Source organism: Nicotiana tabacum, chromosome 17 (assembly GCF_000715075.1).
Source record: "Nicotiana tabacum cultivar K326 chromosome 17, ASM71507v2, whole genome shotgun sequence".
NCBI lineage: Eukaryota > Viridiplantae > Streptophyta > Magnoliopsida > Solanales > Solanaceae > Nicotiana > Nicotiana tabacum.
The window spans coordinates 151,235,852-151,307,940 of NC_134096.1; the positions used below are offsets into that span (position 1 = coordinate 151,235,852).

At 39.3% G+C, this 72,089-nt stretch overlaps 4 protein-coding genes across 4 annotated transcripts in view; all 4 read left to right on the top strand.

The window, feature by feature from the left end:
- Positions 1-5,762: 5,762 nt before the first annotated feature.
- Positions 5,763-6,131, top strand: LOC142172174 (uncharacterized). Its single transcript, XM_075235958.1, has one exon. The coding sequence runs from the start codon at positions 5,763-5,765 to the stop codon at positions 6,129-6,131; it is 369 nt and encodes a 122-aa protein (XP_075092059.1).
- A 14,067-nt stretch (positions 6,132-20,198) lies between these two features.
- Positions 20,199-25,393, top strand: LOC107810262 (serine/threonine-protein kinase 12-like). Its single transcript, XM_016635016.2, has 11 exons — positions 20,199-20,988; positions 21,363-21,455; positions 22,291-22,374; positions 22,576-22,643; positions 22,737-22,857; positions 23,190-23,263; positions 23,353-23,415; positions 23,840-23,931; positions 24,027-24,115; positions 24,330-24,415; positions 25,115-25,393. Exons 1-11 carry the CDS (start codon positions 20,665-20,667, stop codon positions 25,251-25,253), a joined length of 1,233 nt encoding a protein of 410 aa, XP_016490502.1. The 5' UTR covers positions 20,199-20,664; the 3' UTR covers positions 25,254-25,393.
- A 5,930-nt stretch (positions 25,394-31,323) lies between these two features.
- LOC107810261 (uncharacterized) lies at positions 31,324-32,180 on the top strand. The gene has a single exon (XM_075235329.1). The coding sequence runs from the start codon at positions 31,422-31,424 to the stop codon at positions 31,968-31,970; it is 549 nt and encodes a 182-aa protein (XP_075091430.1). The 5' UTR covers positions 31,324-31,421; the 3' UTR covers positions 31,971-32,180.
- A 35,124-nt stretch (positions 32,181-67,304) lies between these two features.
- The window catches only part of LOC107810267 (uncharacterized), a 5,536-nt gene continuing 751 nt past the window's right edge, over positions 67,305-72,089 (top strand). The window contains exons 1-6 of the mRNA XM_016635021.2: positions 67,305-67,643; positions 68,123-68,248; positions 68,977-69,177; positions 69,923-70,019; positions 71,536-71,639; position 72,089. The exon at position 72,089 is cut by the window's right edge and continues 51 nt beyond it. Of these exons, the coding sequence (XP_016490507.1) occupies positions 67,444-67,643; positions 68,123-68,248; positions 68,977-69,177; positions 69,923-70,019; positions 71,536-71,639; position 72,089 (729 nt within the window). The 5' untranslated portion in view covers positions 67,305-67,443. The remainder of the gene's footprint in view (positions 67,644-68,122; positions 68,249-68,976; positions 69,178-69,922; positions 70,020-71,535; positions 71,640-72,088) is intronic.

A 72,089-nucleotide genomic window follows, 5' to 3' on the forward strand; every position in this document is an offset into this window, starting at 1 on the left:
TTTGACTAACGAGCCTAAGTTTTATACACCGGTTTTGCGCTCCTCAAATGTTTGCGCCGTTGCCGGGGATTGGCGATTAATAGTGTTTAAATTAATTTTCAGTGCTAATTCACGAACAACTTTATTTTATTTTCCTTTTTTACGCTCTTCTCATCTGTGTGCAGACAATAAGTTAAGTTCAACGTTCTATGATTCGATCCTCCTCAAAGGACTTGGTGCCATACGACCCATAGTTAGACAAGCACCTGAGGCAGTTGAGAAGAGAGAAAGGATCGAGTGGATTGTTGTTGAGTCGGCCTTCAACTCAAAATATAATGGTAAACAATGAAGAGGTAGTGAACCTAACTGCGAGAGAGCTCGGCAACGAGAATCACGGTTAGCAGCTGAAGCAGCCAGAATTGCAGATGAAACGGTCGACGAGGAGCGAAGGTTCAATCCAAATCGAAACTGATAGAAGATGAATTTGAAAATTCAGCTCCTAGACATGGGAGGTCGTTAGGAGACTATGCCAGACCAGTGTACAACCAACAACAGTCTAGTGTGAGACCCCCACCCATTGATGCAAATAACTTTGAACTCAAACAGGGAGTCATCCAGACCATTCAGAATAATTGCATATTCGGAGGGAAACCCAATGAAGATCCCAACAACCATCTGATGGACTTCGATGAAATTATGAACGCATTCCGTTACAATGGAGCATCTCATGATGCCATCTACCTCAGAGCATTCCCGTACTCTCTTAAGGATAGTGCAACGAAGTGGTTGATAAGTCTGCCCACAGGGTCAATCCGTGCGTGGGAGGAGATGACGACCAAGTTCTTACAAAAATATTTCTCTGCAGCTAAGACTGGACGAATGAGGAAAGAGATTCACAATTTCAGCCAAGGTGATGGGGAGACAATGTTTGAGGCATGGGAAAGATTCAAGGAGCTATTGCAGAGGTGACCTCATAACAGAACAGAGCAATAAATACAACTCCAAGACTTTTGGGACGGTTTAAACCCGTCATCAAGGAGATTGCTGAATAGTGCGGTTGCATGCTCTCTGATGAAGAAGTCTCCTGAAGAGATTGTCACCCTTCTGAATGAATTATCTAAAGACGCAGAAAAAATGGTCCACTGATAAAGGGGACGAAAAAAGATCAGCAAGGGTGCACTAAGTAGAATCCTCGGTAGCAATGCAGGACCAAATTGCAGCTATGGCTAAAGACATCAAGCAACTGACGCTAGCTCAGGTGAAAAATCAACCACATGTGGGATGTAATATTTGTGGATTGGGACACCCGACACACGAGTGACAAGCTACAGCTGAGGAAGTCAACGTTGTGGGGAACTTTAACAGAGGCAACTACCAAGGAGGTGGTAATTTCAATTCTATGGGACAGAGACATCCAAGCTTCTCATGGAGTTCTTCAACTGGTAGTTTGAACTCATGGCAGCAGCAAAATCCCAGAGCACCGGTGCAAAGACCTCCTGGTTTCCAAACTAAATAGAGTTACCAACCTCCATAACCCAACAACTCAGGTTTAGAAAATCTAATGAAGGCATTTAGAAATAAATCCGATGAGAAACTTGAGACTCAAGTGACCGCTATCAGGGAGCAAGGCACAGCCAACCGGAATCTGGAAAGACAAATGGGGCAGCTTACAACATTATTGTGAGAAAGGGCACCAGGGACTTTGCCGGTAGACACTGAAAAGAATCCAAAAGAGATAATCAAAGTTGTATCTCTCAAGAGTGGGAAAACATTAGAAGAGCCAAAGGTAAAACCAAGGGATGAGAAGGAGATAAACTCAACCAAGATAGCTGAAGAGCAGAAAATCGGTGAATCTTTGACCAAGGAGAATGTTAGCATCAAGGATGTTGATAAGCAGAAGGTGAACAACGTAGTTGAGGAAAGCAAACACATGCCATTGTTACCTTTTCCTCAAAAGATGAAGCAGGAGTAATTAGACAAATGATTTGGGAAATTCTTGGAGATGCTGAAACAGTCGTATGTGAATATCCCGTTCACTGAGGTGCTCACACAGATGCCGGCCTATGCAAAATTCCTGAAGGAAATTCTCTCAAGCAAAAGAAAGCTCGAGGAAACGAAAGTGGTCAAACTCAATGCCCACTGTAGTGCCATTCTATATAACAAAATTCCCAAGAAGTGTGGTGATCCTGACAGTTTCACTATACCTTGCTCGTTGGGTAGCAAAAAGTTTGACAAAGCCTTGTTCGATTCAGGTGCATCCATTAACTTGACCATTATCGGTGTTCAAGAAATTGGAAGAAGAGCTAGAAGTGATCAAATCTGTGCCAGTATCCTTACAACTAGCTTATCAAACTATGATCATACCAGAGGGCATAATCAAGGACATTCTGGTAAGGGTAGACAAATTTGTTTTCCCAATAGACTTCATCGTAGTAGTATGGAAGAGAATAAGGAGGTACCTCTAATCCTGGGGAGATCATTCCTTTGCACTGGCTAGGCTATTCTTGATACATATGAGGGGCAACTCATGTTACGAGTGGGAAACGAAAAAGTGGTGTTTCAAATGAAGAGAATGATAAAGTCATAATTGAAGGTATTGAAATTGACAAAGCTAAAGTAGACATGATAGCCAAGCTCCCGCCACTGACCTCGGTGAAGAGCATCGGAAGTGTTTTGGGGCATGCCAGTTTCTATAAGAATTTTTCAAGCATTATTTGCTAAGGATGTAAAATTTATATTTGATGTGGAGTGTCTAAGAGCATTCGAACTGATTAAGGAGAAGCTAGAGAGTTCTCCCATTAACTGGGCTCCCATTGACTGGATCAGCCCTGTACCGAAAAATTTTCCAAGCTTAATTTTGGAGGCGACTCCTCTTGACCTATATGAATCCCAGCTTGTCTAAAAAGAGGGTATCTTGGATTTTTAGAGCAACTTTTGGGGAGAGAAGAAGGAAGAAAACAACGAAAATGCAAAAGACTTGATCCAATTCATTCAATACGGAAGTTTGTTTGAATTTGGGAATTGTAATGTCTTCGTGTTCTTCTAATACTCTTGCGATGAATATTTTCTCTATTATGGAGTAATCTTGCTTAGGGTTATTGACGGATGTTGTGAGTTGACTATTTTTTGGGTTTTACTCTCTCTTAATTGCCCGAATTCCTTGAATGAGTTATTAATTGAATTACAAGGCTTATTGTGGTTTTACTTTAATTGAAAGAGAAGTGTTGCTACAATTTGCATTGTGCCATATTGTTTAGGTTGATTTTACGCCTTTTCTAGGTAATAAAAAGAGCTTAGAGAGTTATCAATTAACCAAGTTCAGAAGAATAATCGATTTCTTCGAAGGATCATTCATTCACTGTGTTTGGGCATATGTTCATAGGACCTGCTATTAGGTGGATTAAGGGAACTCTCATTCATTCGCAAGAAGAGTTTGAATCCCTAAGGTAGCCTAATCATCTATTGAAATAGAAAGAGTCAATAGAATTTAAGAATGAATTTAACCAAGAGTTACCCAGAACAATAGTTGATCACATATCTTGTCACAACCCTTACCTCTCACCATGATATTAAATAATTGCTCCTTAATCATTAAAGTGCCATTAGTTTCTTACAATAGATAATCTTAGTTTTATTTGTAGTCGATAATAACATCAATCAAAGGTTTATTATCCTGGATAGTGTTGAGCTGAAGATTTATTAAAACATTATTTAAACCAACCCCTGTGGAGACGATTTAATACTATACTATCTTTGACTAGCGAGCCTAAGTTTTATACATCGATTTTGCGCTCGCAAATGTTTGCGCTGTTGACGGGGATTGGCGACTAATAGTGTTTAAATTAATTTTCAATGCTAATTCAGGAATAACTTTATTTTATTTTCCTTTTTTACGCCTTCTCATCTGTGTGCAGGCAACAAGTTAAGTTCGGTGGTGTATGGCTCGATTCTCCTCAAAGGACTTGGTGCCATACGACCCATAGTTAGACAAGCACCTGAGGCAGTTGATAAGAGAGAAAGGATCGAGCGGATTGTTGTTGAGTCGGCCTTCAACTCAAAATACAATGGTAAACAACAAAGAGCCTAGATGCGATAGAGGTGGCTCAGCAACGAGAAGCACGATTAGCAGTTAAAGCAGCCAGAATTTCGGATAAAACGGTCGACGAGGAGCGAAGGTTCAATCCAGATCAAAACGTGATAGAAGATGAATTTGAAAATGCAGCTCCTAGATATGGGAGGTCGTTAGGAGAATATGTCAGACCGGTGTACAACCAACAACAGTCTAGTGTGAGACCCCCCACCCATTGATGCAAATAACTTTGAACTCAAACAGGGAGTCATCCAGATAATTCAAAACAATTGCATATTCGGAGGGAAGGCCAATGAAGATCCCAACAACCATCTGATGGACTTCAATGAAATTATGAACGCATTCTATTACAATGGAGCATCACATGATACCATCTACCTCTGAGCATTCCCGTTCTCTCTTAAGGATGGAGCAAAGAAGTGGTTGAGAAGTCTGCCCATAGGGTCAATCCGTACGAGGGAGGAGATGGCGACCAAGTTCTTACAAAAATATTTCTCTGCAGCTAAGAATGGACGAATGAGGAAAGAGATTCACAATTTCAGCCAAGGTGATGAGGAGATAGTGTTCGAGGCATGGAAAAGATTCAAGAAGATATTGCAGAGGTGCCTTTATAACAGAATGGAGCAATGGATGCAACTCCAGGACTTATGGGATGGTTTAAACCCGTCATCAAGGATATTTCTGAATAGTGCGGTTGCAGGACCTCTGATGAAGAAGACTTCTGAAGATATTGTCACTCTTATGATTGAACTATCTGAAGATGTAGAACAATGGTCCACTGATCAAGGGGACCAAAAACGATCAGTAGGGGTGCACCAAGTAGAATCCTCAGTAGCAATGCAGGATTAAATTGCAGGTATGGCTAAGGACATCAAGCAACTGACACTAGCTCGGGTGTAAAATCAACCACGGGTAGGATGTGACGTCTGTGGATTGGGACACCCGACACATGAGTGTCAAGCTATAATTGAGGAAGAAAACGCTGTGGGAAAATTCAATAGAGGCAACTACCAAGGAGGTGGTAATTTCAATTCTATAAGATAGAGACATCCAGGGTTCTCATGGAGTTCTTCAACTGGTAGTTTGAACTCATGGCAGCAGCAAAATCCCAGAGCACCAGTGCAAGGACCTCCTGGTTTCTAAACTCAGCAGAGGCAACCATACCAACCTCCACAACCTAACAACTCAGGTTTAGAAGATCTAATGAAGGCATTTATAAATAAATCCAATGAGAAACTTGAGACTCAAGGGACCGCTATCAAGGAGCAAGGCACATCCATCCAGAATCTAGAAAGACAAATGGGGTAGCTTTCAACATTGTTGTCAGAAAGGGCGTCGTGGACTTTGCCGGCAAACCTGAAAAGAATCCAAAAGAGACAATCAAAGTTGTATCTCTCAGGAGTGGGAAAACATTAGCAGAGCCAAAGGTAAAACCAAGGGATAAGAAGGAGATGAACTCAACCAAGATAGCCGAAGAGCAGAAAATCAGTGAATCTTTGCCCAAGGAGAATGTTAGTATCAACGATGTTGATAAGCAGAAGGTGAACAACGTAGTTGAGGAAAGCAAACACATGCCATTGTTACCTTTTCCTCAAAAGATGAAGCGGGAGAATTAGACAAATGCTTTGGGAAATTCTTGGAGATGTTGAAACAGTTGTGTGTGAACATCCCGTTCACGGAGGTGCTCACACAGATGCCGGCCTATGCAAAATTCCTGAAGAAAATCCTCTCAAGCAAAAGTAAGCTCGAGGAAATGAAAGTGTTCAAACTCAATGCCCACTGTAGTGCCATTCTATATAACAAAATTCCCAAGAAGTGTGGTGATCCTGGCAGTTTCACTATACCTTTCTCGTTAGGTAGAGAAAGGTTTGACAAAGCCTTGTGCGATTTAGGCGCATCCATTAACTTGATGCCATTATCAGTGTTCAAGAAATTGGAAGAAGAGCTAGGAGTGATCAAATCTGTGCCAGCATCCTTGCAACTGGCTGATCAAACCACGATCATACCGGAGGGCATAATCGAGGAAATTCCGGTAAGGGTAGACAAATTTGTTTTCCAGTAGACTTCATCATAGTAGTATGGAAAAGAATAAGGAGGTACCTCTAATCCTAGGGAGACCATTCCTTTGCACTGGCCGGGATATTCTTGATATATATGAGGGGCAACTCATGCTATGAGTGGGAAACGAAAAAGTGGTGTTTCAAATGAAGAGAATGATAAAGTCACAGCTGAAGGTATTGAAGTTGACAGAGCTAAAGTAGACGTGATAGAAAATCTCCCGCCACCGACCGTAGTGAAGAGCATTAGAAGTCTTTTGGGGCATGCCGATTTCTATAAGAAGTTTTCCAGCATTACATTGACTGCATTACTTGCCAAGGATGTAAATTTTGTATTTGATGTGAAGTGTCTCAGAGCATTCGAACTGATTAATGAGAAGCTAGTGAGTGCTCCCACAATGGTGACTCCTAACTGGAGTGAGACTTTTGAGATAATGTGTGACGCTAGTGATATGGCAGTAGGAGCAGTGTTGGGGTAGAGGAGAGATAAACTATTTCAACCCATTTACTATGCAAGTCGGACCTTGAATGATGCTCAAATGAACTATGCTTCCACGAAGAAGGAGTTCTTTATAGTAGTCTTTGCTTTCGACAAGTTTAGATCCTATTTGGTGGAAAGCAAGGTAATAGTGCATACTGATCACTCAGCACTGAAATATTTGCTGAGTAAGAGAGAGTCCAAACCATGTCTGATGTGATGGGTATTTTTGCTGCAAGAATTTGATCTAGAAATCAAGGACATGAAGAGCACAGAAAATCAAGTGGCTGACCACCTGTCGCGATTGTAGAAACCACATGTTGAAGTGGTGGACATTCAAGAAGAGTTCCCAGATGAGCAGATTTCTTCTATTGCCGCAGTCTCTGATAGACCACCATGGTTTGTCGACATAGCTAACTTCTTCACTAGTGGGTGTCCACCACATGACTTAACCTCTTATCAGAAAAAGAAGCTACAAGGTGAGGTAAGATATTATTTTTAGAATGACCCTTTCTTGTTTAAACTGTGTGCAGATGGTGTGATTTGAAGATGTGTGCCTGAAGGCGAAATGGCAAGCATTCTGTCTCATTGCCACGATGGAGCAGCTGGAGGACATTATGGTGGGAATCGCACTGCAACAAAGTTCATGGAAGTCGGTTTCTTTTGGCACACCTTGTACAAAAGACGCAAGAGTGTATATAGCTGCATGTGACAAATGTCAAAGGGCAGGTAATCTTAGCAAGGAAATACCTCTCAACTCCATTCTGGTATGTAAATGTTTTGATGTTTGAGGCATTGACTTCATGGGTCCGTTCCATCGTCACACTCTTCTGAGTATATCCTGGTAGATGTTGACTATGTCTCTAAGTGGGTCAAAGCAATCCCTACTAGGACCAATTATGCTCGGGTGGTGTGTGAATTCTTAAGGAAAAATATCTTTACTCGCTTTGGGACACGTAAAGTGATTTTCAGTGACAATGGGTCACACTTTGTGAACAAACAGTCTGATGCACTATTGTCTAAGTATGGGGTCAGACTAGTGGGCAAATCGAAGTGGCTAACCGTGAACTTAAACGAATTCTTGAAAAGACGGTTAGTGCTTCTCGTAAGGATTGGTCGGTAAAATTGGAAGAAGCTCTATGGGCGTATAGAACTGCGTTCAAAACAACCATAGGGACTTGACCATTCAAATTAGTATATGGAAAATCATGTCACCTACCTGTTGAGATAGAACATAAAGCTTATTGGGCAATTAAGATGCTTAATCTTGATCTTAGTCTTGCAGGTGAACACAGGTTGGCGCAGATGAATGCGTTAGAGGAATTTAGATTAGATGCGTATGAAAATGCGCGGATTTTCAAGGAAAAGACTAAAATGTGGCATGATCGTCTCATTAAGCCAAAGGAGTTTCATGAAGGGGAAAAAGTCATACTGTACAATAGTATACTCAGATTGTTCCCCAGAAAATTTAAGTCTAGATGAACGGGACCGTATGTGGTGAAACATGTATCACCATATGGGGTAATTGAGATCCAGAACCAGGACGGAACGGAAACTTTCAAAGTGAATGAGCACAGACTAAAACCATATCTTGCTGGAGGGTTTGCTCAACAATCCTCGAGGATCAAAATCAGTTGAGGATGCCCGATTGAGTCAAGTTGACGACTATAATTCAGAACTACTTCTAACTCTTCGATTAGTTAGATTTTTCACTTTTATTTATAGTGTAAAATAGATAGAAATTAGTGTATAGCATGATGTGGTAGGTGCAGGAAGATACATGTCACAAAAAGTAGGAATTAAGGTGTCTAAAAGACCTCCTTTTGAGTGTATCCGTGCGCGACCGCGCACCTAGGGGCACCTCGCGTATTTGGTCACGCAACATGCAATGTTATACAAAGCGGGACGTGCGCGACTGTGCATCTGATAGGGTGAATGCACACCTGGTCGCGCATTTTCATCAGTGTACTGCCTCAAGTGCGTGACTACGTGCACGACCGTGCACCGACCATGCATCAGGTAAGTTTTTTTCCCTTTTCAGTTTAATTTCGGACTTTCTACTCTCAAAACCCTCAATTCTAAAATTCCCTCTTTCTTTCCCCTACACTAAACAACCCTAATTCGACCTCGTTCTTTCATCCCCTCTCTGTAAGAAAAACAACACTACACCACCCCCAACCTCTTCTCCCTTCACCCAACCTCACGAGTCTTCTCTCCCGAGTCTCCTCAGGTAAGTGAGATGCTTTCTCTCTCTCTATTTTCTTAGTTTATTGTATTTATTTTGCTTGAGTTGTAGCAGATTTTTGTTTTTGTTTTCTTTCTTTTTATGCTCTTTTTCTTGTGGGGTGGAAGATGGATTTCACCATGGAGACTGGCTATATAGTGGCTGGGTGTGATATTGGTGTATCCTTAGTCTAATTAGGACCGAAATTGAGTTGTGGGGGTTAGGAAGAAATGTGCTTGTTATGTGTTTGTGAAATTGCCTAAATGAGATTGTGTGTAATGTTGTGACCAAGTGTAAGGGTGAAGTCTGAGTAGCCTCTCTTGGTTTGCCATGTGATTCATTAGCTAATAGTTGGTGGTTTGTTGCAGGTACTATGGCGCCATCCAAGAAACGAAAAACCACAGGTGCCTCCACAAGTGGTCAAGCGGGCACCTCCTAGTCATGAGCTTCGGAATCGGCTCTCCCGTATGATCAGAACAAGTTCATCTCCTGGGAAGCCCAGGAATGATTCCAACAGAAGGCAAGCAAGAAGCCCATACCAGAGAGAGGAATTGATATTAGGTCCCTCCAAAATGACTGTCCCCGTGTATATCATGAATTGGTCAGGCGCGACTTGGGGATATTCTTTGAAGAACCTGACTAGGCGAACTTAATGGTTGTTTGAGAGTTTTATGTAAACTGCCTGGAATATGACGCCCATGTCTGCACAGTCAGGAAGAAGAGAGTAGACTTCTCCAAAAAGGCCATCTGAAGGGCCTATCATATTGCCGGAATTCATGGAAGATCCGGATACATGTGACTACTATGCCATTCACAACAGAGAACCATACCTGTGACGCCTGTTCTTCGCAACCATTTGTGTACCTGGCAAGGAGGTAGTGTGGATAAAGGAGGGGCAAAAATTTCACTCGGATTCGATGACCTTTTAAGTGAAGTATTGGCTCTACATTATCAATAATCGTTTGCTGCCTTCAGGAAACACCACTGAGGTGGATGGTCCTCGGGCGGCTCTGATTTGGTGCTTTGTCAATGGCCACGATTTTGATGTGGCCCAGATCCTTCAGCCCGAGATGTTGATTCATTGTCATGTGCATAGGTATGGGTTCTTTTTCTCATCATTAGTCACTCGGTTATGCCGTTGGGCAAGAGTACCAGAAAATAGGGACTTGGATGGAAAAGTAAAGCACGAACGTAAATTTTGGGCTGATAAAGTTGTAATCGGGAAGGACCCTGTTGAGCCCGCTGAAGCGGATAGCGAGGAATCTGATGCGCCTGAAGAGGGAAATGACGATATCGTTGCTTCTCCACCACATGTACCGGGTGTTGGGGTAACTTTAGGTAGCGGTTAGGACATGAGAATGAGTGCTTTAGAGCAGGAGATGACGGGAATGCGTACTTCTGTCACTGATTTGGGTACTCGAGTAGACGCCCTTGCTACACAGAAGGCCAAATCCGAGAAGAAGATCATGGCATGGCTGCGTGCACTTGGCCGGGCTTGTCATCTGGATCCCGGAACAGTCTCCGACACGGACTGACTTGATCAGGGGAATTTTCTTCACCTTTACATTTTTCTTTATGTGTCATGGGGGCATGCCATCATTTAAAGTGTGGGGTGTGGAATATTTATATGTTGTATATATATGAGTTTTTTTTTGGTAGTTGTAGTTTGCTGTTGTTAATTGCAGTAGTCAGAGATAGATGAAAGAACAAAATTACAAAAAATAAAAAAATTTAAAATTTTCGATATTTCCCAACTATGGATATTATTCAACGGGTTTCTTGAGGGATTAAAGTCGAAAGAAAAAGACAAAGATTTTTTCTTGTTAGGTAGTGTATTAATTCCCCCCTTAGTTTTTCTTTGTGCAGCGATTCTTTTTCAAGGGTTTTGATTGAACCGGGTATAGTTAGTTTTATTTTTTCTTCGGTGAGGAGTAGGTACCCTTAGCTCTGATTTGAATGGAAAGCAACATCTCTGGACTCTGTTATGCCTTGAGAATAGTGAGTGCTCTAGCTGTGACGCTTAGGCTTAGTTTTTGACTCTCGTATAAGTACCTTAAATTATATGTTCTTGACTTTTCATAACTGCTTTGATTAGAGTGTCTTGATCAGTCCGATCCTGAGTGAGCATGTGCCATGTGTGGGCGAGATTTTGTGTTATTCTGTGCATTGCATTTGATGTCTAGAACTTTCCATGTGTGTTTGCAAAGCGAAATAGTAGTTATTCAGTCTTAGAAGTGATATAGGTATTTCTTTGTTGAACAAGTTATATGCCTTATCCACCTAATTGTTACGTATCTTATTTAACCCCTTTGAGCCTGTAATCTTGTTTTTTTGGCAACCACATTACAAGCCTTACCCATTTATTTGAATTGACCATTTATTTAAACCTTTACCTCACATGAGCACTTGAAATTATTGTGAACTTTGTAAAGTTGAAGGGTGGGGTGGTTGGTTTGGCTTTTGAGTGGAACTAATGAAATACGGAGACAGGTGCACTAGTTTAAAAAAGTAAGAGCCACTTGAATTGAGAAAAAAAGAAAGAAAAAAAGTGAATTGTTATGCAAAATATTATTTGATAGTGGTGACTCTTAGTGTAATTGTGCTTAAAGAAATAGGGGGTTAATATAATTTGATGTGTAGGTGGAGTATGGTTTGACATAAGTGTGGGGTTGAATGGTTAAGTATATGTATTGAAAATGCTTAGGGAAATGTAGTCACTCTTATATCCACATGTATCCTACCCGTCCCGTAGCCTACATTACAACCACGAAAGTCCTACTTGATCCTTAACTGAATGAGCTTAATTAGTAGAGTAGTACACTACGGGAAAGCCTATGGTTCATCTTTTGTAGCATATGAATTTTGTTTCTCAGAGTAAGTGAATTCTTTCTATCTTGAGTTCCTAATTGTTCTTAATGTCTTGTATGTGTGGAATTGCTCTCCATGTTTATGTGAGGGCACTAGATTCACAAAGAAAAGGTAATACTTGACCTCTATGTTAGAGTAAGTGAGCGGGTTATAGATAATGCATGGTTCTTTTGAGTCAAATCTTGAGGTTAAGATGTTCAATATTGTACTTAATCTGTTTTAAAGAGTCTTGGTGTGACGAGTCTTGAGTGTTATTGAAAAATGGCGTATTCTAGGTGAAGTGTAGTTTGATTGCTCGAGGACGAGTAATGGTTTAATTGTGGGATGTTGATGGTAGGCTATAATTCCGTATTTTGGCCATTAATTGCACTCTAATTTGCTGCACTTTACTATCATTTGAGCTTAAAATGATATTATTTCGCACTGAGTGTGTGTTTTATGCTTTGTAGGAGCGATTCCTAGTTACAATGAGGTTTTGGAGTTAATTCGAGCTATTCTGGAGCTTTGAAGTCTGAGCAAAAGCCGACGGATTAAGTAGGGATCGTAATCGAGGATCAACGGACAATAATGCACTTAACGAAGAGAAACGAAGAATGGAGCAGGAAGCCACCCAGGTGCGCGACCGCGCACTGGGCGCGCAAGTGGAGCAGGACACTGTCCAAAGTGCGGCCATGTACGCGATCACCTGCCCAGGTGCACGGCCGTGCACGGCCGGTCCGGAAAATTTCCCAAGCCTATTTTGTAATTTTGGAGGCGATTCCTCTTGACCTATATAAAGCCCAGTTCGTCTAAAAAGAGAGTATCTTGGATTTTTAGAGCAACTTTTGGGGAGAGAAGAAGGAAGAAAACAACGGAAACGCAAAAGACTTGATACAATTCATTCAATATGGAAGTTTGTTTGAATTTGGGAATTGTAATGTCTTCTTGTTCTTCTAATACTCTTGCGATAAATATTTTCTCCATTATGGAGTAATCTTGCTAAGGGTTATTGACAGATGTTGTGATTTGACTATTGTTTTGGGTTTTACTCTCTGTTAATTGCCTGAATTCTTTGAATGAGTTATTAATTGAATTGTAAGGCTTATTGTGGTTTTACTTTAATCGAAAGAGAAGTGTTGCTGCAATTTGCATTGTGCCATATTATTTGGGTTGATTTTACGCCTTTTCTAGGTAATCAAAAGAGCTTAGAGAGTTATCAATTAACCTAGTTTAGAAGAATAATCGAGAGGTGTTCTTCGAAGGATCATTCATTCACTGTGTTTGTGCATATGTTCATAGGACCTGTTATTAGGTGGATTAAGGGAACTCTCATTCATTCGGAAGAAGAGTTTGAATCCCTAAGGTAGCCTAATCATTTGTTGAAATCAAATGAGTCAATAGAAGTTAAGAATGAACATAACCCAGAGTTACTAGAACAATAGTTGATCACATATTTTGTCACAACCTTTACCTCTCACCCTGATATTAAATCGTTGCTCCTTAATCATTAAAGTGCCATTAGTTTCTTACAATAGATAATCTTAGTTTTATTTGTAGTCGATAATAACATCAATCAAAGGTTTATTATTCTGGATAGTGTTGAGCTGAAGATTTATTAGAACATTATTTAAACTAACCCATGTGGAGACGATTTAATACTATACTATCTTTGACTAGCGAGCCTAAGTTTTATACACCGGTTTTGCGCTCGTCAGATCTTCGAAGCCAAAGAGGATCACATGCAATAATACATAATGAAGGTTCATGATCTGCTTGCTCTATTCTGGGAGTGGTCAATTACGCATATCCCGTGGGAAGAAAACTCAGAAGCAGACGTATTAGCTAACCTTGGCTCATCAACGGAAATGAAGGGATCGGATTCCGATACAGTAGTACATCCCATGCACTCGGTTCTGGACGCTGATAGCTACTATGAGGTAAACGCGAATAATTTTGTCTGGGACTAGAGAAATGAGATTATTGATTATCTCGAGCACGAGAAATTGCCTAAAGACCCCAAGGCATCTCGAGCGTTACGCGCTAAAGCAGCACGATATAGCTTCAAAGTAGGCCAATTGTACAGGAAATCTTTCCAAGGCCCGCTGGCCCGATGCTTGGGAGCCTCCAAAGCTAATTATGTTGTGCGAGAAGTCAACGAAGGGATATGTGGAAATCATTTGGGCGCATATTGGAACAAGTCGCTAAGAATTTTGTTTAAAAATATGATAAGTGTCAACACTACGCACCATTGGTACATCAACCAACTGAACTATTGCACTCAATTTTGTCTCCATGGCTGTTCATGAAGTGGGGGATGGATATTCTCAGACCACTGCCGCCGGCCCCTTGTAAGGTAAGGTTTCTTTTGATTTTAACTGATTATATTTTCTAAGTGGGTTGTAGTAGGTCCTTATCAGAAGATCGGCGAACGTGGACTGGTGGATCTCTTGTGGGAAAACATAATTTGCAGATTCAGAATACCAAAAGAGATAGAATGTGATAATGGGCCACAATTTATAGGCGCAAAGGTCACAAAGTTCCTTGAAGATTTGAAAATCAAAAGGATCACCTCTTCGCCCTATCATCCGAGCGCAAATGGTCAAGCCGAATCAACGAACAAAGTAATTATACAAAATCTCAAAAAGAGATTGGAAGCAGCTAAGGGTAAATGGCCCGAGGAACTGCCTGGAGTACTATGGGCGTACCGAAAAATGGCCAAATCGAGCACAGGAGAGACTCTCTTCTCTCTTGTGTACGGAGTAGAAGCCTTGATCCCAGTGGAAGTAGAGGAGCCTACCTTGAGATACTTCCAGGCAAATGAAGGAGCAAATAACAAAGAAATGTTAGTCAATTTGGAGTTGCTCGATGAGCGCCGAGAGTTGGCGTATATAAGGATGGCAACTCAAAAGCAGAGAATAGAGAGATATTATAATCAAAGAACCAACCTCCGTTATTTCAAAGTGGGAGACTTAGTTCTATGGAAAGTAACTCAAAACACCCGAGAACTCAATGCAGGAAAGCTAGGTAAACATGGGAAGGCCCCTACCGAGTTTCATCTATCACCGGGAAAGGTTCATACGAGTTGGAGAATCAAGATGGAGAAAGGTTGTCAAGAACTGGAACGTGGCACACCTCAAAAGGTACTATTGCTGATGAACATCACATGTACTAAAAGTACGTGTTGTACTCTTTTTCCCTTCATCCAGTTTTTGTCCCAATTGGGTTTTTCTAGCAAGGTTTTTAACGAGGCAACAACGAAAAGCATACTACGAAGAAGGTTTCAACAACAGCAATAAGACCTTTTAATATCAAGGCACACAAGCGAAGAACCACTCCGGAGCGGTTAGATAATCTTTTGCTCGGTAGAAAAGTTCCCACCGGGAAGTTAAGTTTGCTATCGAACAAAGGCTACCCGACCGTTTACAAGTGCAAGCCACTAGGGGATTATTAGATAGTCTTTGGCTCGATAGCATAAATTCCTAAGGGAAAGTGAAGTTGTTACCGCACTGAAGATTATCTAGCAATTCATTAGTGGAATCCTCGAAGATGCAAAACTTCCAGTGTTCAAATTCGCATTATTCGCATTCGAACATTGGGGGTGGAATGATATGAGGATACGACAACAATGACTGCCACGTTGACCGGAATACGAAAACCGGAAACATAGTTGTATCATAGGGAACGGGGACTGCACGGCCATAAGAAACGACAAATTCTTTTTAGCATAATGAATGCTCATGTACTTTTTGAAAATGGAAGAAATAAAGTAAAGTTCTTTTATTTCTCTCTTGTTTCTTGTCTGAACAATGAAATGATTTTGTCATTTGAAAGTTAAACATGTACTTCAAGTGTTAATGCCATAATGAACATGAGACGTCCTCTTCAAGAGCACCGTAAACATAAGAGGGTCCTCTCTTATGAAAACCCTCACGATAAAGGGTTGATTTCGGAAGAACTTGTGCGCGAAATCCTAATGCTTTCAAGGAAAAATACACCCAAAGCCTTGCATAATCGGACGCAAATAATAAAATTTGCGCAAAACACTTAAGCAAGATAAAACGCAAAGATTAAACTTGCATAAATGTTCAAACAAAAGAATGCATAAAGACTCATGCAATACTTGAGCAAAAGGTATTTTTATTTACAATAAATGTGCCAAAATGGCATAAGTAGAAAAGTTGGGAAAAGAAATGAAAAGCTAAGCTACTGCATCTCCGGAACCCGGAGAAAGAGAAGCATCCGCGCCCCTAGGGGAAGTGGGTAGATCTGTCGCCGACTCAATATCTTGACCCTCATCATTTTGTCCTTCAACATCTTCGCCTTCCGGTTCCTCTTCAGTTCCAGGATTCAGAACCGGAACCAGAAGAACCGAAAGTATCACGCCTAGCCGGAAGACCCCTTTAAGCAGTTGACTCCAGCTCACGGGCTTTAGCGATTTCGGCATCAAAGTCGATGACACCCACTTTAGCCTCTTCCAAGGTTTTTCTCCTCATGCTATACATAACATATATTTTTTCAACAACGAGGGAAGTCTCTCAGTGCTTGAGTTCTTCTTTAAGTTGGTCAACCTCAGCAGAAAGATTTTCCCGTACGGATCTAACGGACCGTAGTCTAACATAGAGGTCACATACAGTAGAGCTGAAAAGTCTGTTATTCTCAATGGTCCTCTTATACTTCTCCTCCAGTTTGGCATATTTCACCCCGGCAGCAACAAGCTCTTCGGTTTTGGAGTTCAAGGTTGCCTCCAAATTAGTTAATCTTTCAGCGGAGGTAGCCTCGTGATCGGATGCAGCAAGAACGACACTATGGACTTAAACCCATTTGGCCTTAGCCTCTTCAAATTGAACCCTCAACGGGGCGATCACTTGGCTAAGGGTCTCTACTTCTTGCTCGCTTTGCTGCAAACGAGCCTCCAACACAACAGCCTCAACAGCTTTGGCTTCCAGCCTTAGATGTGAGCAACCGTTTGGTCCCGCTAGGCCAAAAGTTGATCCCGCTCAGACTTAAGTTCCTCACTTTCCCGAATCAACCTTTGGAGGCCATCGGAAGCAAGGAAATTTGCCTGCGAAACAAGAAAGACAAACTTAAAATGCTACTAAATCATAGATAGAAGAAATGACAAAGGGAATGTAGAGTATACTGCTGCGGTGTTGTGCATAGCATTGTTCAAAAAGAAATCTCCCGAGAAAGCATGTATCTTTTTCCAATCTTTTTCTGAAGCCAAAGGTTTGGCTTCAGATAGTTAGCAAGTTCCATCGGCCGGGACAGTAGATTGCACCCGCTAGAGACCGAGAGAGTAAAGCTCCTCCTCCTTTGCGGATCTTCTGAGGGAGTGACTTAATTTTGCCCCAAATTCCCATGAACTGGGGACTGGAGGAGAGGAACATCATCTTCTCGGACAGATACGGTCGGTGGAGATGTCATAGCAGTTGCTGGTGGGAGAGTCGGTGAAGAAGGAGATGAAGCTGATGGCATTGAAAGATGAGAAGTGGTTGTGGTAAGCGCAACGCTGGGTGTTGGTTGCTCATCATTCGAAGACGGCAAAGACCCGGTACTCAACCTCATAATACCGGGCGCAGATATTGGGATCCGAAAACGAGAATTGGCATTTTCCACCATCTCAACCCCCCCCCCCAGAGCGCCGAGGCATCTCCTCGGTTGGTGTAACTAACTCAACAGATTGAGCAGTCTGTTGAGTTGAGGAAGGTCGTCGTCTTCTGTGTAGAGAAGCCCTCTCATCGTTGGTTTCTCCATCATCATCAATCATCATGGTATCTATGGTCGGCCCGGGAGGAGGGCTCGTCACCACGACTTTCGAAGATGACTCGGGGGTGACATTTTTTGCCCTCTTATTGTTTCCCTCGGCCGCGGAGGAACGCCTTCTTTTTGGTTGATTGTTCTCCGGTCGGGGACTCCGAGAAGAAGCACTTGCACCAGAAGCAGGCACGGAGACACCTGTTTGTGTAAAAGCCTCTTGTAGAAGCCTCGCCGTATCAGTAGGATTAGCCAAAACGTCCTCTTCGAGGACGACAACTGAGCCCTGGGGTAGACCTGTACTCAACAGGAGAGAAGAGTCAAACAATTTCCTTATGAGAAAAGTAAAAACAAGATGAGTTCAACTTACCATGATTTTCGGCCTTTCAGCCATATTTCAGGGACAACTCTTTCCACATTCGTGTCTCCGGCGTAGTGACGTCCAAAATTTTCTGAACCCATTGGTCCAAGCCCTCAACCCTAGGGGAAACCCACCGAGTCGCTGAACTAGGTAAAGGAAGAAGGGTCAATAATGATGAGGAATAATCTATAAAAAAAAGAAAGAAACAAATGATAGACTTACGAGTTTGGTTCCATAATTCCGGGAAAGCAGGAGCTGAGGTCGGGATGATGTCACTGGTGGCGACTGAAACGAACTGTTCCATCCACCCACAGTCGTTAATCATTATCCATGCTGGATAGCAGTACATGGTGGCATCACTTGCTGAAGTTAATCATTCCCCCATGGAAGATTTGGGGGGAATAGAGGTTCATCACTCGAGCTAAGGATATCTCTTCTCCCGTCTCCTGGCACAGGTGCAAAGACAAGCATTGTCCTCCACACGGAAGGGCTTACCTGTGCCAAACACACTTGATAACGGAGGTAGAGCTCCACAATGACGGAGTCAAGCTCTCCGCTCAAAGAAAATGCTCCCAAAGTAAAGGGATACGTGTAAAAATATGTATAACCCTTCTTGGGTAAAGTTATCCGTTCTGCCAGGTCGGGAGCGATAATGTCCAAATCTTGACAATGGCAGTCTTCCTTCACAGTGGAGATACTGGAAGGACGGATAGAAGAAGGGTATACGCTAATAGCCCACGTTCGAGGATGAGCATAAGGGTATTTCTCTTCAAAATCTTTGGTGATAATCAGGTTCTTCGGGACGATGGTACTCACCGTAGGAGAAGCAACATCATCAACTTTGCCTTTGTTCTTCGGACAGCTAGGCTTTCTTGAAGAAGAAGATGCCATTTTTTTTTATCAAGGGGATGATTTTTCTCTCAAAGTAGGAAGCTAAAGAAAGGTTAAAGTCGAAGTATGAGCCGAGTAAAGAAGGTTTTAGAAGATTCAGAGTATTATGAGGTGAGAATGAAAGAGTTTTAGCCAATTAGGTGGGTAAACTCGTGGCTATAATTGCCTCGATAACCGGCAAAAGTTATACTGAATCGTGGGATGACGCGTGTTCAGGGCATTAAATGCGGAGAGACGTGCGTCTAATCAACCGTGAGAAACTTTTCAGAGGGGTCAGTAAATTTTCCGCCAAAAAGAATATTTCTACAACTTCCCGGTGACACAAAGTTATGCCATTGGAAAGCGGGAGGACTATCTATATAGGGTAAAATATGTTATATTAAATGATCGCATAAGGAAGTGACACGTAGAGCCGAACACAGAGGATAGCTGAAACGAAAGGCAACTATCCCGTCTGTTATCGGAGAGAATGATACTCATAAAGACAAAATAAATGTCTGTCACCCAGTAGCATTTAATGAAGAATATTTTACAGCATTAAGTACACTGCCCGTTACAAAGTATATGGTATTCATGCTCGCTGTTACACATTCTTCAATGGCTCTCATAATTGACATTAAAGAGGGGCTTGATCCTAGGACCTTGTTCCCTAGGTGCAGCTATAAATAGCGAGCTCTGTTATCATTGTAAAGAACACGAATTTTCTGGTAAATATATGCTACACTCTATTCAAAGCTTAATATAATCTTATCTTCTTGCTTTTTGATTTCATTACCGTTGTGCCCAGAAGCCCTGCTCCCCGGACTATTATTTCTGTTATTTCGTCTTCATCTCAAGGCTATAATTCATCGATTATTTTAGGATCAAATTAATTCACTTGTCTAGAAATCACGTACAAATTCAACTGTGCAAAACACGGGTAATCACCAACCCTGCTTTTTTCACTTTGGGACGGGGTGATATTATAGGACCACACATAAGTAGTGTTACACAAACTCAAATAGCCATTTCATGGACCACACTTATTTATCATTATTAAATATGTATGACATAAGTACGATTGATACATCATGATTTGATATTTTGGAAAAGAAAATCAATGTATAGCAACAAAAGAGAAAAGTTAAAAAAAGGTACTACTTTTATGGACTTGGGGCCTAGTTTTGGCAGTGAAACAAAAGAATTATGTGCACCGAAACAAACCAGCTCCCAAACACTTCTATTCCTTCAACAATGAGAAGGAAATTACAACTCAACTCAAGACATTACGGGAATTAGAAATGCTAACTAAAATACAACAATAGAGGAGAATCAGAGAGGTACGAGAAGACAGAAAAATACGATAGGAGAAAGAGATGAGAAGTTTAGAGAGAGATGAAAAATAAAGAGCTTTTCACGTAACATTTGCCTAATCCTAAATCTAGACCATAACCCCTTTTATTCCCTTTGTCACGTGCTTCCTTAATCCTGATTCCACACAATTTTCTTGTTGGATTGTCCAACTCTTGGGCCTCTTTGCAGTTTAGCCCCCGCTCAACAGCCTCTGCTCTCTTTCAGAAGAAAAACTTTTTCTTTGCACTTCTAATGTTTTCATTATTCAGTTATCAAAAATTTAATTGGGACATTTGCACGCTAAACAGTGTATTCTTTTTTAATTTTCTTCTATCACATGAGGGAAAGGGGAAGTGAAGGTTAAAAAGAAAGAATCACAAAGATGAAAATAAAATTATCGTATAGAGGGTTATGTTGGTATTGAAACTTAACTTAAACAAGGTACAAGTCAACAAGATATATTCCTCTGATAGAAGTGGACGAATCGTAAACACCAAAATGAACATGAATCTAAGGATCTTGGATTCGGGAATCAGGACCGGAGCCTGGGGTCGAAGAATATACAAGAACTAAGCAAACTTCGTTAAAACCCAAACCCCATTTCTTCGAGTAAACCGCCACGTTTACTATGTTAAATATCTTCACTTGTACATGCATACTTTGAACTTTTGTTCTAAGAGTAAAGATCGATTGTTGAGAGATATGGAGAGTCCATTAGTAATTATGCGGCATAAAGAATCATCAGATATTGGGCGTTTAGACATGCAGCTGATAGGGACTTTCTTGAGTTTCGCGTCAAGGGGTGACAGAGTTGGGCTAAACCAGATGTTGAGGCAGGGTATTTCTCCCAATGTGCAGGACTATGATAAACGAACTGCTCTCCATCTTGCTGCTAGTGAAGGCCACGCCTCTATTGTTGAGCTTCTTTTGGCTTACAAGGCTGATGTTAATCTCAATGATAGGTGGCGACGCACCGTGAGTACCTTAATTAATAGTAGTAATTATTTTCTCTGCTTATCTTTCCTGATAAAGTAACCAAATTTATATATGTTTAATATACACAGACAATGTAATGATTTTTCCCGTTTAACCTGTGATAGTAGATAGTTACCCATTTTTACCAGAATAGCAATTAACGGTTATCATATAGATTTGCTTGTAATTACCTAAATGAACTGGTTGTTTTTATAATAATGGGTAATCATATGAAGCATCATCAAGGCGGAATTAATGTGGTATCACTAGCTCTACTGAACTAGTCATAGAAAAGGTGTAGCTTTAGATGTAATGCAGATGATCTTATGAGGGACTAACCAATCATTATTTTCCTTTCAATTTTTTATGTTAAGCCCTTGACAGATGCGAAACTGTATGGGCATCGTGACATATGCAGGATCCTTGAGGTCTATGGTGGCAAGGATTCCAACAGTGATCATCCTTTAGTAAGCTTTTCATGGTTTAAGTTGCAAATGCATTAGTGATTTTAAATAATGATTGACTCTGTAACTTCAATAGCATGTGGCTCTAGCTACAAATGTTGTTTACACAGACTGCTTGTAAAGGTGATGTTCGGTTGAACTTCATTAGTGACGATTTCTAGCTGTGAAATGGTTTCTTCAGTCACCTTTGAACCACTGATCTAGGACACTCAGAGCTTTTGACGATTTGTACAAAAATATAAACTTGTGAATCTATCTTTATAAAGGTATGCTTGAATTGCACTTTGTATCGTCAAACTAAGCATTGTACTTATTCTCGTCCTATATCATTGCTTTGGTATTTAGCTTGCGTTCACCTGTTGCATTAATGCAACCAATCAAATTACTTCACTCAATCTTCTCAACCCTTCACCCCTTTCTAGGGCCATACAATTCTTCTGTACACCTTCGAACATCACACTATCATTGCATGTAAGATTGGTAGGCGTGGGATTGGAGTTGCAGACTTAAATAGGGAGTGGGGGGAGGATATTGAAAAGGTGGCTGAGGTAGCTGAATCTAAGAATATTTAATTTTGAGTTCTGTCATTTCCACTAGTAGGAGGATTAACTAACTTATTTTCCAGAAATCAGATGAAAATAGGCCAAAATACTGGGAACAAATTTGGAATTAGTTCCAAATGCAAGGGTAAGTTTTCACTCATCAAAATGCCAAGCAGATTGGTGCAGTAAACGAAAATCCAATTTACTTATGACACTGTGTTTTCCATTTACTCATTTGTTGTTTTTGCTAATCAATCTGAGTGAGATATTTTAAGTTTGAATTCTCTTACATGCAGACTGTTCGGCGTGAAGAGGATTCGATTGAAGTGAATATTGACATATCTGAACTGAACTTGCAGCACTCATCAATCATTGAGCAGGTATTAATAGGGAATTATCCAAAGCTTGTAATGTCAGTGGTGTTAAATATCGTCTGAGGAACTTTCTCAAGAAAATATATATAGGTCTTCTAAGGAAACAACTGTCAAGCATATAGAAAATGAGAATTGTATCAGTAGAAGGGCCGTTTATTTTACTTAGCATGTTACTTTCAAGGAACTTAGACTTCTTTTATTTCACAGGGTTTATTCGGTGAGTCGGAAAAGGTCAAATGGCGTGGAACGTGGGTGGTCAAAACAGTAATCAAAAGGCATTCAATTCTTCTTGTTTTTACTTTAATGATTTAAAAAGGGCCTTCCGGATAATTCTTCCAATAATTTTGTCTTCAATATGCTTGCTGCAGGGTGTTCTCTGCAAAGGTCAATACTTTGCTGAGGGAACTTCGACATCCAAATATTCTACAGTTTCTTGGATCAATTGTGCATGGAGACGAAATGATCTTGATCACTGAGTATTTGCCAAAAGTAAGTGTCTTAGGATTTTCAATCAATGAAATAGGCAGAAACAGTATAGTAGTTGTTTCTATTATAGGAGCTAAGTAATGCCAATAAACATGGCTGTTAGGTAGGGAGTGATGACATTGTTCAATTTATCAATAATCATTAGTGAGACGTATGCGATAAGCGCACAGCATGGTCATGCTTCCTTCTGTGATACTTATAACTTAGTACTGTATAAAGTTCAGACATTGACTCCAGAAAAGTTCACCCAAGGTCTTTCATTGATTTGCTAAAACTGGTAACTGATAGTCCTTAAACGTGATACACTCCTTATTCTGCTTTTTGTTGTTTGTCAGGGGAACTTGCAAGATATTTTGAGAAAGCGCCTTGACCCCCCAACTGCTTTGCGTTATGCACTTGACATTGCTAGGTAGAATATTGCTTTTCTTTTCTATTTCAATTGATTTTGTTTTATTATGTCAAAGAACAAGTCATTTTAGTGCTAAAGTTGACTGACAGGGGAATGAATTACCTCCATCGGCACAGGCCTTTGCCTATAGTTCACAAAAACTTGCATCCGAAGTATGTTCCTTCCCTTTTTGATTCCTTATTGACATCTCGCTTCTGTTCTGTCTTTGTTTATCTTGCATACTTTGGAATTGCAACTTAGTCTGTGTTCCAACAATAGAATCAGGGAATATAATTAACTTCTAGTTTAGATCTTTCTCTGTGCTGAATTCTTATGATTACTACATGAATGTATGCTCCTTTTCTTTCAGTGTGTCTGTCTATAGTTTTCTGCAGTGGATTCTAGAGAGTTCTTCTGTTGTAACATTATTTCATTAAGTGCAGAACCATTTTAATTTATGCTGACATGAAAACTAAGTAATTTACTTAGGTTATGAAGCAAGTTCTAAAGAATTAAGTTAAGCTATATGTAGAATATTGTCTATCCTGAGTTATTAGCTGGCACCTTCACTGAAGTCTTTTATTTAATTTGGCCCAGGAACTTGTTACTAGATGAAGGTGGCCACTTGAAGATCGGTGAATATTGGGTTCAAATATTAGATAACCGGATATATGCAAATCAAGACTGTTGTATGAAGACTTTTTAGTTTTCTCTTATTTGTATATATTTCTACTTTTTGCCACGGTACTGTTAATTATTTATAACCAATGTCTTTCTTTTTCAGGCCAATTAAACAATGGATGTAACTTTATCAGCCATTTGTCTCATGACATTAGCAAAGATATTTATTCATTTGGTGTCATCTTTTATCAGGTAGATTCAAGGAGTTGTGTTATGCTACATTTATCAGCGCATGTCAATATGATCCAGTGCAGGTGGTTGTTTGCTGGCACTTGTACTGCTTTGGTACATTGCCAGTGAAAATTGATGGCTTGAATATTCAGCAAGTCATATTTCTGTTTACTTGAATTGACTGTTATCATATGTGTTTCCTTTAAGATTCAACACTAACTCTGAAGTGCTGCAGATGCTGGAAGGAAGACAAATAACTGACAGGAATTCTGATTTGGAGAAAAAGTTGTATACAGGTCGATATCCCAGCAGAATTCTTCAGTAAGTCAATGCACTAACTAAATGTGAGACTTTCTTTAACTTCTTCAATACATGTGTTTTTTCCCATATAAAGGTGTGACTGGTCTACAATTGATCGAAGGATTTCCTTGCATGCACTGAGCTAACTTTATACTCAAGTGATTTTGGTTGCATCACCTGAACATCCGAGCTTTCCATTTCTTCTTTTTTCACTGCTTCTTATTAAATCTTGGCCTCTATCTTGCTTTCTTTAATAAAAGCTAATATTCTATTTGGTCTAAGCTAGCATCTGTCTTCTATCATTTTGTTTATACAAATGTACATAGGTATTTTTTTTTTTAGAGAGAATGTGCATTAGCTAGTTAGTCGGCTCCAAGTTATTCATACGAAATAAGAATATGTCGATTAGCTAGTAAATTAGTAATGAATCACATTAATGTTCTAGCATTTGTAGTATCACTCTCGCCATACTGAAAAGGGAAAGACGTCAGGGCCCATTTTGATAAGAAGCTTAGTGGTACTATTTTCCCCTTTGTTGAAGTTATTTCTCCTTTGGTGACTCGAAACCACGACCCTGGGGTTGTACGTGGGGGTGCTAACCATCTGAGTTGTAGTATACAAGCAACTCAGTGATTCAGCATATGTTGAGATGACCATAACGTCACAATTGGACGAGGATTTTTTGTATCTACATTGATACAATATTGTTATGATCTGCAGGTTAATTGAGGACTGCACCAGCACAGTTCCTTCTACGAGACCATCATTTGCTACTGTCATAGAAATCCTAGAAGAGGTTTCTTTATTATCAAGAAAAGCAGGTTGTCCGCCGTGTAACAAAAGCAAAAGCCCTAAGTAAACAAGTTTGCTTAGTATTAAATAAGTCAGTGAAGAACACTTCTGATTCTGATTCATGAATCTAATGAAAAGTTTATGACTTTTCCTAGTTGACTTTCATGTTTTTGACTTTATGTTACAATTTATGAATTCTTCTTCCTAATCTTTTTGTTATATTTTAGTATTAAATAAATCCTTTGACCTTGCAACATACTAAAATTAATACATATACAATTTTAGAGTTGGAAAGAAGAAAAAATTAAACAAAAACTTCTTGTGTTGACTTAAAATGTATATGGATTAATTAAAGATAAATAAGGAACAGCTGTACAATTATAAGATCTATTTTGCAGCCATACCTGTACTCATTTTATTTAATCTTTTATGAATGAGGAATTTTCTTCTTTTAAGGATGTGGGAATAGAACTTTGGATCTGACGGTGGCAATAGGCGAAGAGCAGATTCACGGATGTGTCAATTTTTGGATAAAGAATGAAGGGATTGCTGGAATTGTACATTATTTGCATATCTGAAAAGTGGAAAAAACAAGCAACAAAAAGAAGAAAATAAAAGTTGGATGGGTTATCCAGTCAAAAAAACGTAAGGAAGTTAGAACTTAGAAACAATAAGAATAGTTAGATGAAAATCCCTCTTAACCAATAATTTGACAATTCCTCTTAAGTATGATTATATGCATCAAATATGTTGTATCCGTATTTTTAGTGGATACAACATAATTCGACTTACATTAGCTATCTATGTATATCATCTTCTCCTTTTATTTGGGTTTAAGTTGAACTAAATAATTTATACCGACAGAGTCAAAGGCGAACATTAAAAGAAATAACCAAATACCATGTTATTTAATGATCGTAAAGCAACTTAAAACTATATTGATGCATTTCATATGGCAAATAGCAAAAGTATTCTTCCAAATCAAGTGCAATGAAGCAAGAATAATGATGTGTACAGCAAAATAGGAGGGTGAGCTGAAGATATGTGAACATGAGATGGCTTTCTCAACAACGACGAGCTCTTTTAGTAGTGGCACCAGTAAGATGGAAAATCAATGATTTAGTACATAACCAATGATATACGGAAAAACTAATAATTTCCAAAACATTATTTTTAATCAGGGAATAAAAGAATAATGTTCTTTGCTAGTACTGAGATTGTGCATATGACCTCGTGACTCGGCTATTATCCTATCACGATTCACGAGTTGCTCTTTCTTGGGAATCGGATTTTTATATTACTAGTCTTAGAGTACGCGCGTTGTACGTCTACCCGTCCCGTATCAATGGAAATATATTTTGTAAAAATATCATATTTAAAAAAAATGATATTTGAAATATTAAAAAAATATTTTTTTAAAATATGAATCGAGACTATATACAAAGAAAATTACTAAAAATTTGGCTAGTGCAAGAAAATTTACTCGAATTAATGAAGTAAGGTTTTAGTAAATTAAGACAACTACTTCAAAGGAAGTGTTTTTTTAAATTATAGATGTATTTTTTAACTCAAGTAGAATATTTATTAGTTTCTATATAATTATAAATAAAAGGGTCAAATTCATAATTAGATAGACAATACACTAATCGATATGTTGTATATTTCATATATCTACATTAAGTTTATTGCTATATCATTTAATCTAAAAATGATTTAATTTATTCTAATAAAATAAAATAAATAGAAAAAATTGGAAATAAGAATTTTTCTTACCACTTTTAACATAAACAATATAGGAAGAGAGACAGACTAAGAAACAAACGCTTTTGCACAACACCACAATATGGACTTAGCCCGTTTGGGCCAGCCCAACCCGTGATTTAGTAGGATTGGGCTAGAATTTGTGAAGCCCATTTAAAAATGAGGCTTTAAAGCCCTTGACCCGTGAGGCTTGACTGAGATTGGGCCGGCCGGCCTGTGGGCCTAATAAAATATTTATTTAAAATATATAAAATATAAAAAGTATATTGCCTCTAGTGATGGAAAGTCAGAATTGGATCTTTACTTATAGGACCCAAAGCTTGATTTTGAGAAGTTTCAAGAGATGGATGCTGTCATGTATTAGAATGACCATTCTAGAAAATATCTCAATCTTTCATTAATGGCGCGTGATGTACTTAGTATTCCTATTACCACTGTAGCATCGAAATTAGCATTTAGCATTGGTGGGCGTGTTCTGACAAAGTACAAAAGTTGCATCATCATGAAAATGTTCAAACACTAGTTACTACTTGAAATTGGCTTCACGGCTTTACCCAAACTCAAACTCGTAATATTTTTTTATGTGAATTTGAATATTATTAGTTTTTAAAATTTAAATATTCTTAATTTTTAATTAATTAATATTGTATATGAATTGTAGATATAGATGAAAGTGAAGATGTTAAGACAACCTTGTCACAAGCGGATTCAAATGTGTTTGATGAAGATGATGTGTTGGGTATCCCATAAGCGCCATGGACGTTCTCTTGAATAGTTTGTTTTGAGTTTTTGACTTTTAGTGAATGAAATATAGTGTCTTGTTCTTGTCTTTTACTTTTTTAATGTTTATTGTGATATAGTGGAATAGTATAAAAATTTAATAAGTTTTACGATATTTTTCCAATAAGCAGGGCTTTGAACCCAAATACGTTACCTACAATGAAAGTAAACATGTTGGTAACATAACCTATATTTTTTAACTTTTAAATATTTATCTCTTTTTAGGTTAGAACTTAAAGAAAAAATATAAAAATATATTTTTAAAACATAATGTGCTGGGCCGTGGGGGCCAGTGGCCCACATAGGGCTGGGATGGACTGAGCATTATAAGGTCCATCAAAATGGTGGGCTAGCCCAACCCAGCCCATCAATTGTTAAAGCCCACGTGGGCTGGGCTGAGCTAACCCGACACAGCCCATATTGACTCCTCTACACAAAATTACTGCTTTTCTACCCAACGGTTAAATATACTGACCGAAAGTCCTAATTTTTTTAACTGAATTATATTTTTAATTTTTATATAATTTATTATAATTGAATTATAGTTAATTTACACCATTCAAATAAGGAAATGAATTATGAAATAAAAGCTTCCTTGTTTTTTGTAGTCCTAAATATATAATTAAATATTAATTTATCAAATATGAAATCATTTTTAAAGAATAAAATAAATTATTTAAAATTATTAAATAATATTCAAAATATGTGATTGAGTTATAAATAAAATTTAACAAAAGAAATTTTTTTTATTGTTGATCATGTTAAGGACTTTAGATCATTCCGGTGGTTGTTCGTCTCACTTTGTCCCACAACTTAATTTTACCAAATTAGTTCTTATTTCATATTTTTAGTTTTATTCTTTCATTTTTTAAGTTCTTGTCATAACAATTAAGTATTATATGAGTATCTATGATGTTTAAATTTCTTTTATAGATTTAAGAACGAAGAGGTAGCCTCTACAACTTCTCGAAAAAATTTGATAAGTGACAATATAAAATTTAAAAAGACTTTGTCCATAATTCAAACAAGAGAAGATTTAGGGTGTGTTTGGCCCGAAGAAAAATATTTTTCGGAAAATAGTTTTTCAATTTTTCTATTTTGGAAAACATTTTCCTTATGAATTCATTTTCGAAAATGTTTTCTTTTTATCAAGAGAAGGGAAAACATTTTTCAAAACTCAATCTCAACCTTTCCTACCCTCACCCACCCATCCCACACCCTCACACCCACCCACCTAACCCTACCCCCTCTCTCCAAAAATTTTTTTTTTTTTTACAAATTTTAAATTTTTTTTCCGTCACCACCCACCCTACAACCCCCGCAAAAAAAAAATAATAATTCAAATTTCTATTTTTTTATTTTTCTGCACCACCCACCCACCGCCCCCACCCCGCACAATTTTTTTTTTATTTTACTTTTATTTTTTGTAATTTTTTATTTTTTATTTTTTTTCTGCACCACCCACCCCGCATTTAACTTTTTTTTTTTTGTAATTTCAAATTTCTGTTTTTTTGTTTTTCTGCACCCCGCCGCCCCTGCCCCTCCCCCCCCTCCCCCGAAAAAAAAATATTTTTTTATATATTTTCAGTTTTAGTTTTTTCATCTTTCGTTTTACAGGTTCGAAATTTTACAAGTTATGAGTTCGGAGGTTTATGTGTTTGGAAGTTTGCGGGTTTAGAAATAATGAAGTTTATGAGTTCGAAATTTCGCGGTTTCGAAAGTTTAGCGGTTCAAAAGTTTATGAAATTTGTGGATTCGAAAGGTTGTTGGTTCGAAAGTTTATGATTTCATGTTTATTGTATCTAAATTATTTATGAATACTCTTGAGAAGTTATTTTCCTTAATTTGCGTACCAAACACCGAAAAATGAATAAGATTATTACTTATTTTCCAAGAAAATATTTTCTTGGAAAATATTTTCCGTTATACCAAACACACCCTTAATTCAAAAACATTATTGGTGATTACAAAATCATAAATTAAGTAACATGAAAGTTACTACTATATAGTTATGTTACATAATGTACCGATATGTTTTGAAATACCATACGCCAAAGGTTGAGAGATTAAAATAATTCCAAATTTGAAAAAGAAATTATAATAATTCTATCGGAAAAAGTATTTAAAAGTAATTCTACTATATATTTGGTCCTATGTAATTGTCTACCCGCTCATAGACATTTGCATTTTTTGTATGCCCACTAAGTTTTCTTACACAATCTCCTTATTATTTTGGTGAACTCAAGGTTCCAACTCTTTAGTCTTTAGGTAATAGTAATACACATGATGCAAAACATTTAGACTTACTTAAAGTTAAGCATTGCACACCTAAATTGCACCGGCAGCTGATCTTATGTATATTTATAATTCAACTTAGTTGGAACTTTGGACAGCACACCACGTTCAACAAATTTAGCTTTATTCAAGTTCTATAGGTTATATCAAGTTCTAAGCAACTATCATAAACTCATAGAGGTTGGGAGACAATGCTCCCTTTACCCACCTGAAATTCACTTCCAATTATTGTTTGTTATCAAACTTAGTGGTAGACTGGTAGTGGCCATGTGGGTCGAATTTAGGAAGTATATCGGGTTTTAATTCTTGAAAATCGCACAATTATATATAATAAAAGAGAATAGGCTGCACCTAAAAACATTTTAATTAAGAGAATAGGTTATGCGCAGGGTATGGTCGGACCACACGGGTCTATTGTACGCAGTCTTACCCTGCATTTCTGTAATAGGTTGTTTCCACGGCTCGAACCTGTGAACTCTTGATCACATGGTAGCAACTTTATCAATTACGCGAAAGCTCCCTTCAAATACAACTTATTAATAGAAATCAGCAAAAATCTTTTTGTACGCCATCATAGAGGACACCTTTGTAAAACAACTCTACTTTTTATCTTTATATGTGCCTTCATCAAGTTTAGTGGAGGGTAGCCTTGAAGCAACGATAAAGTTATTTTCGTGTGACATATAGATTATGAGTTCGAACCGTAACAGCCAATAATACTTGTATTAAATTAGGTTATCTATATTATATCCTTTGAGTGTGACATTTTTCCGAACTCTACAAGAAATCCCTTATGCACCGGTCGGCTTTTTCTTCTGCCCTCCATCAACTTTAGTAAGTAAAAGTAGCGTTCACTATTTTGGAGAAAAACAAGTAAATTAAATCAATGTGTGTTACACCAGAATTTGGTAGTAATGATACGTAAAGGAAAATCAAGCATGGGCTCCACACGCATTTAACAGAAAAATAAAGAAATTGGATACCCTCAAATCATAGAAACCAACTAGATAAACGTACTAAGTATTAAAAAAGGAGAAACTAGATAAACGTACTTTCCTTTCGACTTCGGGTACATGTATATCATATTATCATCCCACTCAATTGAACGCGGATGTCAACTGTCATGTGGCTACCCTTCGCCACTTTCATTTTTCCACATTATTTGTTTCCCTTACTTTATACAACTGTCTTCTACTCATCCTATATTCTACTATGCTTTCCTTTTTTTGACTTTTTCTTTTAATTTCCCACTACCAACATTCTCATTATCCCTTCATCATTTATATATATATATATATACGACTAGACTACCTCATTCTCATCCTCAACAATCAAATCCAAGAACTCATCTCTATTCTCTTAAATCCACAAAAATTATATTCAATCTTGTGTTATTGATATGGGCAACTATATTTCTTGTACCTTATTAGGACCAGGAGGCAACAAACAATCAAGAGGTGTAAAAGTCATATTCCCAAGTGGTGAAATCAGACATTTTTATCAACCAATAAAAGCAGCAGAGGTAATGCTAGAGACACCTAATTTCTTTCTTGTAAACACAAGGTCACTTAAAATTGGAAGGAGATTTTCTGCTCTGAATGCTGATGAAGATCTTGATATGGGCAATGTCTATGCTATGTTTCCTATGAAAAGAGTAAATTCATTTGTCTCAGCAGCTGATATGGGAGCTTTGCTACTTACTGCTAACTCTGTGTCCAAAAGGGTGTCAATTGGAAGTTTCAGAATCTTGCCTGAATCATGTGTAGAGTATTCTGCTTTGGAAATAGTACAGCCTCAGGCTAATTATGAGCAACAAGTTTTGCCAAAGTTGAATTTGGATGATATTGAAGAGTTTTCAACTCCAGAGTTTAAGCACAGGTTGTCTATGTGTAGGTCAAAGAAACCATTGTTGGAAACTATTGCTGAAGAGCCAGTTTGTTCAAGATGAGGATTATTTTGAACTACGAAATTTCATTCGACTTAATTCTCTTTGAATTTTAGTAAGGAGAAAATATTCTTTTTTATAGATTAGGGTAGGATTTGTTTGTGATTCACATTCACTATATTCTCTGATGAAAACAAAAAGATGTATATTTGATCTTTTTTGAGTGAGGCTTAAATTTAATCGAAGGATCAAGAGCTGAACTTTTGTATTTGAGATAGGGTGCTGAAGAGAAGAAAAGAAAAAAAGTCTTTTTTTTTTTTTTTTTTTTTTGCGAATAAGAAAAAGGAAAAATGGTCAAATTTGTCCTTATACTATCCGAAAAGGATCACATTTACCCTCCGTTATACTTTCAGTACAAAAGTAGCCTCGACGTTAATCTAATGGCTCAAAAATACCCCCTTCCGTTAGAGTTGTCAAAGGTGGATACCCAATCCCATATAGCACTATAATTTGATGACATGGATACCACGTGGCATACCATCTCATCGGCCCCGACCCTTTTTACCCCATCTCTCCACTTACTCTTCCATCAGTAGCACCTTCTCTCTTTTTACCACCATTGCCACCATCACCACCCCCAGACCACCGTTTCACCACCTTCACCTTTACTCAACGATAGACCCGTCCTCCGCCTCTTGCTGTATTTTTCTTCATAAATTGATATTATTTCATGAATTTTAACACTACAATTGTCAATTTTTTTTCTTCCAAGTGAATTCTTTGGTCTGGTTGTCTTCTTTTGCCTAATTCTGGTTATATTTCTCTTCAACAATCGAATCTTAGGAAATTTTACACAAGACTTGTGACTTCTGATGCTTAGAAAAACTATTTTTTTGGGTTGTTATATTTTGCCTACTTCTGGTCAGAGGCGGCTCAAGAACACTAGGGGCCTAAACCCGAAGTTTATTAAGAGACATTATTTTGCCAATATTAAGAGGCCTTAAGCTTTAAAAAAAAAAATCATATTAAATAACCTGATTCATCTTTATAGTTGGCATATTTAAATTATGATAAAAAAAAATAAAAAGCAATATACTACTATAGGTAAAGATACAAAAAATAAATTTTAAATTCAAAAAAAAAAGATATTAGCAAGTTAGAATAATCGAACTTGATTTTAAATGTTATAACTTGATATCAGAATGAAATTTCAATAATTTTAATTTGTTTGCTGCAATGCTTGAGAACGAGAGAAATAACGAAAAGTACAATTTTAATTTATTCAATACCTTTGGTTCATATTGTTTAGAAAATAGACAATTTAGTAATGAAAAAGGATACTTTAAAATACAGTTCTATTATGAAATAGAAAAAAAAATATTAATATTAAGAATATAAATTAATCACCAGTCACCATCAATCACATTGACTAAGTAATTCATCTTTTTTTTTTAATATAAGAATCTTATACTTTTTTACCATGAATATTAAATATTTTCTACAAAACTTACTATAGATTAACCTATTTTTGCTATTATAAAATAAATGGGGCCTTAGAAACTTAGGGGCCTAAAGCCCTTGCTTCAGTCGCTTGGCTCTTGATCCGGCACTGCTTCTAGTTGTATTTTTCTTCAAGAATTAGTACCATTTGCGAAGTTTTTCACCGAGTTGTGAATTTTTGATGCTTTATGAACCTATATTTTATTGTTTTCCCTTGCCTAATTGTGGTTGAGTATTCTCCAAGCATTATATCGTTTTAGAAAATTTTTATGCTGGAGGTGTCAACTCATGAGCTATAAATTTTTTGTTTTTTGTTTTCTATTGCATAATTCTAGTTGTATTTCCTCCAAAAATGGTACCATTTCAGGAGTTTTACAATAGAGTAGTCCATTTCTGATACTTAGTCATCTTTTATTTTGGATTTCTTTTCTTTTGCATATAGTTCTGGTGGTATGTTGCTCCAAGGATTTGGTATCGTTTATAGAGTTGTTGATTTCTAATGCTTATAGTAGGGGTGTATGGCTGAGAGCTGAAGGTGGTGAAAATGGTGGTGATAGTGGCAAAGGTGGTAAGAGGAGAGGAGGTGATGGAAGAGGAAGTAAAGGGAGGGGTAAGATAGGTTGGGGCTGATGAGATAGACATGCCATGTGGTGTCCATATGATCAAAATATAGTGTCACATGGGATTAGGTGTCCACCTTGGACAGCTCTAACGAAAGATGGATATATTTGAGCCATTAGATTAACGTCAGGGATACGTTGTACAAAAAATATAACGGAGGGTAAATATAATCCTTTTCGCATAGTAGAGGGGCATATTTGACCTTTTGCTAATAAGAAAAAAGTCTATGGTTGCAAATTTCATAACTTGTAATTTATGCATAATTTTCAGAGCATAATGAAAAAAATATAGTGTGTATTTTTCGACGTGATACTGGTACTACTAATAGTCAGAGGCGAAGCCAATATTTCAACCTTATGAGTTCAGAATTTTAAAACGACGATTTCAAGTGCTAATAACTGGGTTCTAAGCTTAATATTTGTACATATTTAATAAATTTCTTAACATAAATACTCTATTTGAGCAAAAGTTACTGGGTTCAACCGAACCCGCAGCCGAACTTCTAGCTCCGCCCCTGCTAATAGTTGTTCATTTGGTGCATCAATTATTGAAAAAGGGTCAAATATACCCCTCTACTTTGATATATTGTTCATAACTACCCTCTGTTATACTATCAGGACATATCTACCCTTACCGTTAATAAATTATTTTAAAAATACCCCTATCTAACGGAATCCACTAGATTAATAAAATAATCATTTTAAAAAATATTCATTAACCTATAACCCATTAAATCCATCATATAAAAATACGGAACCTAAATTTCTGAGACGTCTTAACATATTTTATTCATTTAGAGAGAGACCGATAATAATGGTGAATGTATGTTTAGTAAGAACTTATATTTTTAGTTCTTAGTTGTTCATGGTGGCATTAGGATGTCATGTTATCACTTTTAGTTGTATTTTTTTGTAGTTATAATATGACATCCTTTTGTCTAATACAATTCACACTTGATAGTTGGTTTGTATGTCGGTAACAACTGACATATACTTTATCAATATTTGTATTTGGTTAGTGCATGAAGTTAGTGTATTTAGGTTGTTAAATTACTTTCCAACTTGTTGGTGTACTTTCTTTCATTCTTGATAATTTTTTTAGACTCTAACTTGATATTAAATTGAATCTCCTCTAATAATTTTTTAATTTTTGTTCCTTATAAGTTCAGTTGTTACTAAGAATTATGAGTATCCCATCCCATAGCTTAAAATCTAACTTTGATTCTTAAGGCGTGATTTGACGATAATTACTCGTTGCTCAAATGCTTAAAGCAGAATAAGAAAATATGGTGCGTGAACAATCATCAACAAAGGCTCATTGTTGGAGGAAGAAATACCTCGGTAGCTGCCTTAAGACTTCATAATTGTCAACCTAATAAGATGCTATAAACATTCAAGTCATGGTGAAAAGCAAATCATGGTGAATACTCGGCATAATTCAGCATGGTGGGAAAAAAACAAAGAGAAAAGCTAGAAAAAAAAAGAAATTAAAAAGTAGACTATAATAAACATACAATAAGGATATTAAAAGAATCATGACTCAATATATAAATGAATATATGATTGTCGGTATTCTTATGTCTTTCACTTCTTAAGTTCAACAAATGGCTACGAAAGAGATGACTAATCTGTAAGTAAGAAGTGCAGTAAATAAAAAGGATTTAACAGGTTATTAATGAGTTTTAAAAAAAATAGGTATTTTCTTAATTTGGTAGCTTTCTGTTAGGTGGAGGATATTTTTAAAAAATTTGGCTAATGATAAGGGTAGATGTGACCCGATAGTATAACGGATGGTAGATATGAATAATATACTAAAATAGAGGGGTATATTTGGCCCTTTTCCCTCAATTATTTGATATTAGACCTTCAATCTCTTAATCTATTCCCAAGCAGTTTTCTTGTTTTGACTTTCATTTCCTTTTGAATTTTTAAAAATCTCTCTCTTTTAGTTTCAACATCAAATAGAGAATCATAAGAAAGGCAGTGAAAGATTAATATTTAAGGGTCGTTTGGTAAGAGGAACTAGGAACAGTATTTACAATATTTAATTGAAGAGATTAGGAATAGTAATCATCGCCATAACTAAGAGCGTTTGGCTGGTTGTACAAAAACAAATAATCCCTGCATACTTAATATAACGTTTAATTAGAAGTATTAAAGAATACTCATTATTGAATTATGCGAAAATTTATGAGAAATATATTGTGGAATAAAAATCTGTACATCAATATAATAATACATAGAAAACTTTTTTAAAGACAAAAAAGATATCTAAGATATAGGTAATACCTACATAATAGTCATTGCATTGTATAACAATTCATACATTATTATATATCTTATAAAGAATCGCTTCATTATTATTCAACGGATAAACAATCAAGCATATTATAATCTCCTAATAATTAGCATGTGAACCAAATTATTCCGTAATTAAGCTAACTGAAGGATCTGAAGCTCAAAGGCACATGGCATTCCAAACTGTTGGCATTTGGTTCAAATTTTGTAAGGGGTTTTTGCGAAAGAAAAATCAATATTATGTAAAAATTGTATTTCAAGCAAACTCCAAAAAAGAAGTGTTCCTTTTAGTTGGTGAAGATGTTCTGCTAAAGGAAATGTATTTAAGACCAATTAGGGAAAATGACTTGCGTTATTCATTCGTATAACTACTTTTTATAATTGCTTTAACTTTGACTTAGTGGTACATGTATGTTTATATTCATTAAATCTTTACTTGCCATAAATATAAGTTATCTATTGTATAGGGTAAAATCGGTTCATATTAAATACTCGCATAATAGAGCGACACGTGAAATCGGAGACAGACAAAAAGTAAGACAGGTGGAAACCAAGACCGGGGAAGCAGCTTCGGTTAGGACCGGAGAGCCCCCGAATGGAATATTGCTAATGAAAACAAACGATTGCCTGTCACTCGATAACATTCAATGAAGAATATTTCTGCAATATTAAATACATAATCCGTTATAGAGAATTATGACATTCATAGCATGTCGTTACACATTCTTCAACAGCCCCTACAATTGTCATTTAAGAGAAGCTTGATCCTAGAACCTTATTCCCTAGGTGCAACTATAAATAGTGATTTCAACAGTCATTGCAAGGGTACGAATTTTTTGACAAACTTATGCTATATATTCAAAAGCGAATAATACCATATTCAAGGGGATGTACCATGGTGCATGCTATTCGCCGATGACATAATTCTGATTGATGAGTCGCGAACCGGTGTTAACGAGAGGCTGGAGGTTTGAAGACAGGCTCTTGAGTCTAAGGGTTTCAAGCTGAGCAGGACGAAGACGGAATACTTGGAGTGTAAGTTCAGCGCTGAGCCAGGGGAAGTGGGCGTGGATGTGAGGCTTGATTCGCAGGTCATCCCGAGTAGAGGCAGCTTCAAGTACCTTGGTTCGATTATCCAGGGGGAGGGGAGATCGACGAGGATGTCACATACTGTATTGGGGTAGGATGGATGAAGTGGAGGTTAGCATCTGGAGTCCTGTGTGACAAGAGAGTGCCACCGATACTCAAAGGTAAGTTTTATAAAGCGGTGGTTAGACCGGCCATGATGTATGGGGCTGAGTGTTGGCCCGTTAAGAACTCACATATCCAGAAGATGAAAGTAGCAGAAATGAGGATGTTGCGGTGGATGTGCGGGCACACTAGGATAGATAAGATTAAGAATGATGATATTCGGGAGAAGGTGCATGCGGCTCCCATTGATGATAAGATGCGGGAAGCGAGGTTTAGATGATTCGGACATGTTCATAGGAGAAGCCCAGATGCTCTGGTACGGAGGTGTGAGCAGCTAGTTACGGAGGGCACGAGAAGAGGTAGATGGCGACCTAAGAAGTATTGGGGAGAGGTGATCAGGCAAGATATGGCGAGGCTCCAGATTTCCGAGGATATGACACTTGATAGGAAGATGTGGAGGTCGAGTATTAGGGTTGTAGGTTAGGAGGTAGTTGAGTCGTGCCTTACTTCGTAACATGGTGGGACTAGTCATGTAGGATTTTTGTCTAAGATAACTGTGAGAATGTTGTGGCTTACTATTTTATTTTTCAGTGCAGGTCCTATTTACTAGCTATCGCTTTTGCTTTACATCTTTCTTCTAGATTTCATGGTGTTTCTATTTTTCTTATGACTGTTGTGGTGATACTAATATTTACTAATATTGTCTCCCTTTACTTTGCATCTTTCTTTTAGATTTCATGGTGTTCCTATTTATCCTATGATTGTTGTTGTGATACTAATATTGTCTCCCCTTTTGCCCTTTTGTCTTCTTTTTTTAAGCCGAGGGTCTTTCGGAAACAGCCTCTCTACTCCTTCGGGGTAGGAGTAAGGTCTGCGTACACACTACCCTCCCCAAACCCCATTAGTGAGATTTTACTGGGTTGTTATTGTTGTTGTTGTTGTTCTTGCCTACTAATACCTGTATTACTGCTTTTGGGAGCTCTGCTCCCGAAACTAAAGCTATCAGCTGCTTTATCTCGATTTCAACACTAAGTGTTGTATTTTATTTAATTTATTTATCATTTTGGGATCAAATCGATTCGATTGTCTATAAATCACGTTACAAATTCAACCGTACCGTTTTACGGTCAAACATCTATCTTAATACTCAACCAAACATGAAACTTGGTTACTGCACGGGGAGAGATGGAGCACAATTTTGCATTTCAAAGATCTTTAGTTATTCTGAGATGGAGAGATACTATATATTTTGAATATTAAAGATTAGTATCATTTTGGAACGAGGGTGTATGATTTTGTATATTAAGGATCTATTATTTTGTAAATTTGCACAGGAGAAATTAATGGGCTTCATGAAGGGGACATGTCCTTTTTCCTGTGATATTTTGGTTTTTTGGATAATATGGTTGACTGTCTTGTTTCTTCTTGAATGAGAGTGAAAATCAAGAAATGATCTGGGCAGTGGATTATACAGCTCATTTCTTCAGAAGAAATTGAATTATTACTCAGTAATGTAGAAGACAACTCTTGCTTTATGCCTCTCGATCGCCGGAGTACATGGGTATTTATTTACTTTTTAGGTAATTATCATATACATTTACGTAATCCGTGGAATTTTTAAGGTCTTTGACTAAGCTTTCTTTGAAGTTGAACCTTAATTTGCATACGAATTGAGACCAATATTTGTTTACCCGAAAAACAGATAACACTTGAATTTATACGTGGTTCTAAAGATACGTAGTATAACTTGGTACAAATTGAGAAAAATATATAAATGAATATCGAAATTAACTGTAAAAAAAATTATTACAAATCGAATGAATTAATTAGCCTAGGCTTTCAAGTTTGATCACCCTCAAACTGAATGGAGAGTAATGAATACAAGAGCAAAGTGACTAAATATCAAAACCAGAAGAAAAGGCAGTATATTACTTTATATTCTATGAATCTGAATCTGTATGTGTCTGCGAATGTGAATGTATATCTCCTCTTACAAATGATCAGACCCTCTTTTATATAGTAGGGAAGTCCTATTCTTAATATCATTTTTTAAATACATCAAGGAATCCCATGATAGATTAATTAATTGGCCTCTCATTGATATAAATATTTCGGCTTTCTGTTTTTTGGCTCGATAAGTTTTCCTTGATCTCGGACGATCTCGACTTCAATCGGTCTCTATTTTGCTCGATATCGATCTTGGCCAATCTCGATCTTGATCGGTCTCTATTTTGCTTGACCTCGATCTTGGCCGATCTCGATCTTGATCGGTCTCTGGGTCTCGAGCTCGGCTACCTAACTTTGCATCATGGCTCGATATTACACAAAGTTGAACCTTGGTCTATCATGTTCCAATCTCGATTAGTCATACGAAGGGCAAACTCGGTTTTGACCGTATACAGATTAGTCCCTTCGTTTCTCGGAAAGAAGATAGCGAGAAACGATATGAATTTCTGAACTTTGACTAGATGTGCAATGATATCAGCGACAAGCCCGATTATGACGTATGTGACAAACGTCCCGTCAGTCCAGTTACCAAGGCATTAAATTTCTGGCAGTCGTTGGTCGTCCACTACCAGTTTTGAACTGTCATTACCAGGCTATAAGTATCCAAACTTTCATACTTAATCAAACTATTCACTCAAAGCTTCTTCTCTACTCTTGCATCTTCTTTAGAAAATTCCTTTGCTTCATAATTTTCATACCGCATACAACCCTAATTTTCTTTATCCTTGTTCATCAATGGCGAAAACATCCAAAACAGTGCCGCAAAAAGAGGCTGCTTCTTCATCACGACCTGCCGACGGTGAGGATGTGGCAGAGCCTTACCTTGAGGAATTCGTTCTGGTAGGGTGTTCAACCGTCATCGACTTTAAGGTCTAAAAAGCCTCCTCGGTACCGGGCCGATGTGAGCCGATCGCGAGGTACTAGTGTACAATCACCAAAAAAATCCTCGACAAAGTGAAAAAGGAATGCAACTGGGGCGAAAAGCATGTGGTGATCCCATCGCCTGAATAATCGATTATTACCCACGTGGAGGGGTTCTTAAGTGTTTATACTTACCCTTTCATGTTGGGTCCCTTAGACCCTGTCATCGTCGCTTTTTGCAAGAGATACGATGTGACCCTCGGCCAAATCTATCCTTCTTTTTGGAGAATAGTGATTCTCCTCCGATTCTTCTCAAGCAAAATCGAGGGGTGTCTTTTCACCCTCGATCACCTTATGCGCCTTTATAGTCCCCGACTCTATCGAGGAGGGATAATCAAGCTTGCTCGCCGAGCCACCAAAGCCCCATTCTCGAGCATAGACGAGACTCGTGATCGAGGTTGGATGGGCCGATTTGTTCGAATCAGAACTTTGGACCTGATCCTTGCTGATGACATGTCGTTTTCTGAGAAATAGAATATGAATCATGAGTATTATCCCCCTTTGAACATTTAATTTTGTGGCTCTGCTTTCCATTTTCTTTATCTACTTTTTCTATGTTTGTTACAGTTGTGACCCAAATGCCGGAACCAATTCCGGAACTTAAACAATGGGTTGAAGGTCTGGTGCTGCAGAGACCGTACTCCGAGCGTGCTTGGATGGAATTATCAAAGGGTCGATGGGAGGCCCACAGTCATGGTAAGTTTCTTTCTTAGAACGGTTATCGTTTTGATCTTCTTCTCTTGCTTACTCCCTTTTTTTCCTTTGTAGGCCTTGGGAAGGACGGTGCCATGAGGGCCCCATCTTGTGACGAAGAAATCCCTGCTCCAAGGTAGGTTATAGAGAAGAAGAGAAAAGGGGCTCCGAGTTCCCCGGTCTCGAAAAAGAGAAAACCGACGAAGAAATCTCTCAAGCCAAAGGGGGGCTCCGATATTATGCCTTCGGACTTGATCCGCCGATTAAGGGATGAGCCCGAAGAAGGAGAAGAAGAAGTAGCATGTGTGCGGGGTAATGTTGTGATACAACAATCCTCCGAATTGGCGGAGGTCGATAAAGGGAGCTCTAGCCATAATTCCTGAACAAGAAAAAGTTGAGGCCATTCCGTCCCAAGCTGAGATGGTCGAAGGAGAGACCGGGGGCAAAGCTTCTCGGGCAGCAGAAGATATCTCGAGGGACGAGCTCGGGATAGTCGACATTACTGGATCCCCTCAGATTTCGGATGCTATGATCCGTGAGGCTAATATGTTGGAAAGTCGATCTTACGAGGGTATTCAGGGGTCGACTGATATCCATGGCTTTCTGGATGGGCTCGAGTCCGCTGCCTCGGAAGATGTTAACGGGTTCGGTGGATTACCAGTATCGAAGAAAGCATCATGGTTGGCACGATCGGGTCTTCATCGAGCCCAAAACTGGTGGACCAACTCCCGGCCCCGGGTGTTAATCCCGACCGTAAGCAGAAAATAGTGCTCTCTGTCCCACAGGATGCCCGAGTTTTCTCTCCCTCGTAGGGATTGCTAGTTACCTTAGGTCCTTGGTGACCGAAGAGAATCAAGCCGTGATGAATGCAGTAGGAGCCGCTTGCTTTTTCAATGAGGCCCAACATGCTCTGAATTGGGTAACTTCGAGGGTATCTCTACTGTTTCTTTTATACTTAGAGTTGTAGATAATTCTAACATCTTCTTCCTTGTTTGCATGCTTCGGTGTTGCATCACGAGGCTTTCCTCCGATTTCGGGAGGAGCATGAGGCTGAGGTTCGGAACCTCACTAAGAAGAGTGACACCTACAAACTTCTTAGTGAGAAGCTTCGGCCAGATTTGGCAACGGCTCGGGATGAGCATGCTGAGATGGCTGAGCAGGTATTTCGAGTGCTTCACGATAGTGAAGATGAATTGGAGATAACTACTAATGATCTGATTCTGCAGGCCCGACAGAGGTTCGAACAAATCGGACGGCTCCAAACGTTGGTGGATACGATATAGGTCGAGGCGAAAGAATTTAAAAAGAACATGGACATTCTAGCCTCGAAAAAGGAGATCTTCCAAGCTCAACTCGAGTCGAACGAGACCCAGCTCCAAGCTGCGAAAGAGAAAACCTCGGTACATGTCGAAAAGATCAAGGAACTTCAACATCGGTTGGATTTGGCCGTTTATGATAAGGCAAGCTTGGCCGATGAACTCGAAGTAGCTAGATCCGAGGTGGCCATAGCTAGATCTGAGGTGGCCGAGGCTAACAAAAGGGCTGATGCTAAAGTGGCCCAGTTTAGGATCGATGCCGAAGTCAACCAGGCCAAGGCCAAGGGCATGGTCGAGCATGCAAAATGGCAGGCTCGAAGGGAAGCTCTCGGGGTGGTCAGTGCCCAGGGATTCGATATCATGGCTGAGGTCGAAAAGTCCAGAGTAGAGGAAGCCATGGCCCGGAAGCTAGCCTTCCTTGAGGAAGACTCCGAGAGTTCGAGCAAATCCGAAGACGGAGAGGATTCTTGAGGACGGAGATGCGACCCTCGATGAAGACCAAACCTCTTAGGATTTTTTCTTTTCTTTTTTGAGTCTGTTTTTTGGTCGTTGTAAATTTAGGCCGATTTGGCCTTTGTAAAAACTATTGTATATAAATATAAGGCTTTTCTTGCCCTTTCGGCTCTCATATTTTTCCTTTGCTTTTTTGTATTTACAAAGGTCGAAAATGCCTTAGCATAAAATATGGTTGTGTTCGAGGGTTCGAACAAAGCTTGCCTTTATTCCCTTTCTGGGTTTAGGCGTTATCGGGGTTCGATGTTTATCAAAGTTTTTCCCGAAAAATATCTTAAGTATGAGATTTTGCCGAGGGTAGACTTTTAGAACCGGTTGTGAAAGAATTTTTTATTTATTGAAGGCCTATTTTTGTTACGAATTTCGGACGTCTCCGAGCCGTGTTAAATTGACCGTAGACTTGTAGTTCAGGAGTTACCCATTGGGCTTGTTTTTTCATCATACCTAGGCTTGCCCGAGATAGTAGTTCCCGAGTGGGGTGGCCATGACTTTTAGAAATTGGGGCGTTGCCTATTAGGTCTTTTGCCCCCGAGGCCCGATGACTTGGGTTGTTTGAGTCGTATGACAGTCCCCGAGTGAGGGAGATATCGTTCGTATTCCAGTTAAGTATTGCCCTTGGGCTTATTTATATTCGGAAGTATGTAGTTCTTTGCAAAGAAGGAAGATAAAAGAAATTCTGCTAATTTCAAAGCATAAGATGTTTGTAAGGAACATACTTTTCTTTATTCTCGATCGAAACAGGGTTCGAGCAATCTATATGGGCACGGTTCGATTTGACCGTTTGACCCTTACAATAAATCCTATTTATCGAGATCCTCCCTCTATGAAGTAGTTTCCTTTCTAAAGTTGATATTATTCCCTCTATGAAGTAGTTTCCTTTCTAGAGTTGATATTGGAAGATAACGCATATCCGAAGGTAGCCCCCCCCCCCCCACACACACACACACACATTATTTGAGGTTGATTGTAAAGGAACCTCGGATAATGTCGAATGGATCTCCGATGCCGATTCGTAGTCGGGCTTGATTCTAAGTTAGCACGATTCATCGTTGCCTCGTTAAAAACCTTGCCGAAAAAAACCATTTGGGACAAAACTCGGTCTAAGAAAAAAAGAGTGCAACACGTGCTTTCAGACCTAAGGACTTCGTGCCGTTTTCTAAAACAACTGTCGTCGTTCCTTGTCGATCACCTGTATGTGTTAATCTGAAAATAGAAAAGGAATGAAAAAAATGCACCTTAGTAGTAGTACCGTTTTAGGCGAGATATGTTCCAATTGCTTGGTAGTTGTTCCCCGTTCATTGTTCCAAGCTTATAAGACCTTTTTCCGGTGACCTCGAGAATTTGGTACGGTCCTTCCCAATTTGGACTCAATTTTCCTTCATTAGGATTTCGGGTGTTGAGGGTGACTTTTTTTAGCACTAAGTCCCCGACATTAAAATTTCGAAGATTAGTTCTTCGATTGTAGTATCTCTCGATCCATTGCTTTTGGGCAACTAATCGGATGAGGGAAGTTTCACGCCTTTAGTTCAATAGTTCTAGGCTCGTATTTATGGCCTCATTATTTGATTCCTTTATTGCATATCAGAACCGGATACTCGGCTCTCCGACTTCGACCGGTATTAGAGCTTCGGCGCCATAAACTAATGAGAATGGGGTAGACCCAGTATTAGATTTGGAGGTTGTGCGATATGCCCAAAGAACTTCAGGTAGAATTTCTTTCCACTTTCCTTTGGCGTCGGTTAACCTCTTCTTATGATTTTGAATGATGGTTTTGTTGGTTGATTCGGCTTGCACGTTCCCGCTAGGATGATATGGCATTGATAGGATTCTTTTGATCTTATGATCTTCGAGAAATTTGGTAACTTTGCTGCCGATGAACTGTTTCCCGTTATCACACACAATTTCGGATGGCACCCCGAATCGACATATGATGTTATCCCAAATGAAGTCGATGACTTCCTTCTCCTTAACTTTCTTGAAAGCCTGCGCTTCAACCCACTTAGAAAAATAATCAGTCATAAACAAAATAAATTGAGCTTTACCTGGTCCCAATGGAAGGGGGCCGACGATGTCCATTCCCCACTTCATGAATGGCCATGGTGACAGGACCGAATGGAGCAGTTCTCCGGGTTGGTGAATCATTGGTGCATGATTTTGACATTCGTCATATTTTCGAACAAACTCTTTCGTGTCTTTTTTCATGTCGATTCACTAATAGCCGGCTCTAATTACCTTTTGAACCAATGATTCGGCACCGGAGTGGTTTTCGCAAGTGCCTTTGTGAACTTCCCTTAGAATGTACTCGGTGTCTCCCATTCCCAGACATATCGCTAATGGACCATTGAACACTCTTCTAAACAAGGTTCCATCTTCAGTCAAAGTGAATCGTGTTGCCTTTGTGCGTAGGGCCCTGGATTCTTTCGGATCTGAGGGAAGCTTTCCGGTCTTCAAATACTCTATGCACTTATTTCTCCAATCCTAGGTCAATCTCGTGGAATTTATCTCGGCGTGACCTTCTTCAACTACTGATCTCGTGAGTTGCACGACGGCCCATGAATTGAGCTCGTTGTCCTCGATCGATGACCTTAAGTTTGCGAGAGCATAGGCCTCACTATTTTGATCTCGAGGCACGTGTTACAAAGTCCACTCCTTAAATTGGTGCAAAGTTACTTGTAACTTATCTAGGTATCTTTGCATTCGGTCTTATCTAACTTCAAAGGTTCCGTTAACCTGATTCACCACGAGGAGGGAGTCGCATTTGGCCTCGATCACCTCCGCTCCCAAGCCTTTGGCTAGTTCGAGACCTGCAATCATGGCCTCATATTCATCCTCATTATTAGTCAATTTCACAGTTCTAATAGATTGTCTAACCACGTTGCATGTGGGTGGTTTTAGTACGATGCCAAGCTCAGACCTTTTCACGTTCGAAGCACCATCCGTGAAGAGGGTCCAGATTCCTGAGGACGTACCCGAGTTCATCAATAGTTCTCTTTCGACCTCGGGTACTAGGGCCAGTGTGAAGTCTGCCAAAATTTGAGTCTTAATTATTATTTGGGGTCGATATTCCATATCATACCCACTGATTTCTATGGCCCATTTGGCCAATCGTCCCGAAAGCTCAGGTTTATGCAAAATATTTCGAAGTGGATAAGTTGTTACAACACATTTGGGGTGACATTGAAAGTATGGTTTTAGTTTCTTAGAGGCGCTTATCAAAGCGAGCGCCAATTTTGCTAGGCGGGGATATCTAGTTTCGGCCTCACCTAAGGTCCGGCTGACATAATAAATGGGAAATTGCATACCTCATTCTTCCCGGACTGGGACTGCACTTACCGCTACCTCGGATACTGCCAAATATAAGTAAAGTTGTTCGTCTTCCCTTGGTGTGTAAAGTAGCGGCGGGCTCGATAAGTATCGTTTTAGCTCTTCCAAGGCCTGCTGGCATTCCGAGGTCCATGTGAAATTATTTTTCTTCTTCAGCAATGAGAAAAATTGGTGGCCTTTATCGGAGGACCTCGAGATGAATCGCCCGAGGGCGACCATGTGCCCGGTTAATCTCTGCACGGCCTTTATGTTGTCTACCACCGTGATGCCATTGATAGCTTTGATCTTGTCGGGATTAATCTCGATTCCTCGGTTAGATACCATGAACCCGAGAAATTTTCCTGACCCGACTCCGAATGCATATTTTTCCGGGTTTAGCTTCATGCTGTACTTCTTCAATATACTGAGAGTTTCTTGCAAGTGCTTTAAACGGTCCTCTGCTCGTAGGGACTTAACTAGAATATCATCAATGTAAACTTTCATAGATTTCCCTATTTGTTCTTCGAACATCCGATTTACTAGGCGTTGATAAGTGGCACCGGCATTTTTTAATCCAAATGGCATTACATTGTAGCAGTAGGTACCATACTTAGTGAGGAATGAGGTCTTTTCTTGATCATCCGGGCTCATTTGTATTTGATTGTACCCGGAATAGGCATCGAGAAAATTGAGGATCTCGTGACCGGCCATGGCATCGATCATGCGATCGATATTAGTCAAAGGAAAAGAATCCTTGGGGCATGCTTTATTTAGATCCTTGTAATCTACACACATTCTTAGTTTGTTTCCTTTTTTAGAGACTACTACTACGTTTGCTAACCACTCGAGATATTTTACTTCATGGATGGACCCTATTTAAGAAGCTTGGTTACCACGTCCTTGACGAAAGCATGTTTGACCTCGGACTTGGGTCTTTTTTTTGCTTCACCGGATGGAACTTCGGATCCAAGCTTAGTCTATGGGTGGTGATTTCCGGTGGGATCCCTGTTGATCTCGGCCAAACCCACACCACAATTTAGTAGTGAGGCGGTCGATGCAATAATAAATCCAACAAAAGTCGAGATCGAATCCACAGGGATTTAGAATATGGGATTAGGTGTATATCTAAGTTAATTGCAAGTTTTGACTCCAATTACACTTCCAAAAACTTGATTGGTGTTCTACTTCTACTTTACTCTATTGTTTGTAAGTATAAAACTAAGGACAATATTTTTGGTTTTGAGTTTTTCAAATGATTAAAAGGGACTAGGGTCGTGACTTCTGCCTAGGTGGTTATCTAATGGGTTGTAAACTCCAGGGAAAATTTGATTAGTTGAGGTCGTGATGTAGCAATCACATACGGGTACTCACTCTATACCTCTCGATGGTTTGAGTGATTTTGCCCAATTTGGCTTTCTCAAGCCCAATTAGGTATTTGTACAATACAAGTGATATTAGCTCAAGTCGGGTATTACTATCTCTAGGTTTAACCCTTTAATTGGGGCTATCAATTTCTTGAGGTCACCACAATTTATTGTTAGCCAAGTTTTCCTAGACTTAGTCTCTCTTTCTCAAGTAGAGGCTAAGTCAAATAGGCACGAATCATTGTTTGCAACCATTGATTCTAGGGTTCAATCATGAACAAGGCTAAATATCACTAACCCAATCAAAACTAAGCCCTAAATTAAACACCCATCAAATACCCACACTAGGGTTGGGTCACAACCCTAGCTAAAGATTTAGCTACTCATGAAAAGTACAGAAATCAAAGAAGAAATTAAGATAGAATGCATAATAATTGATTAGACAAAGAAAATCTAGTGTTAAGAAGTTAATCTAGTACAAAATTACTCAATACAGTAAATAAAAAGGCCCATGTGCACTTCTGAAAACTCAACTTTTCCTAAAAATGACAAAAAGTTCTATTTATACTAAGCTGAAAATATCTGATAAAAATGCCCCTACGAAGGTTGTGCGGCCGCATAATTCTAGTGCGGTCCGCACAATGAGCTACTGCGACCGCACAATTATCGTGCGGTCCGCATTCTTAGGAACTTGGGCTTGGAACTTGGGGGCTTCTGCGGTCCGTATAAAAATGGGTGCGGCCGCACTTGTGATTATGCGGCCGCACAAAACTGCTGCGGTCCGCACTCCTTGCTTTTTTGGACTTGACATAGCTCTCTGATTCTTCAACCTTGCGGACCACATAATAATGAATGCGGCCGCACTTGGCCTCCTGCGGCTACACAATTTTGGTACGGTCCGCATGCCTTTAGCTGGCACAAAAAGTACTCTCTGAATCTCCCATCTACGGCCGCACTAGAATTGTGCGGTCCGCACTGCTTGCCTTTTTGCCCTGTTTTGGTTCTTGTTCACTTTTGACTCCTTTATGAGTTGATTTTGACTTCTTTGGCTCGTGTCCCAATATTCCTGCAAGTAAGCACATTTTGTTAGTTTCGAGGAATGCCTTTAAGCATTTTTGAGCTAAATTGCAAGTAAAAGAGAGCAAATAATCGGTCAAAATCCCCACTTATCAACTCCCCCAAACTTAAGCTTTTGCTTTTCCTCAAGCAAATAAGGCAATTTCCACATCCACTAAAAAAAGAGATATTTCAGCTGGCCTAAGGTGAATCAATCACACATCAATTGGGACCAACAATTACCCATAACACATATGAATTATCAACAATACAATGATTTTCTAATGTGACACTAGAGCATCAAGAGTTAACTCTATTCATCAAGGAAGCTTGTTCTTTTGTGTAGGTCATTGTGGATCCCAAACTCCTCCTCCTCTACTCTCCATTAGCACATCTCACTTTAGAATGCAGCACTCGATACAAAGATTGTGAAAAGTTTGCTCATCTCTCTCAAAAGAATGCCACAAGTCCGGCTCTAAGTACCATAAGCTTGCCCCTCATGTAAATCATCACTAATGTAAGCTTACTCAACTTGAAATCATGTAGGGCTTTTATGGGATGTAATGAAGGCTTTTAGACCAAGGTAGGGTTTGTTGGAATAAAATGGTTTCATCTTTCCTTAAGCACTCCATTTTCTCTTTTCGGCTCATACTTTCTCGACTCTTTGAGTCATTTTCTTCTTCCTCGGGGGAATTAGAGAGACGTAACGTCGCTCTTTCTTGATCATGACATTCATTCTTCTCCTTTTCTATTAACTTCAGCCTTTTATCCTCATTTTCTTTTGAATTCCCTTCAACTCTTCACTTTATTCACTTTTTTTTGTCATTTTTCTTTTTGTTCTTTCTTTCTTTTCTTTTTGCCTTCCCTTTTCTTCATTTCTTTCTCTTCTTTGTACCTTTTATCACTGCAAACTCCTCCTCTCTCCCCCAAACTTATGTTTTTATCAATTGTTTCTCAAGAATGCTAAGGAAAGATTGGGTGCCAAGAGAGGGTCATTTCAGAATGGATAAAGGCTTGTAACTTAGTTATTGAAACACAAAGGCTTCGCCTCAAAGGGGTTGACTAGGGATATCACATTGGTATGCTATGGAAGATTTCAATTTCAAATTGGATCAAGGAGAGCCTACAATCATTTCTTAAGCCAAGCTACACTTAGAATTTCGCCTAGAAAAATACTCGGGGCAAGTTCTAGACTATTGGCACGGAAACTTGGACTTGCAATTCAATACCTCACCTCTCACATTGCTGGATTGCTAAAGAGAATGGAATCGAGGGCCCATAACAACCCTATCTAAGATTGAGAATCATAAATGACTCGACTGAACCACTCGATGACTGTTTGAGTCAACAGAAGAGTCTAAAGGTAACAACTAGAGCTATTTTATGCCAACAACTTTGTTTTTAACCATAAGGTCAGAGGTAAATGTGTTGGTACCAAGTGAAGCATGCTCGAGACACTTTTATTCATTACTACTATATTTTGTCAAAACATAAAAAAAATGGACTCAATCCCTTAAGAAGGTTGTCACGCCATTCATTGTTGGGAAGAGCCACCCGGTTCATACAAAATCCACCCTTGGAAAGAACCATGAGATTAAGAAAACCAAAGGCTTATTGTTTACACAAAACGTAAATAAGAAGTTATACTACTAAGGAAAAACAAACTAAAGAAGCTATGAAATAAACTATGGAAAGAGAGATAAATGAATGTACAAATCGAAGTCAAATGAGTATATACATAAGGAAAATGAATATCTACATCAAATGGGAAGAATATATACATACCAAAGGAAAATAAAGACGAAAGAAAAAATAGTATCAGAGTTATTACAGCCCAAATGTCAAATGTCAAAGTCAAATAATCAAAATAGACCACCCCCCCCCCAAATGAAAATAAGCATTGTCCTCAATGCTTAACAAAAATAAGAACAGTGAAAGGGTAGAAAGTTAAGAGAACTCCCTATTTGGTCTTAGTCTGCATAGGATCATCAGCACCCTCTGTCTTCTCCAACTGTATATCTTCGCTGAGGGACAACTGGTTTGCTGAGCATCTGTATCATTTCCTCCATAGTGTGTGCAGTCGCAACCGGCTCCTCAGACTGGCCGGTTGCTACCTCTAGTGCCTATGTTGGTGCTGACTGTGCTGCTAGGACTGTCTGCTCTATAAGGAAGTCCAATGGAAGATCTCCGGCAGATACAATCCTTTCAACCTCTTTGCTCAGCTTCTCTACCGACTTCTTTGATGCTTGGGATCTACGCATCTTCTTGACTTGTTTGCCCAAATCCTTAATGACCTTCCCATGCGTCGCCAGAGTATCAACAATGGTCTTCTGGTTCTCCAGAATCTTCTTCAATGTTTCCTCCACTGATGGAGGTACCTGTGGCTCTGTTGGGGCTGGGGACTGTGTTGCAACAACACTGGATATATCAGTCAGCTTTGTTATAGCTGCTTGCATTCAGTTGTTGAGACTCGCTAATGTCTGGGAGACTCGCAGCACAGTCTAAGGATATGTAGATAAAGCCGGCACTGATAATGGAACTGATAGTCTAGCAGAAGCAGGTGGTACGGAAGATGAGGGTGGCATGGCTGCTGTCCCCGTGGAAGTACCGGCTGCGGTGGAAGGCTCGACAGCTGAATCAGTAACCACTACCGCTGGCTCTTCAGACTGGCCAGTGGAGGTAGTAGCTTTACCCTTGAATTTCGGGTTGTCAGCTCCCTGAAGGCGGTACCATGAAAAAGGCTTCTTGGCCTTCACTTCTGTATCATAATGTTTCGGCTCCACCCCTTGATCCTTAAAATATTCTATAAGGAAGTTTGGGTACGGATAGGATCTTTCACCCTTCTGGACAGCTAAAGTGATGTTGGTGGACATGATGGCACCACCATTTATTGGATACCCCTCCATAATTGAAGCCACCAAGACTGCACAGGGAAGCGGAAGCATGTTTTCATTGAGGCATGGGTCAATGCTGCTACACACGAATGTTTGCCACCCTTTTGCTTCAAAGTTTAGGGTGGCTCGGACTATTGGAACTCCTATTGTGAGCCACTGAGGTACTGACCCTCGAATTGCCAGAATCTGAGCTAGCCATGGGTGAGCTGCGTCACCCATAGTCAGCTTCTCCAGGTATTGGACTGTCTCCACTTCCTCAAAACCCACATACTTGTTCAGTGCACATGTGTCAAAGCGGATTTTCAGATTCCGCACTTTTGTCACCTTAGTTCCCTTTTTTATGTGAGTAACATTTACGTAGAATTCCCTGACCAAGGACTCATTTGCATCTAGGACGCTGGTGGTGAACCATTTCCATACTTTCCGCTCCTGGAATTGGGGTTGTGCTTTTCAAATCTTTCATTAGAAATTGTCGCTCAAGAGTGAGCGACCTCTGTGGCCACCATTACTTAAACTTTGCAAAGGCTACAACACTGACAAATCTATCCTCTCATATCTTTGGTCTCTTAGATCTCTCCAAACCTCCCACTGCAGTATCACCCCCTCTCCCATCATTTGGTACATCATCATCATCATCATCCACATTAATTGGGTCAGCTGGAGCAAGTGAGGAAGAGGGCTCAGAATCTTGACTACCCTCTTCCAAACATTCAGACGAACTGGCAGAAAAAGATGACTCATCTACAAGGTGGAATCTACCAGGAAATTGTTGTGATTGGGCTTCTGGCTGTGATTGCACGGAGTTACCCTCAGAAGCTTCCCCAGATGAGACATACTCACTGGTTTCCGAGGGTTCGGGAGGTCTGTTGACTATAACTTTCTTACTTATAGCCCTTTGAAATGCTAGAGGTAGGTTGCTTTTACCTCGACCTCGGCCTCGAGAGGGTTCTGCCCTCCCTTGCGATGCATCTCCTCTACCACATGAGCGAACCATTGTGTGCAATGCATAAGGATAAGAGTCAGTTAGATTTGTAAACCATAGGTGCTTGCATAACAATTGTAGTAAAGCAGGCTCAGAAGGGGCAGTGCGAACCGCAAAAAAGTGAGTGCGATCGCAAAATTTTGAGTGCGGCCGCACAGCTCCAAGTTCAGACTACTGGGGTCTCTGATGTTTCATCAGTGCAGACCGCACAAAAATGAGTGTGGCCGCACAAGTCCACTGAGGATTGCACAATTTTGAGTGCGGCCGCACAATTCAAGTACATAATTTTCCTAACTTAGAGAGTTGCGGACCACAAAAAAATATGTGCGGCCGCATAGCTTCTAGTGCGGACCGCACAAAAAAATGAGTACGGTCGCAAAATTCAAAATTCACGGGCCCTTTTTAGGGTTCACGCAATCTGTTTATAATCTAGACTTGGTTTGCACAATTAAACATGGATAACTACTTACCCAGAACCCAATTAACACCGAATATGCTACCCACATGATTGTAAGTAGAAAAAGACCAACTATTGACATTTTAGACATGTTATTAACCCTAAATCAAAGAACAAAACAAAACAAAAGATGAAAAATCTATAGATGGAATTAACATACCAGTTATGAAGATGCAGGTGATGAAATGAGGGACAATTTGATAGCACTGGGGAAATTTACTGTGCTAGTCTAGCTTCAGGGCTCAGAAGATCGAAAAGTGTAAAATGATGAGAGAAGCCCTATTTATACTTTTACCCATGGCCCCCAGATTTTTACCTGAGTGCGGCCGCATAATTTTGATGTAGATCGCACTCCTTACCTGCCTTTGAGAAGTCTCGTTGCGGACAACACAAAAGTGAGTGCGGCCGCAGCATTAGTGCGGACCGAACAAAAATGTGTGCGGCCGCAATTTGTTCAGTATTTTTGACAGGCCAAACTTCAGAGACCATGTATTTTTCATCTCCCAGTTGTGCGACCACACACAAAATTGTGTGGCCGCAAAGTGGCAGTGCGGTCCGCACTTTTGTGATACTTTGCCAAATTTTTCATGCTCAGTTCCTGCAATGCACACCCATTCCTGTATACACTTCAAAACTAGTTAGTACACAACAAAGCCTATCTAATCTAAAGAAGAAAAATAAGAAAAAGAAAGAGACACATGGGTTGCCTCCCTAAGAAGCGCCTGATTTAACGTCGCGGCATGACGCATGTTACCATCAATCACTTGAAATGGAGCAACGCCACAATGTGGGCATCATCAACCTTGCCAAGATAATGTTCGTTGACTCTAAACACCTCATCATTCTTATTTTTCAAATCTAGAGCACCAAAGGGTGTCAAATGTACAACTTCAAATGGGCCACTCCACTTTGATTTCAGCTTTCCCGAAAATATCGGCAATCGAGAGTTGAACAAAAGTACAAGATCACCTTCTTTGAATTCTTTATTTTGGATATAATTGTCATGAAGGTACTTCATCTTGTCCTTATACAAGGATGAACTGGAGTATGCATGGAACCGAAACTCATCAAGTTCATTCAATTGCTCCACCTTAATATTTGCAGCTACATCCCACTCAAGGTTAAGCTTTTTCAACGCCCACATAGCCTTATGATCAAGTTCCACCGGAAGGTGACAAGCCTTCCGAAACAATAACCAATACGAAGACATACCAATTGGTGTGTTGTAAGCTGTTCTATAAGCCCAAAGAGCATCATCAAGTTTGTTCGACCAATCTGTCCGGTTGGCATTCACAGTCTTTGACAGAATACTCTTGATCTCCCGGTTGGAGACTTTAACCCGTCCACTTGCTTGAGGATGATAGGGGGTCGACACTTTGTGAGTGACACCATACTTGGAGAGTAAAGTATCAAAAGCTTTGTTGCAAAAGTGTGATCCCCCATCACTAATGATGGCCCTTGGAGTACCAAACCTTGTGAATATGTTCTTCTTAAAGAAAGCAACCATACTTTGAGCTTCATTGTTGGGCAAAGCCACAACTTCAACCCATTCGGACACGTAATCTACATCTACCAATATATAGGTGACCTTACATAAGCTCACAAATGGGCTCATAAAATCAATGCCCCAAACATAAAAAATATCAATCTCTAGGATAGTGGTGAGAGGCATCTAATTTTTCTTGGAGATCCCACCGGCCTTTGTCATTCATCATAACGCTGAACGAGATTGCTAGCGTCCTTGTAAAGGGCAGGCCAATAGAATCCACATGTTAGCACCTTTGTAGCTATTCTCGCTCCACCATGGTGACCACCATATGGCGAAGTGGCAAGCTTCAAGAATACCCAATTGTTCTTCTTCTGGCACACATCTTCGGATTACACCATCAGTACAAATTTTGAAGAGATATGGCTCATCCCAATAGTAGTCCAGGCAGTCTCGTTTAAGCTTCTTCCTTTGGTTTGAAGAGAGCTCATTCGGAACAATGCCACTCACAAGATAGTTGGCCACATCGGCAAACCATGGCATCCCAGTCATAGAAATGGAAAGGAGTTGTTCGTCAGGAAATGAATCATTGATCTCAAGGCCATCATGTGGCCTTCCCTCCTCCTCCAATCAGGACAAGTGGTCCGCCACTTGATTCTCACTACCCTTGCGATCTTGAATCTCTGGATCAAACTCTTGCAATAGAAGTACCTACCGCATCAACCTTGCCTTAGAGTCTTTTTTTCTCATCCAATAACGAAGTATCGCATGGTCAGTATGAACAATCACCTTTGTACCCATTAGGTACGGGCGAAACTTCTCCATAGCAAAGACAATGGCTAGGAGTTCTTTCTCGGTCACCGTATAGTTGACTTGGGCCTCGTTCATGGTCTTTCCTAGCACAGTAAACCGGATGAAAGATCTTGTTAATTCGTTGCTCCAATACCGCTCTAACCGCCACATCGCTTGCATCATACATGAGCTCAAATGGTAAGCTCCAATTTGGCGCGATGATAATAGGTGTGGTAGTCAACTTATACTTGAGTAGTTCAAATGCCTTCATTGAAAAGGAAATTGGCATCTTTCTCCAAGAGTTTGCACAAGGGGTTTACCACCTTAGCAAAGTCCTTGATGAATCGGCGGTAAAACCCCGCATGACCTAGAAAGCTCCTCACTCCCTTCACGGAAGTAGGGGAGGGAGTTTGGATATCACTTCAATTTTTGCTTTATCAACCTCAATACCATTCTTGGAAATCTTGTGACCGAGGACAATGCCCTCCTCGATCATAAAGTGACGCTTCTCCCAATTCAACACCAAGTTAGTTTCCTCACAACGTGCCAATACCTTATCCAAGTTATCCAAGCACTCTTCAAAGGAATTCCCCACGATAGAAAAATCATCCATGAAAACCTCGAGAAAGTCTTCCACCATATCGGTGAAGATGGCCATCATGCACCATTGAAAAGTTATCGGTGCATTGCATAACCCGAATAGCATCCGCGAGAATGCGAAAGTGCCATAGGGACAAGTGAAAGTGGTCTTCTCTTTGTCTTCAGGAGCAATAAGAATCTGGTTATACCCAGAATATCCATCAAGGAAGCAATAATAAACACGTCCGGCTAACCTATCTAATATTTGATCAAGAAAGGGAAGCAAAAAATGGTCTTTCCGAGAAACTTTGTTGAGCTTCCTATAATCCATGCACATTCTCCACCCGGTGACAGTTCTTGTGGGGATCAATTCATTTTTGTCATTTGTTATCATAGTCATGCCCCCTTTCTTTGGGACACATTGCACCGACGAGGTCCACGAACTATCGGAAATGGGGTAAACCACCCCAGCATCCAACCATTTGATGATCTCTTTCTTTACTACCTCTTGCATGACCTCATTCAATCGTCTTTGATGTTCCACAGAGGGTTTGGCATCCTCCTCCAAAATGATTTTGTGTATGAAAAAGGCGGGGCTTATACCCCGAATATCTGCCAATGTCCAACCTATTGCTTTCTTCCTCCTTTGGAGCACCTCAAGGGTGAAATCTACCTGCACGTTAGTTAAGCACGAGGAAAGAATAACATGCAAAATGGAACAAGGGCCTAGAAACTCATACCTGAGGTGTGAAGGCAAAGGCTTTAACTCCAAGGTGGGAGGCTCCTCGATTGAGGGCTTTGTTGGTGGAGTCTTCTGGTTTTCGAGATCCAAGGAAAGTTTTCGGGGCTCATAAGTATATGATCCCATTCCTTGTAAAGTATAGACATAATCTACAAAGCCTTCCTTCTCATCCTCATCATGATTCAACAACACAGATTCCAAGGTATCTTCAATATTTATCACAACACTTGTGTCATCAACAATTACTTCGGTCACAAGATCCATGAACGAACACACTTCGTTGCTATTTGGCTGCCCCATTGATTTACAAATATGGAACACCACTTTTTCATCGCCCACTCGGAAGGTGAGCTCGACAGCTTCCATATCAACTAAGGCCTTCCCTGTAGCAAGGAAAGGTCTCCCCAAAATGATTGGCACCTCGTAGTCAACCTCACAATCAAGTATCACAAAATATGCGGGAAGGATGAACTTGTCGACCCGAACTAACACATCACCAATTATCCCTAATGGCTTTGTCATTGTCCGATCCGCCATTTTCAACCTCATGGATGTGGGTCTTGGTTGCCCAATCCCCAATGTTTTGAACACAGAATAGGGCATCAAGTTAATGCTTGCCCCCAAGTCACATAAAGCTTTGGCGAAATCGGCACTCCCAATAGTACACAGGATTGTGAAAGCACCGGGGTCTTCCAACTTTGGAGCCATGGAGTGTATAACTTGATGTGTCATTTTGATCGTTTCACAGTTCATTGTTCTTTTCTTTGTTACCAAATCCTTCATGAACTTGGCATATCCCGACATTTGTTCTAAGGCTTCAACCAACGGCACATTTATGGACAAACTTTTCATCATATCAATGAATTTCTTGAATTGATTCTCATTGTGTTGCTTTGCAAATCTTTGAGGGTATGGAGGAGGAGTCCTTGGCATTGTTGCCTTAGCCTTTGGCACTACCGGCTCCGGCATGTCAATCACGTGTTCCCTAGACGGGTTCACATCTTCTTGTGTCTCCTCCACATTTTCTTCAATATCAATCCTCGCTTCTTCATTAGCTTGAATATCATTGCTTGGCTCATCATCATCTTGCCCCAACACATCATCACCCACGTGTCTTCTTTGGTTTGAGGTACTAGCAACTCCACCTCTCCCACTTCTTATTGTCACAGCCATTGCATGCCCCGTATTCCCACCTTTCGGGTTCACCACCGTATCACTAGCTAGTGCCCCCTTTGGACGAGTATTTAAAGCTTGAGAAATTTGGCCAAGTTGAACCTCCAAGTTGCGGATAGAAGTGTTGTGGGAGGCTAATTGGGCATCGGAGTCAGTGTTTTTCTCCATCATTTGCTTAAACATGTTTTCAATCCATCCCATTTCACTATTAGAAGAACTAGAACCTTGTGACGGATATGGAGGCGGGTTATTTGGTTGTTGATACATCGGGGGTCTCTGAAAGCCCGACCCCCGATTTCCTTGATTGCTATTGTTCCAACCCCCTTGATTATTATTGTCTCCACAATTGCTTTGATTGTTGCCACCCTAATTGCCTTGATTATTTCCTCCCCAATTGCCTTGATTACCTTGATTACCCCAATTGCTTTGATTATTGTTGTTGCCACCACTTCAATTTCCTTGGTGGCCTTGATTGTTTCAATTTTCTTGGTTTCCTTGTGATCTCCATTGTTGTTGATTTGGAGCATTACTTCTTTGACCTTGATAATTGTTGACATATTGAACCTTTTCATCTTGCTCATCATATGAATCATCTTGATTATACCCACTATTACTTTGCTCAAATTATTCCAGATGGTTTTGTACTTGTTGACCTCGTTGCTGTCTCTTGTTTACCATCACGTTCACCCCTTCCATAGCATTCACCTGTTTCGGCCCTTGAACCTGTTGAAGCTGAGCCTTGGCCAATTGATTCATGGTGGTTGTCAACCACTACTAGAAATACATGGTTGTCCCACGGCAAAATCAACGGGAAATTAGTGGGAAAATTAAGTTTTCACACCGCATTCCCACCGAAACGGATCACCCGAAAAAGTCATAGTGGGAAAAAACTTCCCAGATAAGTAGTGAGAAGTTTCCCACAATTTTCCCAGCGAAGATTTAATAGAAAAAATAATAAAATTTCCCACCAACAATCCGTGGGAAGTATTATTAGTAATTTTTATTATTTTAATATATTAGCCAGGGAAGTGGTGGGAAAAATGAATGTAATGAAAACAAAAGTATGAACTTTCCCACCGATATCAGTGAGAATCATGCAAGATCTGTAACCAAAAGGACGAACCTTCCCACGAATTCAGTGAGAAGTCTGAAAAATATTTTTGTGCATTGTGCTGCTTTTTTATACTGCACCACCTACCAAACAAAATATACAACCACCAACAACAAGCCTAAATACAATTAAACATTCACATACAAAATTCAGCATTGATTCCGATCTATTTCATAAACATCCAACCAAAATAGAAATACAATAATGCAACCAAACACTCAAATAAAAAATTCAGCATTCAATCTTATCCAATTGAATGAACTTCTCAAACGATTGTTTGAAATTTCGCAAGTCCATATAACTCCCCTGGGATGGTTGGATTGGCTTTCCTTGATCATCGGTTGGTTGGCTTTCAATGAACTCCTCCAACGATGGTTTGAAAGTATTCTGCAAACAAGTTACAACTTTTATATGAAAGGAAAAGCTTTGAGGCTTCATAAAGCTAAATCAAGTTCAAAATCTAATAATAATCCTCTAACATTTGATTTTACATGAGTGAATATGATATTACCTTTGATTTTACATGAGTGAAATCTCCTTGGACAAGAATGAGATGTACTATAATAGGAATGAGAGTGAAAATGAAACGAAAGAAGAAGGGATGTACTATAATAGGAAAGATATTCCTACTGATTCACTCGGAATATTTGTGGGAATTGTTTCATTAAATTTATTTTTTTTGTGAAATATTTTTAACCTCGCGGGTTTTTTGGACCAAAATTTTTAATTTCTCACTACATCTGTGGGAAGATTAAAATATTTTTTTATCTTTAGATTCCCACCGTTTCACTGGAAAGAGTTTAATAATTTTATATAGTAATTTTTCTAATGTATTTTCCATTGATTTGGTGGGAAACAAATTGCACACTTTTTTGCGCCAAATAATTTCCATCTATAGACTGTGGGAACGTTTTAAAAAAAAGGTAAAAGAAAACCCTTCCATTTCCCACTGCATCTGTGGGAATATTAAAATATTTTTTTTATCTTTAGATTCCCACCGTTTTCATTGGGAAAGGTTTAACAATTTTATATAGTAATTTTTCTAATGTATTTCCCACTGATTCGGTGGGAAACAAATTGTATTCCCACTGATTCGGTGGGAAACAAATTGCACATTTTTTTGCGCCAAATAATTCCCACCTATAGTCTGTGGGAACGTTTTAAAAAAAAAAGGTAAAAGAAAACCCATCCATTTCCCACTGAGTTTTTCTAAATTACAGTGGGAACTGCCCCTCATAATATATCTGTGGGAAGTTTTTCTGGGAAATTTGCATTTTTCTAGTAGAACTCCGCAATAGCTTGTCCATGATCATGTAGCTCCTTGTGCAGGTGAATAACATTTGGGTCACCCTGAGGAACATTGGCTCTACTTTGCCACGCCGAAGAGGTGTCCGCCATCTCATCCAAGGTTTCACAAGCTTCAGAATAAGGCATGTTTGTGAAGTTACCCCCAACGAGTTGATTTACCACACATTGATTTGTTGTGTTGATCCCCCCGTAGAAAGTCTGTTGGATCATGGCCTCGGTCATATCATTGTTAGGGCATTCTTTGACCATTGTACGATATCTTTCCCAAATCTCATGCAATGGCTCATTGGGCTCTTGTTTGAAAGCTAGAATTCCATCCCTTAGTGTAGCTATGTGCCTCGGAGAGAAGGATTTGGCAATGAACTTCTCGGCCAACTCATCCCAAGTGTGGATGGAATGATTGGGCAATCTCTCTAACCAGTCCAAAGCCTTTCCCCGTAGAGAAAAGGGAAACAGTCTTAACCGAACTGCATCCTCAGAGATATTTATTTGCTTGCTCCCCCAACAAGTATCGACGAAACCCTTGAGATGCTTGTAGGCATTTTGGTGTGGAGCTCCGATGAAGAAACCCCGCTGCTCAAGCAGTGTAAGCATCACGTTGGTTATTTGGAAGTTGCCCGCCCTAATCCGGGGCGGGACTATTGCACTTGCATAGCCCTCGTTCGGCAACACCCGGTGCACTGCTTTTGGTGAAGGTGGGGGAGGGTTTGAGACATTATCATTAGGCGGTCGGCCTTGCCTGTTTACTTGAGGCTCGGGATGAACCTCATCCACTTGATCATCATTTACCTCTTCCCCCAATGGTAAATTTCCGAGGGGCTCGTTGTTAAGGCCATTTTGTACCTAAAAGCAATTCACAAACAAAATTAATGACTCGGAAGGAAAGAAAGACAAAACACACAAATGCCTAGATATATAGCTAAATCCATTTAACTCCCCGCCAACGACGCCAAAAATTAATCTCGGCCAAACCCACACCATAATTTAGTAGTGAGGCGGTCAAGGCAATAATAAACCCAACGAAGTTCGGGATCGAATCCACAGGGAGTTAACATATGGGATTATGTGTATATCTAAGTTAATTACAAGTTTTGACTCCAATTACACTTCCACAAACTTAATTGGTGTTCTACTTTTACTTTACTCTATTATTTGCAAGTATAAAACTAAGGACAATATTTTTGATTTTGAGTTTTTTAAATGATTAAAAGGGACTAGGGTCGTGACTTCTACCTAGGTGGTTGTCTAATAGGATGTAAACTCCAAGAAAAATTTGATTAGTTGAGGTCGTGATGTAGCAATCATATTCGGGTACTCACTCTATACCTCTTTGTAGTTTGAGTGATTTTGTCCAATTTGGCTTTCTCAAGCCCAATTGGGTATTTGTACAATACAAGTGATATTAGCTCAAGTCGGGTATTACTATCTCTAGGTTTAACCCTTTAATTGGGGCTATCAATTTCTTGAATTCACCCCAATTTCTTGTTAGCCAAGTTTTTCTAGACTTAGTCTCTCTTTCTCAAGTAGAGGCTAAGTCAAATAGGCATGAATCAATGTTTGCAACCATTGATTCTAGGGTTCAATCATGAACAAGGCTAAATCTCACTAACTCAATAAAAAATAAGCCCTAAATTAAACACCCATCAAATACCCACACTAGGGTTGGGTCACAACCCTAGCTAAAGATTTAGCTACTCATGAAAAGTACAGAAATCAAAGAAGAAACTAAGATAGAATGCATAATAATTGATTAGACAAAGAAAATCTAATGTTAAGAAGTTAATCTAGTACAAAATTACTCAATACGCTAAAGAAAAAGGCCCATGTGCACTTCTGAAAACTCATTTTTTCCTAAAAATGACAAAAAGATTTATTTATACTAAGCTGCAAATATCTGATAAAAATGCCCCTACGAAGGTTGTGATGCCGCATAATTCTGGTGCGATCCACACAATTATCGTGCGGTACGCATTCTTGGGAACTTGGGCTTGGAACTTGGGGGCTTCTGCGGTCCGCATAAAAATGGATGCGGCCGCACAAAACTGCAGCGGTCCGCACTCCTTGCTTTTTTGGACTTGACACAGCTCTCTGATTTTTCAACTTTGCGGACCGCATAATAATGAATGTGGCCACACTTGGCCTCCTACGGCCGCACAATTTCGGTGCGGTCTGCATGCCTTTAGCTGGCCCAAAAACTACTCTCTGAATCTCCCCTTTGCGGCCGCACTAGAATTGTGCGGTCCGCACTGCTTGTCTTTTTGCCCTGTTTTGGTTCTTGTTCACTTTTGACTCCTTTATGAGTTGATTTTGACTTCTTTGGCTTGTGTCCTAATATTCCTGCAAGTAAGCACATTTTGTTAGTTTTCGGGAATGCCTTTAAGCATTTTTGAGCTAAATCACAAGTAAAAGAGAGTAAATAATTGGTCACAATCCCCATTTATCACTTGTCATGTCAAGATGGGACCAAGTGAAACAATCTATGTTAGCTATAATAAATTGAATAAGCTTTTTCCTGAGCTAGGGATTTAACCCCGTGCCCAGATATACCTTTCGTTCTGGCAGATGTTCGATTGATATTATTTGCTCCAGCTCTTCGACCGTTGATTTGGTAGTGTCGGAATCATCGGGGACTATGAAGGATCGAGGGACCCCATAATCATCATCTTCGTCAGACTCCCGCTTCTCTTGTTGGGTCGAGGCCGGCGTTTGTGATTGCTATTTGGTCTCCTATTTTCCCTTCGAATTTGATCCTTTTTGTCGATGAGAGTGACGATATCATAATCACTTTGTCGACGGCAAACATTTTCTTTGCGGCGGGTTGCTCCCCGTAGATTGTTTTGATTCCCTATGGTGTTGGGAATTTTTGAACTCGGTGAAGGGTCGAGGGTACTGCTCTCATATTGTGGATCTATGGTCTCCCGAATAGGCCGTTATACCTCATGTCGCCCTCGATCACGTGGAACTTCGTTTCTTGGATGGTCCCGACCATATTTACTGGTAAAGATATCTTGCCCTTAGTAGTTTCATATGCCATGTTGAATCCGTTTAGTACTAGGGTCGCGAGCATAACCTGGTCCTGTAGACCGAGTTGCTCTACGACCCTCGATCGAATGATGTTGGCCGAACTACTTGGATCAATTAACACACGCTTAACTTAAGTCTTATTCCTGAGTATAGATATTACCAGTGCATCGTTATGGGGCAGCATGATTCCTTCTACGTCTTCGTCATTGAAGTACAAGGTTCATTTCGGTATGTAATCATGAGCCCGAGATCGCTTCTCCCTTACGATCGACACCTTAGTACGTTTAAACACTGGCCCTTGGGGAACATCGATCCCTCCGATAATCATGTGAATAATGTGTTGCGGTTATTCTTGCTCATTTTGTCTATTGAACTCTCTATTTTTGAAGTAATTCTTGGCCCGATCACTTAAAAACTCCCGAAGGTGCCCTTCATTGAATAACCGGGCTACTTCTTCTCTCAACTACCTGCAATCTTCCGTTCTGTGGCCATGGGTGCCATGATACTTGCATACTTGATTAGGATTTCTCTGGGCTGGATCGGTCTGCAGAGGTCGAGGCCATTTAGTATCTTTGATGTGTCCGATAGATGATACGATGGCGGATGCATCAATATTGAAGTTATACTCCGACAATCACGGTGCTTCCTTAGGTCCGGTATGCCTGTCGAAACCATTCTTGCTCATCAGCCCTCAAAAGCCTTGGCCTCGATCACTTCTCCTCTGACCTCGTACGGAGTTGTGCCCATGTCCGTTGCCCTTATAATCTCTATTATACGGCTGGTATCGATCCCTGTTCAACCTTGGTTCTCGATCGATGTTTCTTTTAGTAACGGATCCAGAAGGAGCCCTCAGCTGGTCATCTTCGACTCAAATCTTTGATTGGTATCGATTATGTATATCGGCCCAGGTAACAGCCGGGTACTCAATCAAGTTTTGCTTCAATTGCTGTGAAGCCATTGAGCTTTGTTCATTTAGTCCTTGAGTGAAAGCTTGAACGGTCCAATCGTCTGTGACCGATGCTAGATCCATTCGTTCCATTTGGAAACGAGATACAAACTCTCTCGGCATCTCGTTCTCTTTTTGCTTTACCTTGAAAAGGTCCGACTTTCTAGTCTCGACCTTTATGGCTCCGACGTGTGCTTTTGCAAAAGAATTTACAAGCATGACAAAATAATTGATAGAGTTAGGTGGTAAATTATGATACCATATCATTGCTCCCTTTGACAGGGTTTCCCCGAATTTCTTTAGTAATACAGATTCGATCTCGTCGTCCTCTAGATCATTCCCTTTGATGGCACACGTGTAAGAGGTGACATGCTCGTTGGGGTCGGTCGTTCCATTATACTTAGGAATCTCGGGCATGCGAAACTTCTTGGGGATCGGTTTGGGAGCTGTGCTCGAGGGGAAATGCTTTTGTACAGACTTTTGGGAATCCAAACCCTTCAATATTGGTGGTGCTCCCGAGATCTGAAGAGGTGACACTTTCTTGTCGTTTGCTTTGATCCTTTTCCCCCTAATTATATCCGCTTTGTCAGTTCCTCGAGCATCTTTATAATTTCGGGGTTAGTCCTCGATTCATGTTCATTTGACCTTACCACAACTAGCCCCGTTCTGTGGTTGACTTCTTGGGGTGGACCGGGCTCAGTCCTGCTCGGTGCCAGGGTTTGGCTCTGCGACTGAGCTATCACCAATTGTTGAGCTTGCAGCATTTCGAAGATCATACGCAGGTTGATCCCGTCTTCTCTAATATTTTGGGTATTTCGAACTGCAGTTCGAATTCCACTATAGATGTTATTTTCGGAACCGGAATGTTGGTTCGCTTCGATGGCCACATGAGAATTAACATCAATCGGATCCACGACCCGAGTTTCAATGGGGTCAGCCGGTGGCCTTTCATCCCTGGGCGTTCTGTTGTTATTCTCCACTTGATGGCCAGATTCGTTGTCGATATGTAGGGGTATTAATTAAGAGTTCGTCATTTTTAGCCTGAAATCAAAGATACTTCCAAGAACAAACGTAAAATAGTGTGTTTTACAGAGATTTGTATCAAATAACCACTATTATCCTTAGCCCCACGGTGGGTGCCAAATTGTTTACCCGAAAAATGGATAACAATTGAATCTATATGCGGTTCTAAGGATACGTAGTATAACTTGGTACAAATTGAAAAAATATATAAATGAATATCGAAATTAACTGTAAAAGAAATGAATGCAAACCGAATGAATTAATTAGCCTAGGCTTTCAAGTTTGATCACCCTCAAATTGAATAGAGAGTAACGAATACAAGAGCAAAGTAACTCAATATCAAAATCAGAAGAAAAGGCAGTATATTGCTTTATATTCTATGAATCTGAATCTGTATGTGTCTGCGAATGTGAATGTATATCTCCTTTTACAAATAACCAGACCCTCCTTTATATAGTAGGGAAGTCCTATTCTTAATATCATATTTTAAATACAATAAGGAATCCCATGATAGATTAATTAATTGGCATCTCATTGATATGCGCAGTGATTTCTGCCGAGATTCTCGCCCTATTGCGGTTATTCCGGCTTTCTAGTTTTTGGCTCGATAAGTTTTCCTTGATCTCGGACGATCTGGACTTCGATCAGTCTCTATTTTGCTCAGTCTCGATCTTGGCCAATCTCGATCTTGATCGGTCTCTATTTTGCTTGACCTCGATCTTGGCCGATCTCGATCTTGATTGGTCTCTGGGTCTCGAGCTCGGCTACCTAACTTCGCATCATGGCTCGATATTATACAAAGTTGAACCTTGGTCTATCATGTTCCAATCTCGATTAGTCATACGAAGGGCATACTCGGTTTTGACCGTATACAATATTATCAACACTTAAACGGAGTCGAGCGATACAATTAACATTTAGAGGAAACTACATAAGACATGAAGTAAAGTTCATAGTCGACATTTCGAACAATGAACCGAAAATTAGTGCTAATATTTTTAGAAATAGCTAAGTGGTCAAAAGCAAAGGTGGAGCCAGGAATTGAAGGCGACAGATCGATGTCATATTTTTTTTAATGTACACATTGTTTTGACTATAAAATTTGTTCGAAACATATATACGGTTCGATTCGTTGTTCCGAATTTATTCAGGTCAACTTAAATATTTGATTTACAAATATAAAAATTACATCTTTTAAGTCAGGAAACAAATATAATCAATATTTTCAACAAGAATTACATCTCTATTATTCACAACACTAGTAAAAATAAAATTTTGACAAGGGCAATTACATCCGTTCCAACACTTAATCACTAGGACAATTACATCTTTTCCAACACATAAAAAATATATTTTCACTTGTATATCTTTGAATTTGATATCGATCCAAAATTCTCATCGAGACTCAAGTTTTTTAGTTTTGAAAGATGGAAACTCACATATTTGAGATTAAGAGCAAAACTCATTTACCCACACCAATTTACATTAATTTACTTTGGTTAAATGATAAATTAATACGAGAATGTGTATTTATTAACTATAGTTTAGTGTTAAGCATATTTGTGAATACATGTATTATGTTTATTAAATTGACGGAAACACCTGTTGGAGGTAAGTATTTACCTTGGGCCATGAGCCATACGCAGGAAAAACTTGCAAAATATCTTCCTAACGATGGCACCTTTGCCTAGTTTAAGATTGGCCGTGACAAAATTAATTATTTAACCTTGTTTAAGACCATATTTTCGACAGTAACATTACAAGTATAAAGTTCAATGGCCTTTGACCATTGTTATCCTGTTGACTATTAGATAATTTGCAAGCTTTTGTACAATATTTAAGTTGAAATTGAAAAGAAAACAAAATATGGAAATGAAGTTAAATTCTCTTACTGATAACTTATATTTCACTTGAAAATTTTCACCCAAGGACAAGAATAAAAATTTATATTTATAAAAACTGATTATTACAAATAGTGTAATCAAATGAGCATATTTCCACGTAAACTATGTAAAGAAACAAAATGAACCAAAAATAATGAAACGAAAAGCGATTGGCGTAAAGAGACAAAATTATCCCTACGTCCGACGTGGTGGCACGCTTGCATCAGATGTCATTTCCATATTTGTCAACTCCTCAAACGTACTTCACACTCCTCTGTCTCTCCCCACTTTGCCAATTCTTTAATTTGCTCCTCTTTAGGGTTTTGCTTCTCGAATTCGATTCATCATACGTATATGGCCGGAATGAGACTGTTGCCGGAGGACTCCGACGTCACGCAACTCCGACCACCGGCAGCAGCCGACCTGATTTCCGACGACGACCGCTCCGTGGCGGCCGACTCTTGGTCCATAAAGAGCGAGTACGGAAGTACTCTCGATGATGAGCAGCGCCATGCTGATGCTACTGAAGCTCTCAATTACCGAGCCGAGTACAGGTTCTTATATATAGAGACTATAACTTTACCCGTAATGTTGAAGTTGTTACTGGTATAAATTATGATTTATCTAGTGGAAAAATATTAGGTCAACGGTTAATTTGACAGAGGAAAAAAATCTCGAATAGTTTAACCAATTTGACTAATTGAAAGTTGTATGAAATTTATAGTATAAACTAATACTGTTAGTTGAATGGTGTCAATTATTTGGTTATGTCCTAAACTGAAAGAAGTGTCATAGTATAAATTAGGGTGGAACTAACGACATTGAACCTTGAATTAAGGCATAATTTTATCTATTATGATTTGTTTTGCTTTATCCATTATTGAGCTAGAGAATTCTAAGGTAAAGCAGTAGCCAGACTGTATTTTTTTCATATGTTTCGGCCTCTGTATATAGTTGCAAGAAGAGATTATCCATTACAAACACGGCAATGGTTTATGAAGCTTTGATTGTTTTTATTTTTGTATATGAGCAGTTCTGACAAGGATGAGCAGGATGGTGAAGCAGTTTCCTCAATGCTTGGTTTCCAAAGCTATTGGGATTCTGCTTATGCTGATGAATTGGCAAACTTTCGTGAGCATGGCCATGCTGGTGAAGTTTGGTATGGATTAGCACGACGACAGCTTGCATCTTTTCCTTTTTTCATCTATCCATTTAAGTATTATGTTATCTTCATTCCTTCCATTGTGACACTATCTATCAATCAATCAATCAACTATCCATCAATCCAGAATAAAGTAGGGTTGTCTATATGAATCATTTGGAACTATTCCACTCCAGCTTGATCCAATCTTTAGAGCTCAACAGTTCTTATGAATTTGGTAAACCAAAACTCAGTCAAGTTTTTGAAAATAGTAAAACTCTATGCAAAGTTATGGTCGCAGTATCTTTCTTTTGATCCTAGCTATCAGATAATATGTTGCTTTTGGTTCTTAAGTTTGAAGAATTCTAAGAAATGCTTCCCCTCTGCGCTCTATAACTTCTCTACCAAGCAAGTCATACAGTATTTGTTTCAGTGTGTGGATCACTAGTGGAAACTCATAGTAACTGAGAGAATGAACGGGTATTTCATAACTAGAGTTTTTATGTATAGAAGATCTACAGCATGGCACTTTGATGATTGGCTGGAGTAAGATCTAGATTTAGCTCTTTATGATATTTTTATTCCAATCATAGAGAATAATTAATTTTTCAGGTCTTGCTTTCTTCCTTTTAGGCTTTTACGTTCCAACCCCCTAAATGATAACCAGGAAAATAAGTGAGAGGGTGGTGCTTGCATATTGGTCAAAGAGATATTTTAATGTGTATATTTTTGCTGTATTTGCATAGGTTTGGTGGCAATGTCATGGAAATTGTTGCCTCTTGGACCAAAGGTTTGTGCATGGACATTTGCCAGGGCCACTTGCCAAATCACGCAGCTGATGCCAATTCTGAGCCAGTTGTGCAGCGTGAGAAGGACTTGTCTGGTTGGAGTGTGCTTGATATTGGTACTGGCAATGGACTGCTTCTCCAAGAGCTTGCTAAACAAGGGTAAATTTAATTTTTTTTGCTAGCAATACATCTATAGCCAGCTATTTGCTTCGTTTGTCATTTTGTAACCAATAGATGAGCTTTCTTGTCCTAGATGCTTTTGATGCATATTCTCTATAACCTGTTAAAGAGCCATACTGTCACGGTGAAAACTTTTGTGAATTACCTAGTTCATAGGGTATTAAACAGTTGTCATGAAGGTTTCTGTATGTTTGTGCATGATTTAGCAACTTGACGCTTACACTAAAGTGCCAATTAAGCTAGGTGAAGCGCACAACTTAAGATTCACCAAGCTTCAGGGCTTAAGCGCGCTTTAAGCAAGTCTTTAACAACACTTCTGGAAGATGAAAAATAAAAGATAAATGTATAACTTTAAAATCTTAAAGAAAGAGAGAGATTATGCATATAACTATGGTAGTTGTACCTAGATAACAGATTGAGTAGTTAATTTAGCATGTCCATCCCTGTGGCTCGGTGGGGAAAATGGAAGTGATCTAGTGGCCAACATCTATGTACCTCTTGTGGTTAATATAGTTTAGGAGATTATATGGCTTTCTTATCACACATTTACACCTACATCTTTTCGCTTCTATTAGAAGTGCCCAGGTCTTATTATATTAAGAACCTATCATTGTTTTAGCAGTACTTTAATCAATTTTAGTCTTAAACATTCTCGGTGTGTGTGGGTCGGAGGGGGAGAATCCGAAGATTATTACTTACTAATACACATTACATATGGCGTTAGGTTCTCTGATCTCACTGGAACTGACTATAGTGAAGGAGCAGTTGACCTTGCACAAAGCCTTGCTGATCGTGATGGTTTCACCAATGTCAAGTTCTTGGTAAAAATTTACCTTTGTCTTTTATTAATTAAGCAAATTTGTGATGTATACCAGTGTTGTAAATAGCGAGCGCTACAGCGCTAATAGTGTGTAGCGACGCGAGGCGAGACATCATCGCTATTTTGGTCTGTTGTGTTGCGAGGAAGAAAAGGCGAGCGCCTCTGCCTGTGTAGCGAGAGGCGCTGCGAGGTGAGAGGCGCTGCGAGGCTTCGCTTTTTGAATAAAACGGAAGAAAAGGCAGCATTAATATTAAAACACAAAATTAGGGCTTGGGTTTCACTTTTCTCCTTCAGCGACGAGCAGCGACCTTCTTCTTCTCCTTCAGCGATCTTCTTCTTCTTCTTCCATCATCAGCCATCATCACCAGGTATGTTACTTTCTTTTCTTTTCTTCTTCTTATCCTTTTTTCTTCTACTTTCTTCTTCTTCTATTTCAGCAGCGACTTCTTCTTTTTTCTTTTTCTTCTTCTTTCTTCTTTCTTCAATCATTCAATAATCAGCTCTTTCTTCTTTCTTTCTTCATTTTTCTTCTTCTTTCTTTGCTGATTTCCAGAGGCAGTAGCCTTTTTTTTTTGCTCTGTTTTTCTTCTTCTTTCTTTGCTGTTAGTTTCTTCATTTTTCTTCTTCTTTCTTTGCTGTTTTCCAGAGGCAGTAGCCTTTTTTTTTTTGGCTCTGTTTTTCTTTCTTCTTTCTTTGCTGTTTTTCCAGAGGCAACAACCTTTTTTTTGTTTGCTCTGTTTTTTCAATTATAGAATTATAGTCTTATACTTATATACTTAGTTTATGAATCTACTATGAGTCTATGACTATCTATTGAGTCTTTAATTTTTGAATGATATATTTATTAATATATTATTGTTATTGAGTTTTCAGTTATATGTATATAATATTTTATGTTTTTGTATAAATTGTCGCTTCACATCAAAAAGGCGAGCGCTTCGCTGCGCGCCTCTCGCCTCAGTGAAGCGGGTCCTCGTCGCTATTTGTCGCCGCACGCTATCCAATACACTGATGTATACACAGCAGCATCTGAATCCAGTACGAAAAAAGAAAAGGAAAACCAGTGCTTCTTTTTGTTGTATTCAAAATCTTGTGGTGAATAACTGCTTTTCTATTATCTTCTTTATGTTAAGCGGTCTCTATTATTTTTCATTGTTGGTTACATTCAGGTGGCTAGATATACAGATAGTAGCAAGTTTAAATCATCTTTACTTGTGAATGTTTCCCCATACTCCTGACATTTCCATCAATACTGTGTCCGCACGCAATGAAACGTTTATTAAGTTCCTGCACTGGAAGATATAGCACTGATTATACATGTTCGGTGATCAAGAGTACAAACATTGTGCTAACTTAAACGCGGAATTTTTGCGTAGGGAAGAACCTTCCATAACAATTGCAATCGGGATCTTATTAATTTTGTGCTCTTGTCATGTGTGCTTCTTTATCTGGTGCTCTCTTTGCTGGAGATTGGCTTCTTCTTTTTCGTGGTTAAACAAATTTCTACTGGCTAACAGGTTGATGACATTCTTGAGACAAAATTGGATAAAAGGTTTCAGCTAGTTATGGATAAGGGGACCTTAGATGCCATTGGATTGCATCCTGATGGTCCTATCAAAAGGTAGAATCATGTATGTTGCATGTATGTTACATGTGTCTTGTTTTTATCTTTCATGTCCTAAAACGCTCTTTACTCTTGGTACCTCCCTCTAATGGCCTAGACTGTTAGTCACTCTCAATCAAATAAATAAATAGAAGTGTCTTCTTCAAGAGTTGAATTGATGACACAATTTAGTACGGTACCCAAGTAGGCAGAGATTCTGAGTTTTAAGTATTAGTGCCACCCATCATTCATGTATTACCGTCCGCCAACAAAAGTATTTTCACGTGTTTGGCTCAAGACCTAAAATCACTAAATAAATAAATGTCCTCTCTAAAAGTTTTTAACTCCTTAATGAGCATATTTATTTGTCTCCTTTGGTCCCCTTTCATATAGTTAAGGTGTTCCCTGATTCTTATACATACAACAATGCTACGTTTCTATCTGACGTTATTCTATGGTCATTTCAGG

Coding starts and splice junctions, on each gene's coding strand:
- LOC107810261 (XM_075235329.1), top strand. CDS start 31,422: ATGGGCAACTATATTTCTTGTACCTTATTAGGACCAGGAGGCAACAAA.
- LOC142172174 (XM_075235958.1), top strand. CDS start 5,763: ATGCCGGCCTATGCAAAATTCCTGAAGAAAATCCTCTCAAGCAAAAGT.
- LOC107810262 (XM_016635016.2), top strand. CDS start 20,665: ATGCATACTTTGAACTTTTGTTCTAAGAGTAAAGATCGATTGTTGAGA. Junction 23,416..23,839: donor CACAAAAACTTGCATCCGAA/GTATGTTCCTTC, acceptor AATTTGGCCCAG/GAACTTGTTACTAGATGAAG. Junction 23,932..24,026: donor ATATGCAAATCAAGACTGTT/GTATGAAGACTT, acceptor TTTCTTTTTCAG/GCCAATTAAACAATGGATGT.